The following is a 72,089-nucleotide window of genomic DNA, read 5'->3' as shown; positions in this document are numbered from 1 at the left end:
ATTTTTTTGTGCTTGTGCAGTGTTAACTTTTGCCAGTGACTGAAGCTATGATACTAATCGCAGCGCAAAGGGCTTGGACCTGTTCCCATGGAAAGCAATAGGAAATCTCCCATTGACAATCAGGAATGAAGTATATCCTAGTCTTCAGGAAGTAGACATGACCAAGATCTTCCTCAAAGCTGAGCAGGTGGGCATTTTCTTGAGCAATAATAAACTAGATTACCTTTGGTTCTTTGAGTCCAGTTCCCTTTGCCCTTTCCCCAGGAGGCTGAAGTACCATGGAGGAAAGTTTACTCTAAAGCATAGAGGTGACAAGGTCTCTGAGATATGTTTTGCTCACCAATCTAGTGACTGGTTATTCTGGTTTCCTCTGCACTATTATTGTACAAATCCATCTCTCCATAAGCTTTGTACTGGCTGTCTGGACAGAATGAATTTAATGATTTCAACAAAAGTCTCACTATATTTGGTGTTTTTCTTCAAGCCCAGCTCCTGGGGCCATGTGAAAATCTCAGCTTTCATTTTTTTAAAAAGGAAGTTTCTAGCCCTCAAGATTGTGGAGAAAAGCCTAAACCCCAACTGCCCTTTAAAGGTTCGGAAACCAGATGGTAAATAAAAGAACCCCAAATGTATTATTGTTTTTAAATGTAATGATTTTTAAGTCAATCTTGGGATTTGGGGGGGGCTGATGGGTGATTTTTGATCATTCAAGGTTGGCAATACAGTATGTTTAATAATTTGAGTTACTTGACATGATGCTGACCACGAACTGGCGTTCAGTGTCAACAAGGACAAATTGTGTTCAGCTTCATGACAGCTAGTCAGGATGAAACCTTGCCCTCACTATGTGACGTGATGCTGAACACAACTTGTCCTTGTCTACATTGACCGTAAAGTCATAGTCAGCATTGGATCATGTGTAAAGATGTTAAAATTTCCAGATGAATACAGGGCTTTAAGAAAAAAGGCAACCTTTGCTTCTGTAACTAATTTCACAAATTGCTATTATTCAACCTTCCTTTACTGCTTCTTAGCCTTGTATTTTCCCAAATGGGTAGTCCTAAAATGTGATATCAATATTTATTATGAAATTTCATGATTGCTAAATGAATGTGATTTTTCAGCAAGGCTGTTTTAACTGCCAGGTTATGTTGGTAATGAAAGAAAACATGTATTAGTGCATCCATATCACAATGCACATGCTGTCTATTGACTAACAAGGTAGACAAGCTCCACCAGGTTTGTTTTTTTTTTCATACCCAAAGAAATTAAAACAGAAGGCTCTTCTTTTTAAAAATCAAAATTGTATTTGTGCAGTGTATCTGATTCAAACCATATTGTTACCAAGGTGGAACACTGAAATCATTAGGATTTTTCTATGGTAAAGGTTTAAGATTAGAGGGCCCCGAGGAAATAGAACACATGGGCCAATATTTTTAAACTTGTGTACCTAATGTTACTCACCTAAATCCATACATTGACATCTAAATAAAAAGTGCCTGATTTTCAGACGTACTACGCACCCACCACACTTGTTGCACCACTTGCTGCTGCAAGTCCTTAACACCTCTGAAAATCAACCCACTGTTATTCTGATGCCCAACTGTGGATTTAGGTGCCTAACTTTATGCACCTAGGCTTAGCAGTTATAGCCATGGAGTTCAGAGCTCCTTTGGTCTGCTGGAGTGGAACTAAGAAACTAGACTAAGGAGAACCTGGCTCCTAATCTTTCTGCAGGAAGGCAAAAAGGATAAAGAAAGTCTGTGGAGGTTGACAGGTTATTTCTCCACCCAAATATTAATGAGCACTAGAAAAAAACATAAGGACCAATTAGATACCTCAGTGATGAGCTCAGTAAAAAGAACTTAAATAGAATAGAATCCTGTTTCCATCAACTTCAGTGGATTCATGATCAGAGCCTTCAGATGCCCTAACCAAGGGATTGTACCAATGTAAGGTACCTTTAACCTCCCACAGCTGATCCTGTTGTACCCCTTCTGGGACCGACAGGGATATCCAGTCTGCCTTCAGTTTCCTTTAGGAGTTGCACTCATCTTCTGAGTATGTGAAAAGTCACAACGCTGAAAGACTTTCAGAGCTGCAACTTAACTTCTTTGAATAAAAAAGAAAACCCAGAAGTACATCAGATTATATGAGCAAAAGAAAATAGGTGGCATATTTTAGGTCAAGTTGCAATCCTTATTTCCTAGCTGATTAAAACAAAATCCTCTCTGGATGGCTGCTTCATAGCTAAAAGTATTGCTCCTGTACCAAGTTCATGTTGGATCTTTCTTATTAAATTGGAAACTATGACAAAGATCCATGTCAATAGTCATCTTCCTGGATTCTGACTCTTAAGAAAGGAGACAACTGATAAATAACCCTAAGAAATATTTGATTTGAATAACGTGTGGGTAGAGTATTTCAGGACAGCTTTCCTCATATTTATTCCTCATTTAAGAAAGCAAAAGGTATTTTTATTTCTACAATGTAAAAGATAACATCATTGGAGGTATGTTATATATATTTCACAATGGAGCTGACACTTTTTTAGAGATCTGTCTGGATCTTCGGGAATAAACTTCTGGTTCCTAATATTGGGATTCTAGGTATCTGTCAAGGCATGAACTTTTCAGCCCAGGTCAAAGGCTGAAAAAGTATCGTCCTCATACCAAAATAAAAGTGAATTGCGGTTTAGCTTATAATAACTCATCATGTAAAAAGATGGTAACATCATCTATTGTCTAACGGTTAAAAGCCTGAGCTCTCTTCTATTCCTCATTCTGCACTGATTCACTATGTGGCTTTGGATAAGTCACTAAGTGGCCTAATTTTTCACAGTGACTAATGATTTGGGGAGTCTCCATTTTTTGGTGCCCACTTGGAGACACCATGAAGCAGCCTGGTTTTCAGGGGGTGGCTTCTCAGCAGTTTCGGAAAATCAGGTTTCTTTAAGGAGTCTCAGCTTGGGCACCCACAAACCCTGGCATAAAAATCACTAGTCACTTCTTATGAAAATGAAGGGCTCTGTCTCAATTTTTTCAAATATAAAATAAGATCACTAATAATACCTACCTTATTTGGGTGCTGTGAAACTTCATTTATATTTGCAAGGTTCACTGAGACGATGGGATGAAAGGGGGAGGGTATATACTTGGTTATTGGTCAGTAATGGTCATAAAATGTCAGAAGATCGCGCAGAGCAATGGTTGTTATAAATCACTCCTATAACTTTGACAATACAAAACCTTACATAAAATTTGGCCACACAACACAGAATGGTTTGGTTGAGCAGTTATGATGATAATGAACTGTCTGCCTAATATAGTGCAATATGGAGCAGCAGCATCAGAAGAGATGCACTTTTGATAATTTCCTTTTTTAGTTGCTTATCTAAAGGAGCATTACATTATATTTTCCTTTATCAGTTCAATAATGTTGTCCTCCTGGACATGATGTAAGATGTTTTAACTGTACATGATATAGCAGACAAGAACTTCACAGAGATCTGCTTCCAAATGTCACAGAAGTTCAGAAATGGACTCTAAGTAAATATGATTTGAAGAATTAACCGATGTAAATACAATTCTTGATACTTACCGTTACAACAACGTTACTGTTCATGGAGTAAAATACCTTGATGTGGAGACAGAATACTTTCTGCCTTCCTTTGGGACTGTATACATGTGCAGTAGAAAGAGGTGAATGCAGAAATCAGTTTGTCTTAGAGGACAGGTGACACTAGGCCTCTGTCTACATTAGAGGTGGGGTTTTCAAGGATGCTCAGTGTTGACCTAACTCAGGGGTCGGCAACCTTTCAGAAGTGGGGTGCCGAGACTTCATTTATTCACTCTAATTTAAGGTTTTGCGTGCCAGTAATACATTTTAACATTTTTAGAAGGTCTCTTTCTATAAGTCTATAATATATAACTAAACTATTGTTGTATGTAAAGTAAATAAGGTTTTTAAAATGTTTAAGAAGCTTCATTTAAAATTAAATTAAAATGCAGAGCCCCCGGGGCCAGTGGCCAGGACCCGGGCAGTGTGAGTGCCACTGAAAATCAGCTCGCGTGCCATAGGTTGCCTACCCCTGACCTAACTCTTTACTCCACTGGGAGCAGAATTAGGCTAATCCTGAATGCTTGTGAAAATCCCACCCTACATTTCCTCTGGTGCTGCTGTGTACTACTAGTTCAGCAGAAAATGCCTGCAGCTGAGCCACATTAAAATCCAAAAGGCCCTCTGGCTGCCCATTTATATACCCAACATATAACTTAATCTTGAACACCAGCATTCATTCAGGCCAACGCAGTATTTGTTCATTTCTCCTTTTTATTTTTTAGGGAAGGAGCTGATCTGCCAGCTCCTCACAACTGCAACTGGGAGAGAAAAAAAAAAGCCAAAGTTCCCATATAGTCTGCTGGAAATTCCTGGGGTTTAAAGCCTCTACTATGTTACAAAACACAGTTGGACCTTTGAGCAGATATTGTATAGAGGATTAAATCCCTCTCTCTTACTACAGGTACCTCCTCTTCAGTGTCAAGAACTTTAGCTGTAAAATCTTTTCAAGTAACTGATTCCTACGTGTGTGTCCCCCCCCCCAAATTATCCTGAAGTCATTTCTTGCAGGTTAGGAGATCGCCTAACACTCACCCCCCCCCCCCCATAAGTCTCATTACTGTACCAGCACAGCTCAGTTTTCTGCTCTTGAGTCAGATTAAAGGGGTGGGGGGACAGGATGAAGAAGAAAAGTTTTAGACACTTAAAGACTTCATAATGTACCTGTTGAATTTAAGAAAAACAGATGCATCGAGTACATTTAAAATGTACTTTGCATCCCACGCCCGCAAGCTGCTTTAAAGAAATCAGGCTACATTAGGACTTGCTCCCGATTTTTTTTCTTCCGGAGAGGTGCAAGATTGTAGCTAATTTTCTGCATGCAGAGATCTCTAAAAGTAGAAGCAGGTGTCTTTCATTCAAATGGATAGAAGCTCAAAAAAAATCCTCTGAAGCAGGCAGAGTTTGGAACATTATAATCCTGTTAGTTGTCTTTGGAGCAGTTTGCAATTCCATAAAGGGAATCCAGATAACACACTCCTATATCCCGTAATAATTTGAATTTTAACAAATGTGCAATTGGCAATTAGAAAATTAGTTGGAAAAAAGGGAACAAAACTGAACAAACCGCTTATTAATTAGCCATATTCTCTGTGGAGCAGAAAGACTTATTGCTCCCGTTAGATGGCGCTAAAGACTTTACAACCACTTGTAAAAATGTGTTATTGTCCGAAACGAAAAGAAATGACACCTAAAGAGAGAGAGAAAATATCGGATCATAAAACAGTAGATTGGGAGATCTGAAGAAAAAAGATGAACGTGAGTGGTAGGGAAGATAGGATCTCTCAAGCAGCGTTTATGTCTCACGTGGGGGACTTTCTAACATCAACAGATCTCTGGCTGAAATTGTCTAGCGAGAGTACTTTGTGGCAGTGAGTTTTCAACCGTGTGTGTGTGAGAAAGAGAACACATGAACCTGCAGCCCTTATTCAGTCAGCACCGCTATTGACTTCAAAACCTGAGTATGGGTTTCAGGATCTCGCTCTTAGTAAACATGTGAAGATATGGCTCTAGACAAATGCAAATCCACTCATCGTTGAAAAAACGTCAACCTGCCCTAGATGTGCTGCCAATCCATTTGTGAGCTGTGCTTTCATCTGACAAAAAAAAAAAAAAAAAAAAAAAAAAAGTATGGGTTTGGCTGAATATTAACTGCAGGACCTGTGTGTGTGTGTGTGTGTGTGTGTGTGTGTGTGTGTGTGTGTGTGTGTGTGTGTGAGAGAGAGAGAGAGAGAGAGAGAGAGAGAGAGCATCAAAATGTAAAGCTTGATCAAACAAATATTCAAGCCCCTTGTTCATCAGTGATGTAGCCTTTTAAGAAGCTGCAAAAAAAAGCATGCACCTGTGTGGAAACCTCCCACCCCCAGTTTAAAGTCCCAGTTTGCTCTCTGTTAGGATCTGATGTTTTTTAAACCTCGTATGTGTAAACAACTAACTATATGGCTGCGGCTTAGGTTGTTAGTGCTGCGACCGTGTGATCCCCATATGTGCATGGGAAGTTTCATGCCCCTCAGACCGCTCTCAGCATCTCAGGGGGCTCCCTGGAGTGCAAATATTGATACACTAATGAAACTAAAATTCTAATGTTCATTTTTTTATTGTTTTTCCCACCCAGACTACATGAATCAGAAGTAGAAAGGGGGACGATCTATACAGCTCGGTGGGCTGGGTACTTAAATTAACATCCGAGGAAAGGATTAGGGTTCTACAAATGAAAAGGAAAATACCCACCACGTCTCTGTCTCTCCTGTTGGGCCGCGAACTTTCTGTCCGGGTAAGTTCTCCTTTAAGAAATGAACTGTTCCCTATGCATATTTAACGCTGTTTGTCTGCAGTATCCAGATGACGCGGGGCTGGAGGCTCACATGCAGGACCTGAATTATAGTGGAGTAAATCAGCCACCCTTTAAACGCACTCTCGGCAATGGCTCTAGTTGTGAGCCAGTTGCTACTACTATAAACATACGTAAGTCAAAACAAGAGAGAAAGGGAGGAGGGGTGAATCCTAGTCTTAGGGATGAGTAGAATATTTTGCTCCTTTCCATGCCAGACCTCATAACACAGCTGGAAACAGGATTTCTTGTCCTGATACCCCTTCCCCCACCCCCTTCTTCGTCCAGACTCAGGGCTCCTGTGTGTGTGCGTTTATCTTGTGCAGGTAAAATGTTGATTTCAGATTTTCCTTTAAATGACACCGATTTCCTGTGTGTGTAGATGTGTGTGTGTCGAGTGGAGAGGAGGACCACCGCCAGGGTAAGTGAATCGCTTTTTATTGGGGGGGGGGGGGAGAAATAAGGAGAATATAATCACACATTCATCAGAAGGCTAGTCCACCCCGTTCGTGGTATGATCTGGCAAATCATGTTTAATATGAACGTGTTGTAAACCGAGACTCTAACTATATAGTACGATGAGGTTGTAAAAATCATCAACTTGGCTAAGAACTCATATATCCAGAGAGAGAGAGACGTGAAGCCTCCCCTTGTAGATCTTCAAGTGGGAGGGAGAAACTTCCACTGCCATACTCTTAGCGGTTCCCTTGCTTTAAAGTTAACTAGTTCAAGTGTGTTGTTCGAAATGTGGTTCAGTAGTTATGCCTTCAGATTCAGTTGCTTTTCGGTCCTCGTGGTGACTAGCAGACATGTGTCCTCACATGTACAGTGTGTGTGTATATATATATACACATACACAAGGTACTTTATGATTCCATCTGGAGAAATTAAAAGCCCAGAGCTGCAATGTTTATTCTTGCATATCTTACCAAAAAAAAAAGTGGGCAGGGAGGGAGGGAAATGTGTGAGACACGTCTCCGAATAGAACCCAAGTGCTTTCCCTTCTGGTTGAAAAGTTACATGCAAACGGCTTTATTTTAACTTTGCCCGCATTGTAGTTTTCAGGAAAACTGTAATGGGATCTGGCGATGAAGCCTCAGTTCTATTTATTAATGTATTAATTATTATTATCGATGCTGAATTGACTTAAAGTGCTTTGGAGGCCAAGCTAGTTCCTGTTAGTCAGTTACAATTACTTTCTTTTCAGCTGATGTTTTAAATATAGTTGGGAAGGGGGGAGGGTAGGAGATGAATGTCCAAAGGTGTCCCCACTCACCGCCCGAAATGTCCAGGACTAAATGTGTTACTGTTTCTAGAAGTTTGCTGTTACTTTGCATAAACAAACGAAACTTAGCTGCGTCTGTGTTGGTGTCAGGTCACACAAAGGTGTCAATGGCAAGTTTAGTTACAACTTCTGTTTCTCATTCCTAATCTGCTAACTTCAGGATTTAAATAAACGAGTTTTGCAATCAGTCTGCCCGTGGGCCCAGATGAGTTGGGTTTGCGATGTATTTTGCGCTAGGAACAGGACAGCTGACTTGGTTGCTTCGTTGTTTTTGAAAGACAAAGAGGCATCAGTGGGAACTTAGGCTCAAGTGTTCTTTGCAGTCTGATCTGACTAGCGTTGACTCTCTCCTCCCAAGTGCCAAGGCCGCAGTCCATACCCAGTGATAGGAGGGTATGTGTGCATATCAGAACAGTAGTTGGGTTGCTGCTGGACTCTGGAGAGGGCTCTGCATGCCAGCGGGGGGCAGCTCCCAGGGGCCTGCAATAGTCACTCTGAAACAAGCAATGGGCAAAATGGGCGTTTAGAAAAGAAGCCGAAAGATCAGTGGGGTCGAGGTCACCTCTGTACTTCATATTTTAGCAGTCCCCAAAGGGCTTCTGAGGGCATTGAATGCGGTAGGGGCAATGCACCTACAGTTCCGCTGTATACAGATCTTCGGCACCAGAGACATATCAGGGCTCCTTGATCGTTGTTTAGGTGTTTACCAGACCGCAGTAAAAATGGCCAGGCTAAATGTAAAAATACATCTTGGGGGGCGAAAGTCCAGAGATTTGACAAGCAGTGGGAAAGTTTAGGTAGTCTGATAAATTCTGGGAAATTCTCCCTCGGCCAAATACACAGAAATGGGATTATGAATGATTTCAAAACTGGTTGTAGCTGCATAATTTGAAAGTGAAATGAAATATGCATCTATAACAGTAAAATGCAAGCGTCACAATAAAATCTCTACAGGGCGATAGTGATCTATTTACGGCTGAATTTTATCAGTTACCATCAAATTCACGTTTGCATGTGAAATTCGAGATAAAAATTGTTCTCTCACACACTTTATAGTGCGTGTGTGTGTGCACTTGCAGTATTTATATCCTTTAAGTGATGAGCCAGCCCTCATACAGAATAATATCTATTACTCTTCCACAAAGGTGTGAGAATCACAATCAAGGTGTGAGCATACCATGTTCTTTTAATACTTTGGGGAAAAAAAAGCCTCCAAATCTAGCCCTTCCTCCCTTCTTTGGAGAGTGCGGTGCCCCCCTGAGACTGAAACACACAGCCACGCGCTGGAACCTCCAGCAAAAAAGCCCCCAACTTCTGGAACAGATTGACAAAATACCTAAACATTTTTGAAAACTCAGGTTATCGAAATTTCATACAAAGTAAGGAAGGGTGGAGCTTGTGTCTGTTTTGTTTGTGATTACTTGACTCATATATTGCCCCGCTTGGCTACCCACTTGTGATGTGTATGAAGTCCTGTGAAACTCTAAGTCCAATAATACTTTAGTCACCATTCCATGCCATTTTTCTCTGCGTGCATACACAGATTGCAGATGTGTGTATTTCCCCGATGATCAGTTACACTAAGTATTTAGAAAAAGACAGTGGGTGTTCAGATTTTGAAAGGACTGCTATTGTTCACGTGTTCATGTTTTACGTGTTATAAGACCAACGCCTTTGTCTCACTTATATTTTTCCTCCTTTAGACTATAACATAGCAGGGAAGAAACCCATTTATCCTTATTGAGGAAACACTTTTTGCGTCTCAAAGATCCCCTCTCCCCTTTTGTCACGTTGCCTCTCTGCACGCGTATTTTGGTTAGAGATGTTTTTTCTGATGCGAAACCGGGCAACCAAGATTTATTCTGAAGGGCACCTGTAAAAATAAACTTTTATCTGGAAAGGCAGCTTAATACACAATTAAACACCTCTCTGTATCAGATCCGGAGACAATTCAACGAAACTTCAGGCTAGATAGTTTCAATTTAATATGATGGGGTAGACAGAAGAAATAATATTTCGCCGGGGCCCAAAGGACACCAGAAATACGTGTGTTTCCCATCTTGCGTGGAATTCTTTTGTCCAATGGGCGTTCATGCCAGGATACCAGGAGACAAATTAAAAGCGTGGGTCTGCTGATACCAAAACAGAAAGTGTGAGTGGATTTAACCAACTATTTGTCATTTCTAGGCGCGAGATCTAGGGAAACTAGGTCGGGGGGAAATACCGTTTAATAGGCGGAGGGACATTATCGTCTGGACAATACACATTTTGTCACTGGTGAAGGCTTGTATACAGCTGCAAAGCCACAACTCATGTGATGACCACTGCACACAACGAGCCAAATCGAGTTCACCGTAGGCACAGAGGTAGCCCCATTGACTCCGGGGTAAACGGATGGGCGGGAGAGCACTTCAACAGGGGGAGGCTGCTCCCGGAATAGGGGCCGGGGGTTGGCGGTGGGGGGCGGGGAGAAGCGGGTCGGATTTAGCCCGATTCTTTCCCCCCCGTTGAAGCCAATTGGTGCTTTGCCATTGTTTTAACCAGGAGCGAGATCGCGCCCAGCAGGCTGTAGTGTCCCGAGTGTAACTTGAACTTGAAGAAGGTGTCTGGCAGTGGGTTGTAGCCGGGAGCTCTCTAGAAAGCAGTCACAACTCATTTGTGTCAGAGCTGTAGCTCGCTCGTCTGTAGGGGTAAGATGAGATATACAGTCCCTGCTAGAAATAAATACAATCAAAGCTGCTACCAAAAAAAGAGACGCTTCTATTGTAAATAGGCCGAGGAAGGAGAAATGGAGGCGGATCCCCAATCTTGCCATTTCCAGTGCTTTGAAATCCCCAGTATTTGTGAGTTGTTTTCCTCTTCAACCTCAGTATCCTTTGCTAAGGTTTGACGAGGAAACTTTTGAAGCAGGGACTATATAAACTCAGAGCACCTCCCTCCATCCCCACCCCGCACCAGCCTAGTTTGTCTGGAGTCGGAATTTGGATGCATCTGGCATTGATGCCTCTGTTTCCTCAGCCCTTTCTGTACCTCGGGCTATGCCACCAGTGCTCCTTAACCCTTCTCCCGGAGAGCCAGGCCAGGGTCGGGGGAACCAAAAAGGCGGGGATTCTCGTGTCTTGAACTTCAGCAAAGCTGAGAACAAACGTAGACAAAAGCTGGCCCTGGAGTAAGAGCTGAGAGACAGCGGGCTTGGTATCAAACCGAGCCAACTGCAGATGTTGTGCTGTTGTTTTGCTTTGTTTTCCAGAGTAACTCTCCCTTTGTGCAGAACGGATCAAATGAGCGACTTGAAAACTTGAGAGCTGGCAGCTTTCAGTCAGTGAGACGCCCTTGCCAGCGAGAGAGAGAAAAAAAAAAAAAAAACTACGAGGAGACTTTGGCAGAGAACAGAAACATGAACTCCACGTAGGATGCTCTGGCTGGGGGTGGGCGGATATTCGCGAGTGATTTATCTGCGGGTACTGGGTACCGCATGGTTAACGTGGTGGCCCGCACTGAGGCAAGTTCTAACCTCCCTCCTGCACCCTCCCCCCCAGCAACTCCGCAGCATCGGGGGGATTTGTGCGCGGCGATGCGCCTGGCCTGGGGCTAGAGGGGGGAAGTGGTCAGTCGTTACTATGCCCTTGCGGCCCCCTCCCCTCTCTCGCTGTCCTTCTCGGGACTTTGCAGAAAGGAAGGGGCGGGGAGAGAGGTACCAAGAAGAGCTAGCTCGTGAGCAAGAGCGAACACCCCCAATCATCCTGGGGGCCCCTGTCTCCGGAGGAACAGGCTGAAACAGCCACCTGACCTCGTCTCCAGGTGCCCTATCCACCACTGCGCCCTCCACCGTGACACCAGCTCTCCTAAATCAGCCCTGCAAGAGAGAGAGTCACCCCCGCCCCCAAACCATATCACTGCCATTTTCAGACTGCCAGAGGCCGCGGGCGGTGGCCCAGCCTTCACATGGAGAGGCCGCGGGCGGTGGCCCAGCCTTCACATGGCTGCCCAGAAGAGAGAGTCACCAAATCCTACTCCTGGGCAAGGTTGACAGAGACTCAGGAAGCGGGGCCCTTGGCTCCGTGCCTTAACTGGGGTGAGCCAGCCCAGATTTCACACCCGGGGAGTCCATTGCTGGGGCAGGTTAGCTGGAAATGTAGCGGTCAGCAAAGGCGAGCAGGAAGAGACCCCCTTCATGCACGTGATTAAAATCCAGTCTGACGCCCCAGATAAGCCATTCCTTATTAACACCTCCAGAGAAAGCTTTCTGCTCCCCCTAATTATGGTCCAGCTGCAAGTGCACAGTGTTTCATTCTCAGGGTCTTTAAACTCCTGCTGTCCACGGGCAGTAGCTTCTATTCAAGCGATAACGCGATACCCCCTCCAGAAGCCACCGGCGTCGCTGCGCATTAGTGTGGTAGCCGCCGACCCACGGGCCTTCTAGGGACTCAAACGCATGTCCCATGCACAAGTTTTCTTTCCTTGGAGCTGTGCAATAGGCGTCCCAGGATGGCTCAGGATGATGAGAAGAGCTAGGAGCAGGCTCAGCTATTGAACGCGAAACGGGGAAAACTCTTGTCTAAAACATTCCATAGTTATAAGAGAACAGGTAAAAATACGTGCACAAAAATCTATTAGATGGCAAAATTACCCCGAACATATATACAGTGTGGTTTTTAGGGGACTTGTGACAACAGTTTGGAGTGGATTATTCATTCCCCTAGGGCATTATTTTCCAATATGGGCTCCAAGGTGCAGTTCAAGGCTCAGGAACAAAGCGGGCATCTAATGGCAAGGTAATGTTCCCTCTTTTTTGTTTATTCTTGTGTTAATAAGGGAATTCTGCTCTACAGAGATTGGCATATTGAGTTACTTAGATTTATTTGACAATTAAAAAAATAAAAACAACCAACTTGTTCTTCCGGTAAATGTGTCCTGTGTTCTACTTAGAATGACATATCTCATTTCGCCTAACACTCAAAGAAACATAGGTACCACTAGCAGTATTAAAAACGTCATTTCAGCTATTAATCATTATTAGATACATTCTAATCCTCTACTTTTTGTTTCAAATAAAAAAGGGGAAAAGGCAGTATTTTCAAGTACACTCAAATATAGCCAAAGGGAGTCCTGGCTAAAAAATCTCTGTTTTGGTTTTCTAACTAACTAACTAACTAACTAACTAACTAAAAACCTGTTTTAATCACTATGATGTAAATTGGTGAGCATATCAGGAAACTGAATGTTTATGTATTGTCTTCTTTTGAGGTATCGATAGAATTTAATCTTCAACATTTCATAAAGCTACATGCTTAATTTAACGTCACTGACAGGACCTTTTAGCATATGGAGTTAAGACTTTTTTTTACACATATATACAGGATTTCTGTGTGTATATATTTTAATCTTTTATAAATAAACTGAAGTGTATGTGTGCATGTTTATGTGTGTGTGTAAAAGAGAAAGAGAGAAGCAAATGAGGAGTCTGACACCTTACATTTCATCTATGGGTTTTAGTGTGGAACGAATATCTATTAGATTTCTTTGAGCAATGTCCCAGTCGGTTAGATGGGCCTCTCTTTTGAATGAGAGTCCTAGAGGACGAAACAAATGTATGTTATTCCAGCACAATTCTTTACCAACCCTTTTTTTCTCTCTCCCCCCACTCCCCTTTTAGAAAGATTAGTTTCAGCTCTGCTTTTCTGGGACCATTCTCTGTCGGTTTAGGGATGTAATCATGATAAATGCTCAGCAGTTCTCATTTCTTTTGTACTTTCTAAACATTCTTTACGTCTGGAACTTGAAAAAAGCCCCACAAAATATAATTTAATATGTCTCCTGTCCCCTTGCTCTTGGCTTTTATCTATATAATTCACACAGAAAAAAAATGCACTTCAGTTTTGTACCTCAGCTCTCTAAATAAGTGGTCTACAGAAAGCTACCTGGATTGATGCGACTAAGTTGAAGTATACATTAGTACTCTAGTTGGAAATGAAGCTTGGAATTGTTGAGCAAACAGTTTACTCTCTACTGTGGTGCACACTGAATGCTGTATAGTGAGCTCTATGGAGCGCTGGCAGGAAAGCACCACCAAGCATGTCCAAAACTAATAACAAAAAGGTTACTATATATAAAACGTTTATACATCCAAAACTGCCTCAAGTTGTTTAAATTTCGGTTTCGTGCACATAAATATAGCAGCCATGCGGTTCCCCATATCCCAGTTCCCGCTTTTTTTAATCAATTCATTTGAATTTGAAAGGAAAGCCCCAGACACAAGTCACAATCAACAAACGTTTAGCTTTCTAACACTAAACATGCACCTTATAAAGAAACAGTATTGGTCTATGTCGTCTCAAACACATATCTTGATTGCCTGACGTTGTTTTTAAGAAATGGTCAAATCAGAGTAACAATCTCCATTTGTTTTCCTCTATAATCCAGCGATTTTTAAAGCATTCTTTTAAAAGAGAAGGGAGAATTAATTCTGCACATGAACGATGACTGGACTTTTGCAAACATGGTGTAATATGATCCCAAACCATGATATCTGTAAATAAAACTCTTTCTATATAGTATGTGCATTACAATAAACCTAAGAATACTGTATGTGGACACTTGAAATTAGCAGAAAGATGCTACTAAAGAATTTGAATGTATTTAACAATACTGTTATGAAAATTATTTCCATGCCTAATACTTTATGTTGGTATTCAATACTAGAATGAAATTGATTTAAAATAACCTACATATAAAATAAACATATCTACTCTAGTCTATTGTCTTGTCAGTGAGATTGTCTTGTAAAAGCTATCGATTTTGTATTTTAAATATAAGAATTGATGTGATGTTATATTTTCCTCTCATTGAAACATGCTATAGAACTATTCAGAAAAGTTGTTAAACTTTTCCTTTTGGTAAAAACAAACAAAAAACAACACCCCCCCCACACACCCCCATCCAATAAACCTGTTTTGGAATTACAGTTTTCAGTACACTGTTAGAAAATATATTCTGACACAAATTTCAATTGCTGTGCAAAGACTGCTTTTAAATGCTGGCATTTAATCACAATTATTTTTTGTTAGCAGTAGGTGTAACCTGGAACGAAATTTGATTATTTAAACTGATGTTCATCCTATTATGGCTGAAGAAAGAAGCAAAACAATGGTGAAAGAACTTGAGTGGTTGTGGGTTTCATTAGGACTACTGTACAGTCTTCACATATAAATCAGATCCTCACCTCACTGCTTTTCCTAACTAGAAATTTGTTGTATGTTTTTGTTTGTTTGTTTGTTTGTTTTAAGGTGAGTGGAAACTAAATCTTAGTGAAGGACAGAGATCTCTTCATTCACATACATAGTAAAAGTGGCTTTTTACTAAAGGGGCCTCCCATTACAAGCACCCGCTATAATAATAATAATTAATAACCAAAAATCTGGTTCTTCAGTGAAGAGGGATTGGGGAATTCGGACAGAATTCAAAGGTCCCCTTTTTTCTTTATACACATCCCCTCTGAAAAATACTGTCCTACCACTAATCAATTTTTATGTTGCTTGTTTTACTCTTAATTTTTAATTATAGCACTTTCTTTGCAAAAAGTTTTTTTTAACAATTTTCTGAATAAAACAAAGCAAAAACAAAACAGACCACAAACCCTCCTTCCCGAACATCCATCCTTCCCCGCAACGGGGCTAAATGCACGTATACAAAATAGCAAACAAAAAAGAGACAGTCCAAACTATTATCAATGTCTTTGTATGCTAACTACCGTGCACAAACGATCAGGGCCTGTACTGCCTTGCCCTTGAGAGAGGGCCACGCTAACTTCAGATGCTGTAGTATAGTTCTCACTTGTCGGTAAGGAAACTTTTTGGTAATGCTAAAGAAATAAACACACACACCTTGTATCCAGCCATAGCTGTAACAACAACAAAAAGTAAATTTTAACAGGAGTGGAAATGGAGTTTTTGAGGCAAACATTCAGCAAAGTGTCATTAAGACTTATAACCACCGTTTTTTTCCTTTAGTAAGTACGTGCTCACTTATACTAAACAGAACAACTTCAAAAGACAAAGAAAACCCAAGCTTTATAGAGCTTCATATATTTATTTATTTATTTTAGTTTAACTGCTAATACCTACTGAAGTTTTTCCATCTCTGGAGAGATGTTTGCTTCTCCATCATTCTGCCTCTATTGCACTTTAATTTCTGTGGTTGCAAATGTCTTAATGTTTTCTGATTTTAGGGAACTAAAAATGGGGGGAAAGATACTTGAATATGTGCCTCAAAAAGGTTTCAGTTTATAGCTATCAGTAACACCAAGAGACAGCTCCGTTAAAAAAGTAGTTTTCCACTGCTCTTCAAAAGCCGTTATTGTTTACATCGCTTTTAGGAAGATAGATTAACAAAACATCACATTTCAAGCCACTCTGATCTGTAATTAAATGGAGGAGCCGGGTTGTATTCTCCTATGGCTTTTACAGAAGTTGCAGTGATCCAAAGTCAGGTTGCTGTGTCAGAGTGGCATTTTTATTAATGAGAATACAAAAAGCTTGCATATTCTTAGCCCGGCTTGAATTTAGTTGCTAAGCAACCGGTGTATGGTAATTCATCCGCGAAATTTAAATCTTTGAGAAAGGATCGTGTGTTTTGCTGAATGGTCGCCACGAGGAAAACAACTTGTGGGATCTGCAGCAGCTGCTACTGAAGAGCAGCACTGGCCGGCAGCAGGGATCAGAGCAGGACCTCCGTGCAGGTCTCCTGTCCACAACCTGAGGCAGCTCAGTCTGCTCTAAAACACAACTCTCACACAGTATACAGCTGGCGCACCCACATAGTCAGGGGCTGCATCCCCCTCCTCACCCCTACCTCCACTGCCCAGTTTCCACCTGTTTACTGCATGTGAAGGCCTATTTCATCCTGAAACATGCACTTTGCATGATCCATCTGAAACTAGTCACACATTAGTCAAACTGATGAGAGATTGTGTAAGGTTACTCTCTCGACTTCCCCTCCGCCCCCCACTATCCTCGTTTATCTCTCACTCAGAAAATGTCATATACTCTGGCAGCACAACCATCTAGGGAAAGTGCAGAAGATCATTAGTTCTGCTGATAAAGCGCACCTAGTGCTCTAATTGCAACAGCCCTACAAGAAAACCCCAATATTATACAGCTGAAATGCTGGAAAGAATGACTCAGAGAGTTTAGAAGATACCACATGTGCTAATAAATATAATAATCTAATGAATATGACCTACTCTGATCTAAGAGAATCAAAGTTTCCGATTAAACAGCATATCCCTCCTATGAATTTTCCTTTCCCAGGGTGACAGGCTATGTTAAAGATTAAAAATTGCAGCACCCTTGTTTCCTTATTAAGTCACGGTCAAGCCCCTGATGCAGAACTAGTAGGCATGACGTCACGCGAGTGACCTTCAGCCACAGGTTAACGACAGCTCTAAGGGGCTGAAATGGCCAAGTGTCCGCCAAGGCTACACTCAATGCCACTGCACCCAATCTTTGGGCCAAAGGCTGCAGGCTTCACTTAGGCAAAGTTCCCATTGACTTCAATGAGAGTTTTGCCCCCCGAATGAGGAGTAAGAGTCTTATTTGGCCTTTTCTTTCTACCCCCAGCGGGACCCACCCTGCCACTCCAAATATAGTCCCTTAGTGTTATTGTGGCATTTGGCACCTGGCCACTCCAAATATAGTCTCTTAGTGTTACTTTGGCATTAAAGAAGATGGGGAGGGGGTTCTGTAATTCTTCACTGTATGTTAGCTTTTTAGATAGCAAAAAGACTGTCAGCCAAAAAGCTTCCTACTGCTGTGTCATTGATATCAAGGTTCCCCCTTCTACTTACTGATTCAAATATTTCAAACTACAACTGCAAATAGCTATATGTATTACCTCTATATCCCATCGGTTCATTTTATCCATCCATCATGCTAAAGAAGACCAATTTCCTTGCGGTATCTATCTTCCTGGGTTTATAAAAAGCACTCTATAGCCTACATAATTCCAAGCCTGCATCCAGGGCCAATACTTGTTGCATCTCTTTTAGAGTTTGATTAATTACCCTGGAACTTAGGCAAACTAAACTACATGTGGCAAGAAGATCATCTCTACAATTTTGTCCTGAAAGCTGCCAGTTATAGACGTATTTTCTTCTATTTACATTAAAAATTGGAACAAAGATATCTGTATCTTAAAAGGTATATCTATATAAATATATAGAAGTGTCAATTTTTCTTTAGCTTGAAGATGTTGATCATTTATTACAAAAATAAACGAATAAATACAACAATATATTGTTGTTTTCAACAGGATAAATATTTTACAAATATATAATTTAAAAAAACAAATTTAATTGTTAAAATTATTTAAAATATTACACTTATTGATAAAATTATCAATAGTATATACTGCATTTCATATTAGAACCAATTATTCTCTAAACGTTCCATTTAAAACCATTCATACAAAACAAATTATGAGCATTGTAATGTGCAAACACCAGTTACTACATTAAAGCATAAGGAATCTTTAAAGATAATTTCAGAAATGAACCGTTGTATTTTTAAACCAAGGTATAGCTCTTCGTTATGTTCCGAAAATATGTGGACCAACAGCAGTGAGGTGACTATTTTAAATACACCTGAAAATGATTTATAGCATACAGACTAGCCGGGGAAAAGATGGGATGTCAAGGAGAAAACTAGGGCGCAGTAGAAGACTGCAGAATATGAAAATGTAAACTAAAAATAATCACATCTCGGGATTACCCAGACTGATCAAACACAACTTTGTAAAACATTTGGCTTTCCTTTAGGTAGAAAAATAATAATAAGGAAAAATGATGAAGACTCAGTTACCAAACACAGAACACTGATATTATAAATGAATACAATTACTAAATTCATTAAGAGATCTGGCGATATATAACAGTATTTTCATTATTTACATGTGTAACAATATAACCCTTAACACAAAACCTCTTACTTATTATCTACCTCTTATTATCCCTTAGACTCACAACCCTGAAGTTCCTAAATACATTCAAATGACTCGATTTCTTATTGGGCTGGGTGGGGGGAAAACATGGCCTCACTTTTTGCGCACAGTAAGTGCACAGAATTGACAGATTTTGCACGTTCCTACTACCAAATGTTATTTCTCTAGTCTAAAAATCAGCCTTTCTTATGCAGAAATCCGCAAAGGTTGTCTTTTAATAGAAACCAGTGTGAAGCCTAATGTAGCTCTTTGTTGTCATCCAAATCCAGTAACCAAATACCACTAAGAAATTTAAATAGACCTACTCACTCCATGTCTAATAAGCCACCACCCTTCATGTGTGAAAAATAGGATTCCACCTCACGTGTTAATAGTATCCACTACATAAAAACAAACCCACTGCTTCCAAACTGGAGGTCCTTTCTCTGATTTCCCTTGCATGTAGCAAAATTCATGATTCCTCCTCTCCTTCCTTCCCTCCCTTTCTCCCCCCTCCCCTTATAAAATTACTGGGAAGCTCCTAAATTAAACAAAGAGAATAAATGAAATTGTCTTGTATCCTTTCCCTTTCCCTTTTTCTAATATGGCCTTTTCGGATTTCACAAATCAAAACGAGTGTGATATTTACTACGATCTGGTGTTAAAATAATGCATCCCAGTACACGGCTATATGGTTGGATTTGATTTATGAAAGTGACACAAGGCCTGTCAAAAAGGAATAAATGTGTGTTGTTTCTACAGCAGTTTTCTGGGGTTTTAACCCCAGCATCAATATCACATAGCGAGAAAGAAGGGAGGGAGGAAGAAAATGGAAGAACGGGGGAAACCAGAGAGTATTGAAAGCTTACATTAATAAAAAAATAAAATATTTCTCTATAATACGTTTTCAGGGGATTACATAGAGGCATTAAATTTAGATCTGTAGTTTCGACAACATTACCAATTCAAAATGAAGAGTTGAAATATTCATTCACTTGTGTGTATATTGCAATAAATTTAGCAGATAAATATGACAGCCTATCTAGTGCATCTATTGGCATCTTTAACGTTACTTATACACACATTTGTTGTAAAAAAGGAATGGCAACACTATAGTCGAGTGAAGGAAAAACTGTACTACACCACTGCACACCTCGTACAAAAAAGCCTAAAACAAACAAACAAACAACAACAAAAATGGTAAACTATGAGGACCGTAGGTAGGATTTTGAAAGTATCATCTCTATATTTTTTTTAAAAGTACCTTTCTTTAAATTATAACGATAAATTAAATACAAATATTATACAGACATTAAATGTGTCAAAATAACTTATACTTAAAAAAACCCTAGCCTTCGTTTCTTAGTTTGAAAAGAGAGAAAAGAGACTAAACTTTTAAAAACAAAACTGCTTTCAGTATTAGCCATTAATTATCAGTCCATACACTTACACATCTACTGCACTGAAGTTTAATCTTAAAATAAAACAATTATTTTAAAGAACGTGGCCTTTTATTCTCTAATCTTGCCTTACTATCCCATTACACAGGGATATTTATGAAAAACTCTACGGAAATTTACTTTGTATACGGATTTATAAGAAATGAGTACTGTACTAAAATGCTAACAGCATGAATACTGGAACTCTGCATTTCCAGATACCTGAAGGAGATACCAGATACAGAAAGCAGGTCATCCTTAGTTCTACCACTTAAATATTTGCAATATTTCCTTAAGAGAACTTTTTCGACACAGTGTTTATGCATCAGACACAGACTATTTCATTCTAACAAATTTATTTTCTCAATCAGCTCTTACGGAATCACTACTCAAATTAAATTACAATCAAATTATCACATCAAAAGATACCCTTATTACCTAACAACTGTCCATATTTTCATTTCATTTTGATTTGTGCTCGTCTGAAAAAAACACGTAATACAAGATCTGGGGAAAAATAAATTACCGTTTTGCAGCAGTTCATAGGTATTCTGAATAAAATATTAAAAGAAGTCATTTAATGAAAATATAAAGCAAATATTTTTAGATCAACAACGGATCTAACAATTCTATATTGCCGTCTTTTTGAAAAGTCTGTTTATTAAAACCTACCAAAAACACTGCTTGGAAATGGCAGTATTATATAATCACATCCACAGCACCCATTCAATCAAAGTTGGCAACGGATTTAGGAGAGGAGAAGTTCAGATAAGTGCAGCTGCAGATGCTCAAGTACTTCTAAATCCCTTTATCTGAATCAGTCCAGAAATAAAAATAAAAATATTAATAAAAAAAATATTAGCAGTGGATTTTTTTAAGGAATCTTCCATGATGATTGGCAGCCGTCAGGAGCATGACTTTGACAGCCCTAAATTATTTCCCTTTCTCTGGTTGTTTCCCTTAATTCATGAAAAGTCCTTTTATAGAGCTCGAACTTTAGGGACCAACAATCTCTCCTCTTTCTTTCTCACGGTGTCTGTCCCTCCCCCCCCCTTTTTCAGGGTCAGCTTTCGGTATGCGGGTATTTATTCCCAAATATATATATTTGCTTCCCTATACAGTCTGCTCGTGTTTAGTGCAGTGTGCATATTTCCCTTTTTTTCCCCTGGAGAAAGTGACCCTTTTCAATTTGCAGGATACTCCCCCCACCCCCAGAATTGATATCTTGCACCAAAATGATGTGGTTTGGCCAAGAAAAACAGGGTCCTGGAATGCAGCAGGCACCCTCCGACCAGGCAGATGATTTTGCTTCTGCTTCCCTTTTTTTGATTGCTCCCATAAAAAAAGAAAAGTGTGTGTGAGAGAAAAAAGTTTCCGTGATTCATATAAGAGAGCCCTTTTAGGGGGGCATTTTTTTGGGGGGGGGGGGGCGTAAAGGGAGATAAGGGATGGGTGCTGTTCATCGCTGAAATAGGGGATAATTTAGAAATGTTTACCCCCCCAAAAAAAAAAAAAAAAAAAAAGAAGAAGAAAAAAAGAAAGAAAAAACATCTGCAGTTTTGGTGCATTATGCATCTCCACCCCCTCCCCACCACAATATAAATGTTAGCGCTCGGATCGACCTTATCAAACGTTTCATATAGCTAGCTATATCTATATCTATGTATATATAGATATATATAATCTATATATAGATAGATAGATAGATAGTCGAAACAAGTCTGGATTTTTGTGTGTGTGATGTTGTTGTCGGTCCCCCTCCCCCTTTCCCTTTCTCGCCTCTCTTCCTTTCCCTTACTGTTGTGACTCTCACTGCACACTTGTTTGCAGTCCATGGTGTGGGGGCGGCGTGTCGGAGTTCACGTTGCCGACCTGGGAGTAGACATCGTCGGGGGTCTGCTGCTGGATCCCCGGGGGGGTCATCCTTTTCTCTTTCTGCCTCCGATTGCAAAACCAAACCCTGACCACCTCCTTTTCCAGCTGCAGACTGTCCGCTAGGTTCGTAATCTCCTGGGCGGAGGGCTTGGGGCATTTCAGAAAGTGACTCTCCAAGGCCCCCTTGACACTCACCTCGATGGAGGTCCGCTTCTTCCTCTTCCTGCCCTGGGCTGCGATCTTGTCGATGCTAGTGGGGCTGCCCGTGGAGGAGTCGGCTTCCTCCAGCCACTTGTTCAACAAAGGCTTGAGCTTGCACATGTTCTTGAAGCTGAGCTGCAGAGCCTCAAACCTGCAGATGGTGGTCTGGGAGAAGACGTTCCCGTACAGGGTGCCCAGGGCCAAGCCCACATCTGCCTGCGTGAAGCCCAGCTTTATCCGCCGCTGCTTGAACTGCTTAGCGAACTGCTCCAGGTCATCCGAGGTCGGCGTGTCCTCATCCGAGTGGGGGTCATGGCTGTTGACCCCGCCGTGGTGCTGCTGGTGGTGCTGATGCTGGTGGTGGTGGTGATGGTGGTGGCTGGGGTGATCCCCCAGCTCTGGCGTGTCTCCCCTCACCAGTCCCGGGTGCACTAAGCTCTGACTGCCAGGGGGAGGGCTCAGCATCCCGTTCACCGTGAACCCCCCCGGCTGGGAATAGATGAGCGATTGCTGCTGCTGTCCCCCGGCCATGGACGGGAGGTGGGCGGCGGTGGTGGCTCCCCAAGCGCCCGGGTGGCCCTGGTGTGGGGGACCCAGGTGGGGTGGCCTGTGGTGCAGCGCCGTGCCGCCGTGCAGGTCGTCTCGGCCGGAGTTGCCTTTCACATCGGGCTGCTGCTGCTGCTGCTGCTGCTGGGGGCTGCCGCTCATCCCCACCGGGCTGGTGGACCAGGGCGAGCCGGCTTCCACGGCTGCGGCGGCGGCGGCGGCGGCAGCGGCGGCTGCATGAGGCAGGGCTGTCACCCACTGGTGGGCATGGCTCAGCATATGGCCGCCGTTGCTAGCAGCCATTGCTCCCTGCATGAAGTCACTTTGGACCATTTTGACGGAGGGGTCGCCCCGGTAGCCGCCGGAGACCGAGGTGACGGCGACGCTGCCCGGCTGCATGCCCCCTCCTCCCGAGTCCGAGTGCACGATGGAGCCGGCGGACAGGATGCTGTTGCTGGGTAGGTAAGGGTTAGAAGCCGCGGTGGCCATTCCGCTCCCCCACCCCCCTGCCTGCTGGCGTGCCACCAATCCGCACAACTGGGGGCTCTTCGGCTCCCTTTGTCAACACCCTCTCCCGGGAACTCGCGCTGCTCCGCAGGCACCGGGGCTCGCCTCCTCGCCAGCCGCTTTGGCTTGTGGCCCCGATCTCCGTTCACCTGTTAACGCCCGGGCTGCTTCTTTTTGCAGGAAGACAAAAAAATTAAAAAAAATAAAAATCAAAGCTCAAAAAACAGGGGAGGGGGGGGGACACAACGACGAGCCCCCTTCTCCTTCTCCCCGTCACTCCCTCAGGAGCACATCTCGCCCTCGCAGCCTGCCCCTGCCGGAGCGAAACTTTTTCTTCCCCTTCCTCCTGGAAGGCTTTGTGCGCGCGGGTGGCTTTTCTCTCGCGCTCCCTCTTTTCGCTCTCTCCCTGCTCGGCTCCTGGCTCTCGCCTCCTCCTCCTCCTCCTCTTCTCTTGCCAAGTTTGGTCGGTGTCCTAGGAAAACTTCCTGGGCTGAGGATGGTGGCGGCGGTGCTGGGGATGCTGCTGCTGCATGTCTCAAAGTTGGGCTCTCGCAGGAGCACTTTGTCCCCTTTGAAACGCAAGTCCCTTTGGAGCCTTCTCGCTGGAGGCACGGGCTGGGTGAGACATCTTCCCTCCCCCCTGCCCCCCTTTTGGGCAGTTTAAAAAAAAGAAAAAGAAAAAGAAAAAAAAAAAAAAGAAAAAAGGAGGGAGGTTGAAAGACGGTTCTCCTTCCCTTGCAAGGTTGGTGGTTAATTCCAGCAGCGGGCTGCGGGAGGAGGAGCGCCTGGGCAGAGAGGTGTGCGTATGTGTGTGTGCATCTAAGGGCTCCTTGGTACACTAACTCCAGTGGGGGAAGTTGGCTGCTGCCAGGCTTGCAGAGCGTGCCCGGGTGGTGCTGGGAGGAGAGCAGCGCGGCTCGTCCCCACCGGCTCGCTCTCCCTGACAGCTCTCTCTCTCTCTCTCTCCCCGTCCCTCCCTCACAGCGCGGGGACTGCCGAATGTTTACCCTCCGCCGAGCGCGCGCACCACCACCACCACACTTTCCCAAATACAAGGAAGTCGAGCGCGAGGGCCCCCGCTGATTGGAGACCCGCTGCGTGATTGACAGAGCCAGAATGACTGGCTCCGGACGCGAGGCCCCCCCTTCCGGCCGTTCCGATTGGTTGCTTTTTAATTTAGGCAAAGTGGCGTAGAAGCTGGAAATCTGCCCCCCCACACTCACCCCCCGCTCCCTTCCCGGCCCCTCCTCTTCTTCTCCCCTCAACATCTTAACTCTTAACGCCCAGCGGATAAATCTGAGTTCTCCCAGCACAGAGCAACTTGGGCATGTGGGGGAGGGGGAGAGAGGGAGAATAAAAACCCCTTGGGCATGGGGGGGGGGGGAGAGGGAAGGAATGAAAAGAAAGATGAGGGGAAGAGAGAAAAACACTATCTAATAATGCATTTATTTTACTTGTATGCACATGAGTCTCCTCATAGGCGAATAATTCCCATCATCTGTAAGCAGCCATTGTATATAGGCTACAGTCTACATAAATCAAACAGTCATCACCTACAGAAGGAAGCGTCCTGTTCTGTTTCAAAGTTTTGTATTCCATTTATCTCTCTCTGCATATGTCAGAAAGGCAAAGTGCGGGGGCTAATATCTTTTTAAGATTTACTAAGGTTTTTGGCCAGTCTCGACCGTCATGATCTCTTACCAGATCTTAGACTGAAGCTAACATGGCAAGTTATTCTCTTAATTACATGCAATCAGCCACACGCTTCTTTGTTTTAGTTTCTGAGTTCCCCTGTATGTGTGGGAACTAGAATGCAGCTCATATGTCTTTGGACACTTATATGGATAGCTGCACCGAACTGTTTAATATCAACAATATTTGAGAGGATGCACAATAAAATGCTTTACCACACAGAACAGCTCAAGCTGCTGACCACGTGCATTATTATAAAATATGTTAAACCTGAATCCTCATCATAAAAAAAATCCAAATTGAATCATGCTCTAGATCCACTAAACAATCCCCTGTCCCCATTTCCTACTGATATACGTATATCAGTATATATATATATATATATATATAGGTTTTTTCCCCATTATTTTTTATTATTCTGTAAACGCTGGTATTTCGCAGGAAACCGATCTGGTTGTATGAAATGTTTTATTATTTCTAGTCCAGCTGAAAGAGTTAAGGGGGGCGGGGGAAGGAGAAGGAGAGAGAGAGAGAGATGCGACCAAGCGGAAACGCTGCACACAGGCAACCTCAGTGAACCAAGAAAAAAGAGAAAGTGGCAACCAAAACAAGGGCAAATTGAACACTCCTCGGGGATTTCCAATGAAATAACACAATTCGGACATTCAAGGAACACATCTTTACTAATGATTGTGTTTGTGTTGTGTAATCCATACAGACTACCTATCCGTCATGTATAATGCATATACACATATAGTGTGTGTGCGCGCGCCTATGGATAGAAAAATGCATTATGTTTACATTAAAATATGAAACATAACGCTCCCCTCTTTCAGTTGATAATCTCCCCACAAAATTCAGCTAGTTGAATTCATCTTCCAGCACAGACTACATCCCCAATAGCAAGTATGCAGCATTTGCGTGATTTGAAGATTAACTGTAGACTAGCAGAATTTATTTAGGACCCTGTCCAGGTCCTTGCTTGCACGGTGAAAGATACCATCTTAGGTAGGCTTAGAAAAACCATTAATGTGAAGTATACAGATCTGAAGAGTAATGGTAACTAAACCCTAAATGTAACGATTTTTTTTGTTCCCATGCGTCCTCCTAAGGTTTCATTTTATATGTATAAAAGATCTAACACAGATTTCATTGAATAAATCTGAGATCTCCAGGTGCAGACGTTTGAATAGTCAGTGCCAGAACCCCATGTTTTCCTTTCCAGCCGATTTTGCTTGGATCAGGCTCAAAAACCGAGTGAGTCTCGTGGTTTTGTTTACACTGAATGGGGAGGATAGGAACGGTGCCATGGGGCCGTCTTTCATTAATATACAGTGAGGATTTTGTCTAAATTACTGCTATGAATTTCACAGTACACGCTTTCAAAAGCCGTCTCAGGTGGCCTGATGAAACGTGATAGCGCCTCTGCAAACAGATCTACATTCTTTAAAAAATCCTAAAAATATTGTACACACGCACAACAAAAAATAAGCTTGTGTTGGAGTTTTGTGTTTTATTAAAACAACAACAACAACAACAAAAAACAAAAAACAACAGCCAACAACAACTTAGTTCCTCAACTCTCGCCCACCCCCTCCCTTGCAGAGTGTGATTGTTTTGTCTGGAAAAAAAAATCCAAAGTATAACAAGGGGAGAACAGTTAGTGCTGATTTTCATTTGCATAAATTTTCATATATTTTAGTGAAAATAATAGACAAGTGGAGAGCTGGGCTTAGTGGAGTCAGTGCAAAGGAAAATCTTAGCATGGAACGTTTCGCTGGAGTTGAGAACATGGTTTTTCCCCTGTCACCTTATTAAAACAAAAAAAAATTACAATTTTTTAAAAAATCCCTCTAAATCCTGGAAGTCTGGTCGGTAAGTGTTTTTAATGTTTTTCTCTATTTTTGTTTTATTTAAATTCCTGTGAATCTATTTTTAAAAGATTAGGAAAAGACAGGGAGCCCATGGCAACTCTCTGGAAGGAAGCAAGCCTAATGGAAAAAAAAAATCACCAGCGCCCTCCCACCCCCAAACAAAAAACCGCCTTAGTGAAATATTACATAAAAAGCTCATTCCAAAGCTCAAGGCAGTAAAGCAATTCTTTAGTACTGGAAAGTCTTCTGGTTACTACTTCACTTTTCTGGGCACTGTTAATTATTGTAGCACTCAGGGGGGAAAAAAAGCCCTAGAAAATATTATGGATTCTAAAGTGTGAAGGATTATAAATATTTATTGTTTTCAAATGTTTCTTCAGGAGAATCTCTTCCGAGGACTGGGGAAAATCAGCTTTGAACAGCAGTAGTGTGCTGAGGGGCAAGGCAAAAAGTAGAGAAGTGGACACCTGCTGAGAGCTGGGGAGTGAAATAAACCAGTCTGGTGCTGGGGGAGGAAGATGAAGAGGAGAAGGAGGTGGAGAGCTATGGTGCACACACAGGGTTAATATTGTAACTAGGGAACAGACGGTTAAGCACAACATCTAGAGCTCTGTAGTGAAAGTCCATCAGAAAGAGTATAATCAATCAAAACTAACCAGGACATCCCTTCATTTTATTCTCAAAGGAGATTGTGGCTTGAGCATTACAAACCAGATTTCACTTTGTTTCTCATTTCTGACAGTTTTCCTTGTCCCTAGATCCACTTTCCCTGAATTCCCATCTAATTGAGAGGTATAGTCTAATGATCTGAAACTCTTTTACAGCGTTTAGGTGAGTGTGATAAATAATGTGATAAATAATGTAAGGTGAAATTAGTAGGCCAGATACTGCTACTGAAAACTTTATCCAGGCTTAAATATCCATTGCATTACTTTCATTTATTTTAATTTTAATTTTATTTTATTTGCACTCTTTTGCTCTTTTGGATACACAACAGCTCGTGATCATTGTAATTCCCTAGAATTAGTTACTTCTTTGGAAACGGTCGATACTCAAATCAATAAAATGACTTGTAAAACTAGGGAGGTATAGGTTTCAATTTTGGGGGAGAAGAATCGCTCATTTTCCACTTCTTGATGACGGGCTCAGCGTCTCTTTTGACTGGGGTTAACTCTGTGTTCTCCATTGGAACAGATGCCGTATAGAGCTGCTCCCTCAAGATCATTTGTTTCCTTGATGGGGGAACATTTCTGAGCAGAACATATTGGTTGCCATAGAGAAAGAAATAAAAGGAAGAACACTAGTCACATTAAGCTATATGTTTGTGCACTGGGCTTTAGATAAAAGAACCCTCGTTCAGCCAAAGAGAACGAAGCCAAACCAGAGCTTTCTAGCTTCACTAAAACTAGCTTTATTTTGTTTTGGACTTTTACAGTTGAAACATATAAGATAATTTTATTGGTTGTCGTTAATTTTATATGATACGGTTTGCAGAACAAAATAAACTTTTGAAGTGCTCAGTGAGAGCACTGATGGTCAGCAGGGGGCGCACTGATGCGGCTCAGAACCTGGTGAGTAAAACGCTACTACATTGAACAACAATTCTGTTCCTCCCGAGTTGTCAGAGGAACAAATGCCCTCTCCAAACTATATGTGTCTATGATATTTTATATAGTTATATAAATGGTGACATCAAAATAGTGAACTCGTGGGGTGGATAAAGAGGCTAGAGTAAATTTATGTCCTAAATACAACAGACTTAAGTCCAAATAGAACTGTCACACCGCTAAGATAGAAACTCAAGATTCTACATTGGGCTTTACAGTTTGACTAATAGGTAAAAAGCCATCCTAAAAGTTGTTAATTTGGTGCATTATCTTAAAGTGAGCTAAGACCTCCAAGTAAGTGAAATCAGTTAAATAAATAAAAACATCATTTCAGGGTAACCTAATGTATCACACAGACTTTGTCCAAATAAAGCTTTTAAACCGCTGCAGACACAACAAAGAGAATCCAGGGTGTCTTTACATCATGTAATATTTAATTGCCATTTTAAACCTTCAGAAGTATCTGCAATGTTCCCAATAAAGTAGCCACTCACTCTCTTTCAATTACTTCACTATCTCGAATGTAGCTATAAAATAACATTATGTTAACAATAGATCATCTGAAGTCCGTGTCACTAAACAGATGCAAAAACTACACAAGAAGTTCCAGTTGTAGATATTTACAGACTTAAAATAATCTTAACTTCGGTGTCTGCTCAGATTTTCTGTTGTTTTGCAAACATATTGTACATAGTCTTAACATATTGCTCAAGGAGCCCATTCCTGTTAGTTATTTTTCTAGGCATGGGACACATAAGTAAGCAATTTACTTCTGTGATTTTATTGATAATAACATATGTTTATTCTTATGAAGGTCTATCTGTATATGTATATATCTATATGCACACCAGCAAGCTAACATTCCTTTAGCACCAGCTAAACACCTGTAAAAGGGGAAGTGCCAGGGAGCGCTGGTGGGGCAAGCGCACGTTTGATGCATAACCATAACAATCTCTGCCAGGCGGTAAAGACAGGTTGTTCTCTCCAACTAGAACTTCGTCAGTTTCAGAGTGACTGCAAGTTTTATTCTTTGTCTTTACAATATAAAGACCAATTAAATCCTGGAAATAGTATTGCCCATAAATGTGGTATCTGGTGGAAAGCTAAGTCACTGGTCAAAAACACAATAGAGAGAAGTAAACAGCAAAAGAAACAATGAAAAAATAGACATTTCTCTTTTTTGCCATGTGCAAAGTGTTCACATCCCTTCACTTTTACAACTGAGTTAAGCCTTGCCGTGTATTGAACATGACTGAAAATACATGGAGATATTTACATGACTAAAACTTCCCACCTTACCGCATTTGCCAAAGAAAGCAACGACTATTTCCCAGACTATTAGAGTACATATCTAGAGTGCAATTTTCTTCACAAGCGTCACCACATAATCTTGGATTTACCATTGTTTATCAAACAGTTTTTGGACATATGACCACGGGATTTTGAGTTTAGAGAGGCCAGTGATGGTTAATATCCCATATTTGAAAAAATATTGCATTTTAGTGCAGTTCGTGCTTTGTCTTTTTTCTACCTCAAATGCAACTTGAATTTATAGTCCAAGAAAACAATTCTAGTAGGTCAACTCCTCAGTCTTATTCCTGTATGACTCGCTGTCTGTATACATAGAAGCGAATAAAAGCAAATTGAAAACATTAACACTTAAAACGAGCAACAAGTTAATTTGATAGAGTTACTTTCCATGCTGGCCGTTAAAGATATTATTTGGATGTGACGCCACGTTTATGCCTTAAGTACCAGGACAATTAAAACAAAGCTACAAAGAGGTTTTTTTTATTATTATTATTTTGTCCGGAAAGACTCATTTGCAAAATGAAGAACAGTGCCGAGGTATTGGGAAATACAAAGTGGCTATTTACTGTATTTAGTATTCATCTACTTATATTCGAGAATGATTAGGTGTGTAATAATATAATTGTGGAGAGCAACTGCCTAATTAGCATTTACAAATTAAAATGTTAAACAAAGACATGCTACATATACAGTATGCTATATGTAAAATGTTTTCCTTTATAATACAGCAGTCAGATGAAAAGGTGGAGTTGACTGGATTCCAGATTTGTAGCATTCCTGGATAATGTGATTTGCTCTGTTTTTAAACCTTACCCATATAGTAGTTCATATAAGCGTTGATAACTGAACAAGAGATATTACACCAGCCAATCTGGAGAAAAGAGGAAAATATACATATTACTTCTAAAGGCTTACAGTAACAAGGAGATACACAATAGGCAGGATGATCTTTTATCCATACATTTAATTGTGAAGGTTCCAGTATGAACTTTATTTATTGTTTAGGGTAATAAATAATTTCTGATTCTGTAATAAATTAGTAATATAACACAGTACTACACATACAATTAAGATATATTTGAAAAATATAGGTACGTTTAGAACAGCACATTTCTGATATTATACTCTATTGTGTTTAGGGTGCACCTAACATGCATAGTAATGAAAGTTCTCAAATGAATAGAATAATCTATCTGCTGGCTTGAGTTCCATGTAGACACATTGCATATGAAACTTAATGTCACCACCTCCCTTAAAATTCTCCGGATAGATAGTTACAACCTAGCTCCTCAAACATGTAGATTTTTATTTATAAGAATAATTGTTCATGTAGCAACATAAAAAAGGATTTACAAGTTAGCGTCTTTCAAAGGCTGTGGAAACCTTAGCCCTGCTTTCATTAGACATATTCTGATTTGCTTGCTGGCCATCTCAATCGCGTTTCACATTTAAAAAAAAAATCTATATGCATTACATAGATTTTCTTTTACGCGCATAAGACTGGCAGTCTCTTAGTGGATAAGAGGGTGAATAATTGTGGTACACCAGAAAACAGTTCGTGCAGTTTGGCAGCTCTGTTTTTTATTATTAGATTTTTTGACATTTGAACTTGTCTATTGTCTGAGGAGCTCAGTGCAGATTGCAGTAGGTCAAGCTTAAGGCTGCTCTTTTTGGCATTTCACACAAACATGCACATGCTGTCTATTCTCCTTTAGTGAATGCAAGAGCTACATTTTTGCTGATGCTGTTGTTGTTGTTGTTTTCCTTGGGAGATATAATCTGGTTGATATTTTCCTGATCGCGTGGTTATTTTTTCTCATTTTGGATCCATTCCTAATATATCTACATTTCTTGATGTTTGCTACTTTTAAGTACTCAGTCGCTTTTACAGCAGCATGATTTCAAGCCTCAAAATGTTTGAAAAGGGGACTTCAGTAGCTCTGGGATTAAATGATTTATTTCCCTGAAGCTACACTCAACTCTATCATGACTCCTACAGTCAAAAGTTAACATCGTTCATCATTTCTTTGCAACCCCCTCCCTAAATTCAACCCTCTGATCCTACTTTTTAAAAATTCTTGTTGCTTGATGGGGCTGTGAAGGAGGAGATTCTGAGCTCCTAACATGGATTTGTATACTTCCCACTACAATTTTGCAATCTCTGAAGCAAGGAACCTACCATAACAATAGTAGCAATGGTGAGTTTGGGGCCTTTTATACTGTTTGGTTGAAACGATCAAACAAACACGCCCACAAACAGTGGTTTATTAAAGATCCACTTTTTAAAAATAAAATGTAAAGAACAATTTTATACTGTTGAAGGAAGGGATGTGAGGCAAACTGAGTGAATCCCAGGATTCACTCAGGAAAGTCATTTTATACTCGCAAAAGACAGGAATGAATTCTAACTAACTTTTCCCTTGCGTGATTTACGCTTTTTGACTGAGACTTTCTCCTAATCTGCCTCGGTGCATTGATTGAAGCGGAGCTGCAGCCGATCTCTTTCTATAGCTGCTTTTAATTTAAATTTCTTTCTAAAAAAATACAGCATTTCTCTCTTCTCTCAGCACCCCCACTCCCTTTAACAAGCGTCTGATAACGCGTTTAAAGCTTGTTATTCGAACGCTCAGATCAGCATGCAGAAATGTAATTGCATCGTTTTTCACCAGGAAAGAAAAGAAGAGGGGAAAAAAAAAAAAAAAAAAAAAAAAAAACAGCTAAAGAAACCGTAAATGCTGAGTCACTGTAGTGCGGTCATTGGGTAAACATGAGAGAGATGCTGGCATCTTATTGAAAACCCTGGTGCAAATCGCATCCCCTATCTTCAGGCTTGAGAGCCCTCCTCCCTAGCCTGGATTTATTAATCCAGACTTTGAATAAAGTGGCAAAACCGCAGCCAGAGCCCTCCTTTGTCACTGGATCTCCTCTTCAGGCACCACGAGACCTGCTTTGTTATAGTGGAATAAGATAAACACTGCACTACCATTGCAGCTGCCCATAATGTGCTTCAGGATGTGGGGGGACTACAGGCCAGTTCACCTACTGTTATAAAGGAAGGGAAAGCAGGTTTAGTTCTGATCTTGGTTTGCTTATTTCATTAGGCCTTTTAAAAGTATATTGCTCCGCATTGGGGGAGAAAAGCACTTTCCAAAACAAAAGAAAAAAATCTAGATATTTAAACAATAACAAAGGTGGACTGTTTCCTTTTTATTTAACAAGATCTTTTGTACAAGGCTGTTTTCTGGGGACCCACTACCTCCCCTTTGAACTGCTTAGAGCACTTTGTTGTGGTTTGCTTACCATTGCCCCGGTTTGAGAGGTATATATGGCTTCAGGTATGTGTGACTGAATCTCATGAAATGACAGAGCTTCATAGGCCTCTGGCTGCTGGATTGAATGAGGAGAGTTGAAAACAGTTTGCAGCAAGCCCTGCAGTGGGAAACAAAGAGGCAGAAATGTTGAGAGACCAAGGAGAGGCAGATCTACAGAGAGGCACTAGGCTTCCCAGAGATGCTTTTGCTTCTCTGTGGGGAACAGAGCAGCATCCGTTGGGCTGTCTTTGAGGTTGAGGGCTGGACTGGACAGCCCACACTGAATCAGGAGCATTCAGAGTAAATTAATCAGAGTTCACATTGTTTTGAAATGCTGCTATTGTATTCGAGAGAGGGGTGGATTTTTTGTGCCTTCTAAAGGTGAGTGCAGATTGCAATAGTTGCTGCTCTGTTTTTGTTTGTCAAACAGGACTCTTCTCCGGGGAGAGGGGCATGTGGCGGATCCCAGCCCAGGATTACATTAATCAAAGCATTATTTCCCCAGGGATGCACAACACAAATGACAGTAAATCCTAATAAAATTGGATCGCTGAGAAATTGAACGCTTAAAGTAATCTGCTCTGCCTGATAAAAACTTCAACTGTATAAGATATTGTGTCTCCCACCCTCATACACCTAAGGTATCATCAGCGTGTGTGTATGAAATATTGTATATTATATATATAAAAGATCAAGCAGTGTATAGTCTGACAGACTCATCACTATATACCATATGAAAAACAAAACACCCCCTACTATTTGCAACATCCATAGGCTATTACCCTACAGAATCGATATAATAAACTCATTTAGGTAGTGGATTTTCTCTCTCATATAGCTGAAGTCAAAATGGGCCCCAATAATAGATTCTCATGATTTGCATCTCATTAGGGGAAATGTACACTTTTAATATTGACACTATGGGGAAAAAAAGACTTGAATGGTTGAAGCTGAGTTTAAACATTCTTAGAGAGGATCAGTTACAGAAGGAAACAATGCCGGGATAAGCAGCCATTGGTGGAGGGAGGGGAATTGTTCCCGAGGCTGTTATTTTGTCTAAAATGTAGGGCATGCTACACTCCCGGTCAGTTATAAACAGGCCCTGCAGACCGCTCCTTCGCCTGTGTGCTGGGGTCAGGGCAGCTCGAGGGAAGCCGCTAGGGATTCGCTACCTTCAGGTTCTTAGCCTCAGCTACTTCCTCTCTGCAGAAGAAAAGTTTGTTTGTAGCTGAAGTAGGAGGAAACGACAGTGGGCTCAATGAACCCCACCGTGCAATGCAAAAGCGGACGGCTAACACTTTCCACACACGCCTTGGGCACCAGGAGATGGATCAGGGAGCATCCTTCCCCTTCTCCAGCACACGGGCCACTTTTTGAAAAAACATACAAACAAACAAAACAACAACATCAACCCTGCAATTAAAATAGCAACCTCCAAGCACCAATGAATTCCTTTTTTTTTTTTTTTTTTAGTCTGCCGGGGTGCGTTGAAGCCAAGCTGCACGGACCAAATGTGCTGCTGCGGGATCCACCGCGGCGCAAGCGATCCTGTAGCAGCGAAGCCGCCCGTCAGCTGGCAGCATTTCACGGCTCACACGGGCGCGAGGCGGGAGGAGGACGGCGGAAAGGCAAACACAGCAGATGTGTCTTAATTGCTTTCATCGGCTCGGCCTGACCCTTCCCGGAGCCTCGCAAGACAAGGGCTGGCTGCTGCCCCCCCCGCCCGAACCACCTACCGCGCAGGGTCCCCACTCCCCCCGCCCGAGCCCTGCGGACGGACTGACACCGGCGCAGCAGCGGCACCTGGATGGGGAGAGCTGCACAGACTGGCAGGTAGATCAATCCGGCTCGGGGAAGAAAAAAGGGGGGAACCCCCCCCTAAATGACGCAATCGATTCTCCAGCCTTGGCTCCCACTTGGGCTGGTGCAGTTGCAGGAGCCCAATCGCCCCCCGCCCCAGCCTCCCCGCTTTTTAGTGCATCTTCTTAGGACTGGGGCGGGCGCGGGGGGGGGGTGGGTGAGGGACGACTGCCGAGTCCCGCTCCTCTCCGCTGCCAAACGGGAGCCGCTGGCCGTGGCGAGAGAGGCAGAGCGGGCGGGGGGAGGCTGAAGGAGGGAGCAGCAGCAGCCCCCGGGGCGCGCGCACACCCACAGCCCCGCTCCCCCGCCCCTGCGCGGCTCCCTCTCGCCTCCGGCAGCCGAGCGCCGCCCGCCTGCGGCACCCAGGGGACCGGCTGGCCGCACTGAGCGACTGGCGGCAGCCCTCGGCTCCCTTCCCCCGGGCCGGCCCCTCCGGCTCGCCCAGCCCCGCGCTGCGCACGACGGCTCCGCCTGCTCCCAGGTAGCTGCGGCTGCTGCTTCTCCTCCGCCGCCGCGCTGTAGCTTTGCGCTCAGGCTGAGGGGTGGGAAGGGGCGGGGGGGGGGGTAGCCCTGCACCGCTCCAGCTCGCCTGGCTCACCGCCCTGCCTGCCTTGCCCACTCAGTCAGCCCCCAGTGCGGGGGGAGGCGTGGGGTGTCCAGACTCTGTCACTAATTATGTCTTTTCACCCCCCCTCCTCCGCCACTAACTGATCTATAATTTGGTACCCAAGTTTGATTTTTCTCTTGCACTCTCTTTACTTCCTCTCCCTCCCCCGCTACTCCGCGTGAAACTGGATCAAAAATATCAAAGGGGATTACACTTTAACCCAGTGCCTTCCTGCGAGCACTCCTAAGGTAGGTATCACTGGGGGAGAAAATCCATCCCTTCCAGTATGCTCAGTAAGTTGTGTGTGTGTGTCTCCCTCTGTCTCCCTGTGTGTTTGTAAATACATTTCGTTTCCTTAATTGGTTCTAGCTTGATGTGCACTTGCTTTGTTCTGGCTCTTTTAATATTTTAGGTGGGCTAGACAGAAAAGAGAGCATTTGACTTTGTATGTCTATATGATGGTGTCTTACTTCTGTTGTTAATTTGGAGTTGGGGGTCTAGTTTGTATGTCAAAATCCTGGCGTCTGAAGAATTGATAGAAATAGAAGACTGTTCCATACTACAGACCCAGAGACTCTCATGTTGTTTACTGTCTTTCTGTCATCCAAATCGTTTTGTTGTGGTCACAAACGAGAAGGGGTTTATTTGTTTATTTAAAAAGATTTGGATCAAGTGGGTTTTTTTTTTTTTTTTGGAAAATGTTCAGATTTATTAAATTCCAAATTGAAAACGTGGCAGAAATTAAACCAATATGGGAGACCTTACCTGTACTATACTAAACAATGTAGCAAAACTGAAAGTTCAGAGCATATACTTAAAATATATATATTAATGTGTCTTCCTTGAAGATTAGTTATGAATAACCTTGGAACTGCATTCCTACTTACAGCAAGGTTTGATTTTGATGACATTCAGAAAGAGTTGGTTAGACAACTAGCCATGTATATTTTTAGATCCTTACATTTATTTATAAGTAATTTCACTACTGTTCACTATTCTGGATCCAGTGCTTTGTAATTATCTCACTGCTGAAGGGCATTTGATAATTATTTGCTGATTCACTGATTAAAGCTTTTCAGCATCTCCAGGTATGTTTTCCACCATATCTTTGGGGATAGTTATGTAGCCATGTGATCTTTATATGAAGAATATGAATGTTACAGGGTCATAAATAGGTTCTCTTTTCACATCCAGAATTTTTGCCTTTCTTTGGGCTTGATGAGGAAGCTGTTTGCCTTTAGGCCTTTATAAACAGGAAAGTTCTCAGATGATTTGTCTTTTATATATTTTAAAACACATGCTGGAACAGAAAATCACACTAAGTTACTGAAAAAACAACAGTAACTGGATCTGTTGATGCTCCACCAAAGAAACTGTAAATTAGACCAGCATGTTCATAAAGAATATTTACATGTAATTTACTCGAAGTTTCACTGTGTAAAATCCACTTAACTGATAGAATGTATAATATATATCCACATGCACTCTCATCTCAACATATAAATGTTCATGTATATACCTGTGTTTCTAAAACTAACTAATGAGAGCCATGTATTGCACTTGAAAAAGACACTAACAAGATAAGACCATATAAAATAGTAATGGAAAATGAAATTTTATATAATGTCAGCAACTTCAGCATGATTTTTGGCATAAGTAATTTAGTGCAATTCTGTTTGCCTGAACTGGAGTGATATTACAAAGTGAATTAATAGAACATTAGTATTGAAAAAAGAAACAATTCTTCCTTTGAAATATGAAGAGTCACTAACTTGCTATGACACCTGGAAGTCAGTGAATAATACATGTGAAATATTAATATTTTAAATGCGTCATATTTAAAATTACTGTGAACTTAAAAATTGTTTCATATCAAGAAAACGTAAGTAGTTCATTTTAGATTCTAAATTTTAAATGCAACATTTTGCCAATGAAGCAATTTATTAAAGAACTGAAGTCAGATACCTAAACATATCAGGTAATTTTGCACATGAAATATAAACATTGTGAAATAGGAATTTAATTTTGGATGTTTTAAAAAAGAACCTTCCTTTTACTTTCCACTACATTGCAAGAAAAACATTATCAAGTAGCTGATTAATGAGATGAAGTGAATTGACATACTCCATAATTCTTGCATTTTTTTTATACATACTAAAAACAAAACCATAAAGGGACATTTATAGAAAACATGAAGACAGATAACACAACAATAATCATATTTGGTTTTAAAATTCATGCAGATTAGAATAGTAAACTGTACAATATACTTGCTTTCGCTTAAAGCAAATCATGTAACATTTGGCATTGGATTTTTTAAAAAATACTACAATATTAAAATTATCACAATAAAAGCTATTGGCAGGATTGTATTAGGGTCAAATTCTGCATTCCAACTCCAAATTGTGGTCCCATTGAATGTTTTCAGTGGGATGAAGACATGGCCCTCAGTCCTTCTTCATGCAAAGCTCCATTTGACTTCAACACTTTCTGGATTTGATCTAGCACAAATGAGCATGTATATCTAATTCTTCTAAAACCTAAACCCTATATTTCTTGCCTAGGGCCACATTCTGCTTACTGTATTTTTTGAAGTCAATGGGAGTTTTGCCTGAATAAAATGAGCAGGATCTGTCTCTGTCTCTCAGTCCTCACTCTGACATAAATGCCATTGACTGCAGTGGGGTTATAATGTGGTTGTCATGAAGGCCATATCTTCTTCTCATTAAAGTCTATGAGAAGTTTGCTGGAGTAAGGTCTGAGTGCCATATTGTGATCCCAGTTAAGTCAAAAACAATTATTCCAGCATGAGAAATGAGGGCCAGATCCTGCTCACTTTAATCAAGCAAAATTATCTTTGGCTTCAACAACTAAGGCAAGCAGAATTTGCCTCTAAGTAAGGAATGCAGGGTTAAGCTTTTTCGAAGAGTTAGAGATCAGAAAGTGGTGTTGGATCCAGATGATTGTGAGAATTTTTCTACCTTACAAATTACACAAGACACTGACAAGAATTAGGAAATACTGAAGTTCCCATTAGGGACAGAAAAACATAGGAATTGCCATACTGGATCAGACCAAAGTTCCATATAGTCCAATATCTTGTCTTTGATGGGTCAACCAGATGCTTCAGAGGAAAGTGGATGAACCTTGTGATAGGCAGATGTGGGTTAATCTACCCCCACATTAGGTCTCTTCCTGAACTTTACTAGTTAGAGATGGGCTAAAGCCCTGACTCACGATGTTTAATATCTCTTCCAATTTTTTTTGTTATTAATTATGATAACTCTGTCTGGTGTTGTCTTCTCTATATAAATGTCCAATCTCTTTTTAAATCTTGCTATTGAGATTTCAAATTCTAATCTGTTCTGATAGAAAAAAAAATCCATTGTTAAACAGTTTTGCCCTTTCTTCCATGTTTGTTTAAACGTGAATTTCTTTTCTATAAAAACACATTTTCGTTTCCACTTTTTTTTTGTTTTAAATTTTGTTATACCAATATGAATCATGATTGTTTATTCCAGAAGAAACTTTTTAAAACAATGGGATATTCATGTCATGCGTAAAGGATAATTATTGAACTTATAATGAAAATCATACTCAATCTACTCCCATGGTTGGTGCCTTAACATTTTTTAAAAGTTTGGAATGAAAGAAATCAGACATGCTACAACAGAGAGAAAAAAAAAACAAAATATATAGAATGTATTAAAAATATATAACACCTATAGGGATATTTAGATGTAGACAAGAGTGTACTTTTTGGTTGATAGAATATCAGATGGTGACGTATGGTTTTATTTTTATTCCTAATTTTTTCTTACAGTTTAATAAAGATGTTGTTTTATATAGAGATGTAATTTGCTGAGCAAAAATTCCATTCAAATATGTAAAAGAAGCCTTTATAAAGCCAATTAATGAAGTGGGGCTATGAATTCAAAACTATAGTAGCTATAAATGATATAAAAATAAGGAAGAGAAATGCTCACATTATATATCTGGAGGGATAAATACAGAATAATCATGCAGTTTGAAAGCAAAAAGAATTACAATTTGACAATAAAGCTTACACTAAAGACAGGCAGACACAATATAATTTCACTGAGAAATATAGTAAGTAAAATAAAGCAAGAAAAAAAGATTATTTTCAAACTTACTTATGTGGCTAGGTCTTTTCTAGCTTCATGTTGAAATGTTCCTTTATGTATTGTAGTTGCAATAATACTATTAGAGAACAAATTACTCAGACAAAACTGTTCTACATTGGTCTTAGATTTTCAGTACCCTTAAATCCTAAAGTTTAACCTGTAGCAGTCCCACTGTTAATGTAAGCAGGTAGGTTTGCAGTTTACAGTTTAGCACTATTTTGAGATCTGGCCCTGCAAGCTCTTACTCAGATGAGTTGTCTCATTGATTATGTGAGTAAGAGTTTGCAGGATCAGGTCCTCATATTGTGCATTAAGGCCAACATTTTCAAACTTGGGTACTCCTAAATCTATATTTAGGAACCCACCTCAATGCAAGTGATCTGATTTTCAAAGGTGCTGAGCACTTACAGCTGCCATTGACTTTAGTGGGATTTGTGGGAGCTCAGCACTTCTGAAAACCAGGCCATGGGAAATTAAATATGGATTAAGGAACCTAGATTTTGGTGTGCTGGTTTGAAAATCTGGGCTAAAGATTCTTGTTTGGAATTTAGGTTTCTTTCTGTAGCGGATGTTCGGGATAAAAGGAATACTGAATATTGAAGAAAGCAGTAGTATAACACCCTCTCCCGCAAAACAATCACCTTACCCCATGCACAAAGGTTCTTTATTGCTCCCAATTATGTAAATGCCGGTACTATAATTTCATGTATAACTGTTGGTAGTTTTGCCATTTACAGTAGGGAGAGTAGGAACAGTCCCTAAAACACTAAGAACATTTTGAAAAAAAAAGTGATATGAGTGCTACAAATACTTTAATACAATTAAATACAGGGAGACTGAAAGCTGCATATGGTGAGTTATGCTTTCAGTGCTGCCATTTTAGGTTACAAAAGTTAAGATCTTAGTATTATATTCTTCCACAGATTTCGTGCTATGATTTGGAAATACTAAGAAATATATTTTCTGGGCCTCCTAGGAAGGACAAATTTCTGAGTGTAATAAACTGAATTCTAACCACCAGTCTAAACTTTCTGTAAGGGGTCAATAAATAAGAGCGAGGAAGAGATGATGTCACGTACTGTACCATTGTAATTAATCATGTAACATTCAAATCCTGACATTATGGAATTTTGTTTAGTACAGTAGAATCAGAAGAACGAAAAAAGGTGATTGATCATTAGTCAAAGACCTTCAGTAACACGATCTCAATGTTTGAAACAATTTTTGTCAGATATTCATGAGTAGAAATTAGGGATGGGCCTAGTCAAAGCCCCTCAGCCAAACATCCCAGAATTTGGGGAAACCCAGCTATTAGTTTGGATCTGAACTTCCTTTATGTCTATAACAATGGGTCAAGCAAAGGATAATACCAGACCTTACAACTACAAACCTGCTCCCTCCTCTGAGCAGTGGGATAGTTCTTTGGGAACTGAACTTAGTAAAACTTCACTCCAGATCTGGGCCTGATCTTTGCTACTTGGGCTCATCTCTTATAAAATATTTTAAAAATATCTTTGATTCTTCTAATAGTGATCCAGCTATATACACATGGACTGTTGCTTAATGCTTTGAAATTCTCGGTAAACCTATATGCATGTGTTTTATAAATATATTTCATAAAGCCAGCCAAAATATTAATAGGTGAAATACTTACATTTTAAAGGGACACTGTCAGCTTATATAAATATTAAATATATGAGTTAAGTGTAGTTTCAGGTACTTCACCAGACCTAAGTGTTCCTCCCAATTTCCCTAGTTTTGTGCTTTTACAGTTATTTAAAAAATGTTTTTGGGTGCTGAATAAAAGAATCACAAAAAACAGAGGGAAGTGACCTACTATACAGGTTAAGCTGACTATGCACAAATTGCTACAAAAAGCACTAAGTAAATAAACTGAATAAAATATAGGAAGATAGTTTCTGTAATCTTTTTCAGTGATAGTAATCATAAGTGTTACATCAACAGTCAGGGGAAAAAAAATCAGACCCAAATGTGATTTTTAAGTTGACAGTGCCTCTTTAAATTATGTTTGAAGAACCATCTCAGGAAAAAAAGACATACGACACTGTTCTGGATTTTATTTGTTTAAATGCAAATTTATGGAGCTGGCCGCACACCAAAAATCCGAGAGTTTGGTACTACAGTAGCTTTGGTGTTTTTTCAGAATTGTAAGTACTACAGAAGGACAAAAGGAGAATATGAATATATGGCAGCTGATATTTAGATTTAGGGTTATGTTTTCTCTTGTTACAACTGTCATTTCCTCTTACGCTTTCATTTCATCATATTATTCCAGCACTATCAGACACTGATTTATAAAAGCTGAAATTATTTACATCCAAAATTAAGTCTTTCTTATACTATACTTCCTATGTTAGCAACCTTTCAAGTGTCCATGAATCTTAGAATTTATGCAAAAACTCTCCCCCAGTATAGTATATATTACTAAAGATTGAGTTTAAAGAGAGACAAAAAAGAAAATATTTATTCAAAACAATAAAAAGCATTCTATTCAATAGGATTTCTAAAAGCAAACTAACCAGTAATATCAGTATCCCTTTCAGAGTATTTTCTTTTCAGAGTCTGTCCCTGATTTTAGTCCACAGGTGCTGATTTTAGTAGTGGTATCCATTGCTCACTGTGCTCACTGTGATATGCACATCATTTCTTTATCTATTACCTGAAAATTGCTCAGATGATTTACTTTTCCAAAATAAGCATTCCCAATGAGTTGCACGCAATAAATGCCTTTCACAGCATTAGTACAGAACTGAAATACAAAAGAATATTAATCTAATACATTCCAAAATTCAAATAATTGTGATTAATAAGCATTATTATCCATAAATAAGGCCCTAATGATACTTTGGCAGTGTTGTAAACACAAGAATCAGAAGCAATTATTGTCATTATTGTTCTGTAAGTACTTTCCATGAATACTAAATGGATATTGCTGTCCGGCTACTTGGCAAATATAAATCCTGTAAAGAAACAGATGTCAGCCAATCAGGTCTGGCTGCTATTAACTATATTTGTCTAATACACGGGGTACATAAAGAAGAGGCCACCAAGTTATTGGAAACAAGAAAACTATTGGTTTAAACTCTTCCTTGACTTTATTAACCAACAAAAAGATGTTAGAATAATGCTAAAGAGGAAGTTTTCAGCACTATGATGTGAACTGGTTGCACAGTGGCCACAATTATGAATGGATCATAGAATATCAGGGTTGGAAGGGACCTCAGGAGGTCAGCTAGTCCAACCACCTGCTCAAAGCAGGACCAATCCCCAGGCAGATTTTTACCCTAGATCCCTGGGTAGCTCACTTAAGGATTAAACTCACAACCCTAGGTTTAGCAGGCCAATGTTCAAACCACTGAGCTATCCCTCCCCACAGGCTGCCTGAGTATGCACTGATGCACTGATAATTTACCCTTACAAAAGGGCTATTTCAGCATATATCACATTTACTTGTCTTTTAGTTTTCTATAGGCCCTGTAGTCTCGACTCACTGCTGATCACTAGCCCCGATGTGTTCTGACACAGTAGCATACATTCTACTGGCAACATCTCTATCATGAAATTGAAACCTGTCCCCTTCAGGCAGCTCCAGTCCACCCCAGTGTTCTGGGGTGGATGCCATGTTGCTCATAGGTATGGATTTTGTTTTTGGGGGTTTATTAATTTAATATTTCAGGGTTTATTTCTAGCAATTTTTGAGTTTTATGTAAAAGTCCCAAAATTAGGTTTTTGGGCTTTCCTCTTTCTATATACTGTAATGACAATGTATATACATTATATACACTATATACATTACTCAGTTCAGTATATAGGAAGAGGAACCTCTGAAAATCTCCGATTTTTGGACTTCTACATAAACCTCAAAAATTGCTAAAAATAAATAATCAAAAATGAAATTAATAAATGCCCCAAAACAGAAGGCGTACCTACAAGCAACGTGACATCCTCAACACAACAGTGGACTAGAGCTGTGGACTGGAGCTGTTTGAAGTTCCATGATACTGTAATGAGTAATCTCTTTGTAATGTCCCCTAGTGTGTTTTAATGTAGTATTATTTCCAAAAGCACTATTGCTGACATGTAACCTTTAGTACACACCAGCGGGGTGTACACAGCCCAATTAATGCACAACATCTTAGTGTGCGTTGGACATCCCACCCCCAGAGTGCACATTACCACTCCATGAACAAGCCCTTAGACACAAGTAACCATTTCCGGTGTTTTTCTGGTGTTTATTGGATAAACACTGATTTTTCTTTGTTTCTTGTATCATGGGAGTTTTATCGTGTTTATTAGTTAAAACCAAAAATCAGAAGTTCTACTCATAGGATTCATGCTAGGGTGTCATAATGAGTGGGAGCACTGTTGGTTTGGACCTTAGTCTCTGTGGAAAGAAAAAGCAAATCAAAAGCTTTACATTTCTAATGTGCTGAATTCTCCCCCTCCCCCCCTTGATGTTTGGGACATGCAGCACCTTATACTAAGCAGTTTAACTTTTTGTTCTCTTTTTTGTAGGTTAACATTGCCACGATTAAACTTCAGTCTGTTCTGGCTGGGTTTTGCAGCACCTGTGACATGAGCTGCTTTTTCACAGCTAGTAGGTCAAATCTTACTCTGGCTAAGTGTGTACAGAAGCCAAACACCCATGACTGTCAGCCACTTACTCCACTTGTAGCTCACTGGTAAATTGGAGACAACTCCATGTGCAGTGCCCAGCAATGAAAATAAAAGCAGTGGGCAAGCTAGCTATAGTTCACCAGTGTGGTCAGATCCCATGAGCAAGGACAGTGTGAAATCACAGCCATATCCAAATTACATACTCCCACACTTGCTACTAAGGATATACAGCCTGATCTAAAGCCCATTGCAGTAACTGGGAACCTTCTCATTGACTTCTATGGGCTTTGGATCAGCCAATATTTGGGACTGCTCAGTGAGAACACAGCACAGTGCGAGCAACCTGTTAAGTGAGTAGAGGGCTGCGTGGCTAGTTATGTGCTGATGGTAGAGCCAAATGGGTAGTAGATTTTCTACAATTAGACTACACAAGTCCCTGGTGTGTGACATACTTGCCTTCATCAGGGCTAGATTGTCCCTGGCCCTTGGTGTGCTGGCTGGAGGGTGGAAGGGCACGAGAAGCCCTTGCATTCCCGGAGCAAGAATTAGGGGCAGTTACAATCCCTTTACTCAGAGTTCCTGCTATGAGTCCCTGGGAGTACAAATTTCCCTACAAGGGGTGAGACCATGCCAAATTTCCCTACAAGGGGTGAGGAACACACTCTGCAGCATCCCGTGGTGCAGGGCCGCTCAGAGGATTCAGGGGGCCTGGGGCAAAGCAATTTCAGGGGCCCCTTCCATAAAAAAAAGTTGTAATATTATAGAATTATTACTATTACTATTACTATTACTATTATTACTATTTAAGAATAGGTTAGATAAATGTCTATCAGGGATGGTCTAGACAGTATTTGGTCCTGCCATGCGGGCAGGGGACTGGACTCGATGACCTCTCGAGGTCCCTTCCAGTCCTAGAATCTATGAATCTATGAATCTAGAATACTATATTCTCATGGGGGCCCCTGCGGGGCTCGGGGCCTGGGGCAAATTGCCCCACTTGCCTCCCCCCCCCCCCCCGGGTGGCCCTGCCGTGGTGATGAATTGCCTCGCTGTTCTAGGAAGCTGGGGGGAAAATTTTATCCCTCTTGAGACAATCCCTCCAAAAACTCCTTGGGGTGCAGAGCAGATTTGCATAATCTCCTAGCTCAGGACCAGGGGTAATTTGTACAATCTGCTCCTGTGTGATTTAGGTTAGATGTAATCCTGAGCACGATTTGCTCCATCTGTATCATTGCATTCCATCTTCAATTTTTGTTCACTAACCTTGAATTTTGATAATTTGGTGCATTTTATAAATTAAAAAAATCTTGTGTCACTGACAAGAAATTTTTATTTGTTAGCTATTCAGCATAGAAACTAAAATAATGAGGGTCATCACTGCTGTGTGTGTTGAATTATCTACTGTTTGTAAAGCCCAGTAATAAATACTTATGCCTTAGTGGGTATATAGGATTAAGTTAACAAACATCTCTGAGAGATTCTAAAGCCCCAGTCCTGCAGGTATATCTATGTGTGCAGAACTCTGAGTCTGGACAGAACCCAATGGGGGTCTGCCCAGGAGGATCCAATTATAGGATTTAGGCTTGTGGGATTATACAAGGAAAGTTGTTGCGGTATTACTAGAATGCAATTCCCATCAGTTTTTGGCATGTTTATAAATGGCAGGGAGAAGTCCCAGCCAGGTCCAGGTTAGGGTGAGATTGTGCTGAAGTGCAGCATGATACAGGATGTGGTTTGATTGTGTTTGGGTATGAGGAATGGAGTGGAGAGAGTGAGCAACACAGAGATTCCTAGGAAGAGGAATGGAAATATTGGCCTTGATTCTGTTCTCGCTTTACTGGTATAAGTCCGGAGTAACTCCAGTGAAATCTCTGGAGTTGTGCCAATGTAAAACTAGTACAAGTGAGAGGAGAATCAGGCCTCAAACATTTGTAAATTTTACAGAGGTCATGTAATCTCTCTGTGCCTGTTTCTCTATCTGTAAAATGGGAATAATAATTCATACCCACCTTTTAAAAGTGCCAGGTATTATTATTATTTATTATGGAAAAGGAACCTTTCTCTGAAATATAAAACCAGAAGGGAAGGTCTGTGATGAGTAAGGGCTGGACCCTGTTACCATGACATGGTATAAGTATGGAAGTGCTAAGTGAGATTTTTTTCCTCCACTTATTTAGATTAAGGAGATCAAGTTGCCATTTTCTGATGTTTAATAATAGTTTCCTTGTTTTGCTATGTAAAAGGTGTTAGGGTCATGTCATCATGAATTAAGGATGTAGCATCTGACTTAATTCAAATTTAACGAAATGGTGGCTTGTTTTTTTTTTTTTTTTTAAATCTCTATCCTTGTTTCTTAGTTTTTTGTTGATAATACTAGCAATTAAACCATTTGCATTTTATTTCATTCTCCCCTTGTGACCTTTTCCATTTAATTATAAGGAAATATACAATAGGAAAAAAGCAGATTCACACTGGGCCTCATCCAAAGCCCGGTAAAGTCAACTGGAGTCTTTCCAACAACTCCAGTGGGCTTTGGATCAGGGGCACCAAAGGGAAGAGAATATTTCTACCTTGTCTTGAACAGCTACAAACCTGAAAGTGTGTATGTTGGCAGTGTAAAATATTACACTATCCCTTTTAAGAACTGCCCTGTTCTGGATGGTTTCTGCTACGGAGAACACGTGTATGACATATGTTACATATCTGTGACATTGTGTTAAGGATAAAGGTTATTATAGCCTTAACACTGAATATATATATGTAAAGAAGAAACAAATTAACTAAAAGATAAAATATATTGATGGAAGTATACAAGATGCTCTTTAACACGCATATTATTGACTCAATAGATTGTTACAGCTTCAGAGCTATTAGGGTCTGCTGTGTCAATGTGTACTTAGGGACTGTTTAATATGCAGATGCTTGACATGACAGACCGCAGCCATTACGGTCTATCATGTCAGTGGGGATACATGCATATGCACTTTGCTAACCTGCTAAAACTCCTTTTGAAATGTAGTTATTGTGCATGCATAACTGCCCTTTAGAAATAAAATCAGAAAGCTGTTTTTTTTTAATGTAACACAATATGAATTACTCAGCAATAAAATATATTTCCAAATTAAGTCATTTTAAGTATAGAATGTACAATCAGTGATCCAGAGTGCAATCTTAGATATGCAGCTCCTATCAAACCTTTTAACATTAGCTATTGCACTTGTGCATGTGCGTAGGAGATCAGAATCTGGCTCTCTGTGTGTGTCTGTTTGAAAAGTATAGTTTTGTCTTTTTTGAGAGGTAAGGGAAAGTGTCATCTCTTTTTTCATCCAAATAATCTTCAGTAGCAATTAAATAAGCTTATGCTACCTAAGAGATCAGTTAATACAAGATAAGTAGCATGACAGTTTGGAAAAACTGAGTATGTCTTTGATTATTTACTAAGTTTTGATATCTGCTATTTGCCTCAAAATGCTAAAAAGTGAAGTGTAAGATACAACATGAAAGACTCATTTGATCATCATAAGGAAAAGAATCAGTAGTTTTGCTTTTCTTTCCCTTAACAACTTATTTTTTATTAAAATAGCAAAGCCAAGTGTTGTGTTTAATAAGATATACTTTTCCAATTTGAATATCAAATGTAAAAATACAATTAAAATATATCTGAAATGTGACATTAGTTGTAGGATATATTTCAGTAATGTGAATTTCTTAAAAGTTTAGCATATGCATTTTTTTGAGTGTTTTTGATCATTCTATCAGATGCACAGACATCTAGGATTTTTCTACACATATTTCTGAATGGCAGTTATCCAGTGATATTCTTCTCATTCATAAGCCCATGAACCTGAGAATAAAAATAGTTGTGGGATGTTAAACTATTTCCAAAAATACCAGGATGCCATCATGTTTACTGATGTGTCATATGGCTCAGCCTTTGAGTTGATTTGCCAGAGTGAGGGACATGAAATGGTTCTAACATGAAACTTAAAAGCAAATAGCATTCTAGCATTCAAATAATAGTGACTATGTAACCTGTTGAGACCTTTCCTCTTCTCTGAGATATGGTCAGGTGCAAATTCTTAAAAGGAGAAAATAAATGTTCATAAGGCAAATGACCTAACATGAACTCACAGTATGTGCTGTGTGAGGGATCAGTCACACATAGACACCGATTGTGCTGGGGAGGAGCCAATACAACAGCATCAACTGTCCCCAGTGTGATACCATGTTTAGGTGGGGGAGGGCCAGGAACAGCACAGAGCCAAGGGGCACAAACTCATATGGCCAGAGATCTGCATGGTCTGCACAGTCAGTGTCCATGGATCTCCAAACTATGAGTAACTCTAACCACATTCCTTGCTTCTTCCACATGTTCACAAGCCTTCCTTTCCCTAAATGATACGCAGTTTTTAAATTAAGTGCTCCCTTTCTACATCATTTTACATGAGAATGGGAGGATATGGCCTAAAACGAGCCATCTGTATACTGTACTGAATCAGTGACAGCCCAGGTTTTCACTGTGCTGGACACCATGATCACTTTGAGCTCCATGTTAGCAGGGGGTCAAGTCAGATGCTGCTATTGCAGATGTACAGGCTGCTACCACTTAAGCAACAGGGGATACTTTTTGAGCTGTTAGCAATATAGGGCCTATGACATATGGTTGAACAGTTCTGATTCCATTCAGTAGAGGGCAATAGTGTGTGGGTGCTTGCTTTCTGTGTTAAAGCTGATCCTGGGCAAACTCAGGACATCTACTGAATTACTTAATTGCAACCTTGCGATTACTGTAAACACACTGATACAATTCCAGGAATCAGTTAATTTGCTGTGGCTATTGTTTTGTATCTGGTTATTTTTCACTGCTGTAAAATAACACCTGTATGTGTATATGGATGTATAGACATCAATTAAAAATGCACACACATAAAAACAGAGCACCATATTAAACAGTGTAAATCGATAACATGAAAATGTAGCCATTGACAGCACTTCTAATTTAGCCTGTTACAATGGTGTGCCATTTCTTTGAATGCAACACACTTTTATGCCCCATTAAAGCATGGCTGACATAGCTTTCAACTACTCACAAATGCTGAGATGTTGAAAAACATAACATTTACAAAAGATACATCTGGTGCATATTTATAAGGCTCAGAATAAGGACTCATTTAAATAGTGCACGTGCTATCACCATATTAGGAGAAAAGTTACTCCAGGCCCATATGTGAAATCAGTAGTGAAATGTGTGCTGACTTAAATTCCTGGTATATGATATTGTATGTCTCTGTGTTGGCCATACTAAAACCAGAGACTACTGAGCAATGTATGCCCTTCTCCAACTGAGCAGCATATATGTGTCAAATAAATGTCAATGTGTGTAGTGTAAATCTACATGGGCAGAAAATGGTCAGTTGTTTTGAGAGGCAAATATTTAATGTTAGAAATTTATCTCTGACTTCTAATTAAAATACGTCAGCATTTGTTCTGTCTATTCCTCTTCAGAGAGATAAGTGAGAACTAGTTAGAAATCAGGGAACAAAATATTATGTGCTTTGTGATGTGGATGATGTATTAAATTAAATAGATGAGCAGAATATAACAGCCTATTTTATATCACATAACATGTTGAGGAGTAAAAAAATACTTTCCACCATTTCCCCCAATACAACATGGCACTTGAAATAAACCAGAAAGCTACATTTTAATTAATGTTATGGGTCATGTTTTAACCAGACTGAGCCAGGAAATTTAAGGTTAAACTCTGGGGGTTTTTTTGGTCTTATGAACATGAATTAGGGAGATAGCATCAGACTTCATTGCAATTTCTGGGTATCTAATTTAATTGAACCTAATGTGGGTTATTGAACCCAGAACTGACGTATTGGGATGCTAACAAAGTTATTTGATGCAAAAGTCACTCTAGCAGGACTGTGACTTCCTTACGTCACTTCAATGTAATTTTTTAAAAATTTATATTTATCTTCACTGGAGGAGTTGCCAGAGTGTTTTCATTTTATGTTAGACACCCACACTTAAAAGGTTACCACAGATGCACATGCAGTTTGCACAAATGCTGTTTTTGCACATACTATGTATCTAATTACCAAATTTGCTTGCACAAATTTAGGTTTTGATTTAGCGTGGGCAAATGAGAGAGTGAGGACAATTTGTATATGCAAGTATTGAGTCAAGGTCGAGCCCTTGGGCTCTCATAGCTCTACATTTCTGACGCAGTAGTGGGAAGTATCACCCCATTGTCTGATACTACATCCTTAAATCACGCATGTCAGTGACAAGAGACTTGACAATAAACTTTAGGGTCCTGCCATCAGGGACAATCATCTTTGGCAGGTTCAGGGCTTTTGGTAACATCAGCTGAGGCAGACGTGGCTAACCATGTCATACACTCGCCATTGCTAACTGATTGAGCATGATGAGATTCCGGCTAAACCCTTCTGGACAATGGACAACTGCAGTACTGAATATACCTTTGTCCTGCAGTGTCTGAGAGAAGCTGATATGGGAATATATAACTAAGCCACAATACCCAAGCATACTATTTCTCAAGATGCTCTATATTTATATTTATCTATAATTATGGGCTGCCAATAATTATTACTGTTACTATTAATAATAATTATTAATATATTATTTTTAAGATGATAGAGTTTTTAGGGTCAATACATATTTTGACACTCGTATTGCTTTTGAAGAAGGATAAACTGTAAAGATGAGCTGGCCTATTGTGATATTTGTTTAATTGGTTAGATTCTTACTATTCCTTTGTAGCCTTTATGATCTATCATGCTAGTCTGGCAGCTATGCATGGGCATTATATCCACATGACCACCAGGAGCCAGATTTTAATCTTAGTTACATGACATGCACTCATGCTGTTTTCACAACACCTCTATAAAGCCACTTTATTTTAAGAAGAACAACTGTCTTCTCCCTTTCATCCCCTCGATTTAAGCCTACAGGTGTGCCAAGATAGTAGAGTGCATGGTCCCAGTTGTGTCTAGGTGTGTGCCATGCATGGGAGATTAGAATTTCATCTGATATCTGCAGGCTAAAAATCACTGTCATATTTTTCATTCTCTTTGCCATTTTTATTTTAGGGTGTTTTTAATGCACCAAATACAATCCACTCTTATTATGGACTCATCAGTTTTGTCAAATTTCATTTCTCTGTGATGCACAGTGCAAGAGAAAGTCTTCTCAATCAATAAACAGTTTTATTTTTGTACATCTTAAAAATTATCCAAGGTGATTTTTTTTCAAAAACTAAAAAATAAAATTATCCTGAGTTGAAATTTTATAAGTAAAGTTTCAACTAGGAACAGATTTTTACTGCCAAGATATATAACAGGAGTTTTTGAAAGATCCTTATCTTCAATGCTATAGTAAAAAAACCATGTTACACCCTACACTGCATCATTCGTTAAGCAATTAAGTTACTGATAGGCTTTTACATTTATTTACCATGATGGAAAGATATGTTTACTCAACCTGAGTACAAATCAACATGAGGAGGCGGAAGTTCAGAGTAAATTTGACTAATGATGTTGTGTTTTCATCCTTGGAAGAAAGAAAAAAGCCTCTCTGCTTTTGATGCTATTTTATCTCCATTGGAAGGGATCTGAAATGATCTGAACTGTCATGTGAGAGCTCAGTTAAGCTCAGATCCTCTTTGATTGCATCTGAATGTCTCTCGCAGTTGGCTCCTACCTTTCTTATATGAATACAGCATCCCACACTTCAGGATGTTTATTAAGCACTTTAACTTTTCATATATTAATGTTCTTTTAAGCAAAATATAGGGGGAAACCTTTGCCACAAGGAGAAATTTTAATGCGGCCTCACCGTGGAAATGGCAATTAATTCCATTTGAGCATGACTTTTAAACCTCACAACTGACTGTTATACGTTATACTTCTGAATGAACCCTAATGATCTATTGTTTTCTTATAGGCCACGACAATGTTCTCCAGCCTTGTGTATATGGATTTCAAAAGCTCTGTGTCTCCAAGTAACGCTTCAGCATCCTTTGTGATGGGATCCATTGTGTGTGAGCATCATCGTCAGTCTCTAAGACAAGTTTTTTTTTAACTTTCAATATTTGCGAAGAGATTGCTAGATCTCAGTCCAGAGCTGCTCTGGGTGCAGAACTACTCCACTGAAGAGATCGGTGAGCAGAGCAGCTGTAAAATATGGCCCATATTGAGGGCATGTACTGTGTACTGAGGAGTGGGCATTTAAACCAATCTCCATTGTAACATAATTGATGAAAAGCACCTGCTGTCAGATTCTCAGATGGTATAAATCAGCAGACATCTATTGATTTCAGTGGAGCTGCAGGATGCTGATTTGTACCAGCTGAGGATCTGGCCCCTGAATTTTTGTGAGTTCAGGTTCTGCAGACAGATGATTATGATCTGACAACACTGTATTGCAACTCATATACTGCCACATCATGCCCAGAGAGTCCTGTGCTTTGGGATCCCATTCCGAAAGAGGGGGAGAAGCTTGGATTCTGGTTATGATTCTTTATAGTAAGAAGTAAGAAGATAAACTTCTCTTGTTGCATCTATGCTTAAATCCAGCCTTCCAACCAAGAGGTTAAATTCTGTGTTCCTTATTCAGACAAAACTCTCTTTGAGGTTTATGGAATTAAGAACCACAGAATTTGTCTAAGAGCTGTTGGATTATACCCCATTTCTTACCTCAAAAACTTTTTACTTTCATTTCTGGATTTTCTTTTTGTAGAGATTGTTTCCTGCACGAAAATGTGTGATGGTTTTGTGATGTGGAAAAATGTTTACTGGGACTCGTTTAAAATGACATATGGTATTCCTTGCCTTTGTGATCTAAGCCAAATTTGAACCCAGGTATTCATTCCTCATTTGAACACAGACATTATCTTGTTCTACAATCTAATCACTTATACTCTTGTATAACTTGTGCTGGAAGCACACTCTGGTATTTTGGCTCTGAAATGATTTCATTGTTAGGCTGTGTGTGACACAGATGGTATTCTTAAATGTAAAATTCTTTTTATGATTCTTGCAATTTCATACTTATTTTATTAGCTCATTTATTTATATTAAAGGGACATTATCAACTTGAAATCTGCTTAGTTTAAAAAAAAAAAAAGGTTGAGAGTAGTTTTAGGTACCTGCCTCACAATGTGCCAGTTTTTGTGGTTTCGCTACCACATTTTTTTATTTTAAAAATGTTTTTGTATCCCTAGCTGCAGTGTGACAGAGTCACACAAACAACAAGGGGAAAGAGTCTCATTTAAGTGATTATAGGTGAGAAGCAGGGAAACTGACTATGCGCAAAATGCTGTGAAATGCACAAAGTAAAGAAAATGAAGAAGATAAAAATAATTTCTTTTTGCCAATTTCTTTTAGTTTGACTAATGTTAGGTGTTACTTGTAATAGCAGTAGGGAAACAATTTTCAGATAGAAACGTGATTTCTATCCAAAGCTGTCTCTTTAGTACACAAATATAGTTATTAAATAAACATTAATTATGATAGCTGCAATTACTCATTCAGATCAATAATCAGAACCAGGAGTGAACCAAACCATAGCAACTTTATTTTCCCATTAAATATGGTATGATTTAAAATAAATTCAGATAGCCCTAATCATTCAGCCCCATATGCTGGAAATGAAAAGTCACCTTAAACCCGATGCAGACTGTGAAAAAATGGGAGAAGAGATGTTCAAAAGGTACAGCATATGAGGACAGATCCTCATATGGTGTAAATTCGTGCTGCTCTCTTGAAGAAGTCAACAAAGCTATGCTGATTTACCCCAGTTGAGGTCCTGGCCTGTCATTTTTAAGTCCCAGGTGTTATGGTGAGTTTGTCCATGGGGTCATATACTGATCCTATTCATTAAGGTAAAGTTGTGAATGTGATATTTTTCATTTAAATCAGGACAAGAGAAGTAAATGCTGTCAGGAAAAATCTAGTTTGAGGATTTTGTTTTCCCAGAAACTGGGGTCTGTTTGCCTGAATTGTATGGGGTTTTTGTTTTGTCCTGTCTGTGTTCAGTGGGCTGAATCCTCCTCTGACTGACATCCCTTGCAACCCCACTAATTTTGATGTCTGACAGGTCTGTTTTAATCTGTTTAATCTGTTGGAACTCCCACAGCAGGATCTGTAGAAGATTTTTCTTTCTGTCCCCTGTCTGAGGTGCAGACTCTATTGTCTGTGTTTTGGGGAGCAGGGTTCCACTGTGTTAGAAAATCTTTTTGGTTCAGGCCCAAGGAAAAAGTGATAAAGAATTAAAAGGGAGGGACTATAGCTACGGTTAGTGCTGAATGCTGCTACTATTGCGCCCTATGAACTCAGCAAATATTTAGCCTCATAGCAACAAGAAGCTTTTTTTTTTTAATTTCCAATGTTAAAGGGTAGATTGTATCTGGCCACTGCATGTTTGCACAAGTGTAGGGGAGGGCATGAAAAGTCTTCACTGCTCTCATTCAGTGGCTGGGAACAACTGTCCCTAACAGCAGGGACAACTGCTCCCTTCTAGTGCTCCTGAGGCACTAGCTACCCCAAAAGGGAGGGGGAAAAGAGGAGATAGGGTTAAGTTCCCCATCCCTGCACATACATGCAAGCAAGGGCATGCTGCAGCCCCTTAAAGGCTGTAGTGGAGATATGCTGTCCCTGTAGAACAATGGTGAGCTTTACAAGATGTTTTTCCTACGTAAAGCACAATGCCTCCTGTGCTCTCCCTGGGGAAATAAAACTGTGCAAAGCCCTTTACGCAGGGTAGTGCCTATCAGGTCCAGCAGCACTCTAGGACTGCATTGGAATGCACACTCAGGAGAGAGCTGAGCTCAAGTTGTGCTGGGGTCCAGCTGTAACTTTGGTATTTCCTGATGTTGCAGGGTTTTACTCTGAAGCCTGAACATTCTTCTAACAGTTTTTTTAAAAAATGAATGATGTTGTTATACCTCCCCAACTGAGTAGAGCTAGCTGAAGCTCGAAAGGGGGTTCAGTCTAGATGCACACCCATATGTTTGGATGCATATCTGAACCTTGTCTGAACTGTCCACACTGCTTGTACTGGAAAAACTAGGCTATAAGCGTGATGAGAATAGGCTTTCATGCAAGATGTTTAGTATACATTTGGGACAGAAATATTGCAAAACCAGCCTATGTGGTCCTGCTGCCTTCAGTCTTGAGTGAAATTATTAAAAACAGAGGTGCAGAAAATAAAAATAGTGGGTGAGTGAAGGGAAGTTAATCTCTGTTTTTCCAACCCCAATAAAAGTTAGATTAGGGTTTAGTTTAGGCTTTGATTCAAATTTTAGTGGTGGTTGTGATCGAGGAAAGAATGTTTTTGTTTTAATTGAATTGGTTCATCCATCCTTGACATGCTTATGGTTAAGTGTGTGTCCACTTCTATGATGCAATGTAAAAAAAAGTCTGTACTTCTTCTTTAAGAGCTATCCTTTCTGAGAAAATTAGGGCTGACTATAATAGCCTGTCTCTACTGTATTCAAGAGAATGTGGCATAAAACCAGTAGGAAGAGAGAGGATTTTTCCAAAAATGTGCTTCTGTGGTGAGTCTTGCTCCTCATTGTCATCAAAAGCAGGTGTATCATCTATGTCTGTTGCCTGGGTATGTTTCTGATTGTTAATTAAGCAAATATATTAGTAAAATACAAATACTGGGTGACACTGAATTTTAGCCAAGAGTTCTATCCTTCCTCTGCACACTGGGGATTTCTTCTCTAGTACTCCTGATTCAGATTATTTTATTTCTTAGTGGCACCATAATCAGTGGAATTATTTCAATTTGTTTTCCCATTACAAAAGTTTCAGTGTCAGTTAATAAGTGGTCAGGAAAACAAAGACCGTGTTTATGGAACAAAATCCTCCCTTTTTTGTTGAATGGTAAATTAATAAATGGTAATTAAAGATAATTGGTAATTGTAATTAATGGTAATGGTAATTAATGGTAAATTAATTTAGGGCTCTAGCTAAAAAACTGTAGCTAAAAATCCAGACTCCACTCTGGCCTGAGTGATCTTGGGAGATGCACAGTGGACAGGTGGGGAGAAATTTCCCTCTCAGGCCACAGTATAACTTTGGCATTGCTCCATGAATCTACGTCAGCCCAGTGAGTGACATTGCCTATGAGGGGCACTCACACTGCATCCCCAGTCAGATACAGTTCTCCTGGCCTCACCCTGTTCTCAGACTGCCCATGCTCTGTCCCATCCCACTCTCTTCATGCTGTTGCACAGACAGTATCTTGCTCACATTCGGCTTGTCTTGAACAGCAGAATGATTCCACAGCACAGAGGCCCTTGGCAGTTGTAGAGGAGAGGCCTGGATTTACACATTAACATACTAAGGACTAAATTCAGTCCTGAGTTAAAGACCCATGATGCTTCACTGAAACCATTGGGGTAGCATGGAATGACTATCAGGGCCAAATTTTCCCTAACAATCTGAGTTACACATACATACACTTTGATCTTCTCAAAAAGCATGTAAGTAAGAACTGACCTTTCTATGTCAGTTGTGAAAAAGCATATTGGCTGGGTTTAGAGAGGTGTACAAACTAGAAAGCTGGACATAGACAAATGTGCATTTTTTCCTAAAAACACATTTACAGCTGGAATTCTACACAGCATTATAGTTAGAGGAAGTAGATGCGATTATAGTGTTCAGTGGCAATATCTGTTAAGCTCCTTCCTAACACATAATGGGATGTGAGGCCATTGATTTTAGTAGTCCCCAAAACATTATTTCCATTGAAATGCCTGCTCTTGAAAAGTTGCAGTCCTTCATGTATATGGTGCACAAACGACAGAGAGTTGTGTTGTGGCTCCTTTAAACTGTATTAAAGTGTCTGTAAAATAGGCACAATGTCCCTCCACTTTTAGGAGTACCCCTGGCATATGAGGTCTCTCAGCCAGACATAGAACCAGTTTAGCCACCTCTATGCCCTCTGCAGGCAGGGCATTTCTGTGCCCCAGCTATTCTCTGGTAGTGCCATGGCCCACAGGAAGACCTTAACAGCTGGAGCACTAGCTAAGGCAGCCTTCAGTAAGGCTATGTCTACACTACAACCTATGTCGGCATAACCTATGTCACTCAGGGATGTGAATAAACCACCTCCTTAAGCAACATAAGTTACACTGACTCGTGTGCACAGCGCTATGTCCGCAGGCGAGCTTACGCTACTCATGGAGATGCTTTTTTTATGCTGACGGGAGAGCTCTCTCCCATTGGCATAGAGCGTCTTCATCAGACGGGCTGCAGCTGTATTACCACGGCAGTGCACTACGTATAGACAGACCCTAAAACTTGCTCAGTAGAACTTAATCAGCAAATCTGAGCACTGAAGGCTGAAGTGACCCCCAATAGCTCCAGGATAGGGGAGGTGCAAGCTGCCCTTTCCTTCATTGTATTTGTTTATGGCTTTGAAGAAGCGTATGGATATTGGAGAGGACAAATGTGCTTAATGAACCTGCTTTGTGGTGATAGTGAAAAACTTGGAGACACTCCTACAGTTTTGTCCACTTTGGACTCAATTCTGTCATTTGTACTCACATTAAGTAGTACTCTACAAGTAGTCCCATTTTTTTCAATAGGCCTGCTTGCAAAAATAGGCCTTGATCCTACAAACATTCACCTGAGTGCTTAACTTAGATCCATTCATGGGGCCTAGACACATGCTGAAAACTAAAAGGTGCACAAGTGTTTTCAGGATCAGGGCTTTCGAACTTATTCAAGCCTCAGTGGAAGCGAAGTTGGCAGAATACGGTGGAGTGGGGTGAGAAAATTAGTGAACACAAAATCATGATATTTACTCAGTTTATGCATTTTCTACTTTTTTCATGAAAACCTGCATACAAAACAGGCACGTAATTGTTTTGCTAAGTGAGCCTTGAAAGTAAGAGTCTTGATAGCTGTTAAGTATCTCCTTTCTAGTACAGTATGTTGTCCTTATAAGCTAATCAGTACAACTTGCTCAGTAGAACTTAATCAGCAGAACTGAGCACATTGTCAGTGCTTAACAAATAAAAGAATGATGATAATAATAATAATAACATGAGCTCCTTTTAACACAACCTATCAGACTTTTGCTTTATTTCGAGGAGGGCTTTACTTGCCTTTAGTTAACTTAAGAATTAATATTTATTACAGCTCCATTTACAACAGCCAAGAGGAATTTGAGTAGGAAGGAAAATATTGATGAAAATGAAATTTTGACAAATATCAGAAATGAAATTCAGAGAAAATTCTCATGTTGTTTCACCCATCAACCAACAGTGCATTTAGTATAAGGTTATGAAAGAACAATACTTTTCATACAAGTAAGTGTCCAAATTATTGCTAATAAAAATGGATCTGGACAATTGTTTGAAATGTAAAACACTATATTTATATGTGATTGTTATTAGGATTACTTTTGATCTCCTGCTATTCTCTTCTTTAAAAGTTAGATTTGTTAGCTTTTCCTTAGAATGTTGTGACTTATGTATGTTATAAGAGAGGGATTGGATGTCTCAGAGAATTGGTAATGGATCCAGAGCCATTCACTTCTGCATTACACCTCTAATTTAACACAGGCTGGCAGTGACTGAAAGTTAATCTAATGGCTGTTTGGTGGTTTATGTGAAATCGATTCGTGGTTTACACGCAGTTCCAACAGGACAAGAATCCACATTGTAAAAAAATCTCTGGGCCAGATTCTTGGCTGCTGTTAATCATTGCAGCTCCAGTGATTTCAATGGAGCAATGGTAATTTACACCAATAAATGGCCGTCTATCACAGCTGGCACTAGTTAACGTGTGTTGTCAGGCTCAATAAAGATGACAATGATTCAGTGAGGAGGAAGATTATGGGCAGATTCTCAGCTGGTGTAAACCAGTGTCATACCATTGAAGTTAAGGTAACTATTCTGATTTACCAGCTGAGGCTCGAGCACTAAATGCCTATAGGTGGACATGTCAGGTCAAATTTGAGCCACAGTTAAGAGTTGCTTGCACCACTGATGTTGCGCTGTACTGGGTGTTTGACTATAAAGAGAACCTTAATATTCAGGGCTGTCAATGAGTGTTAACTTACAAGCAACAAAATGTACTGATTTAACTTAAAATCTTGTGGAAAAAAATCTAGGGACTAATTCTACTTCCACTGAAGTCTGATGTGTGTGAGATATTGTGGTAAAATATAAGTGAAAGTCCTAAGTAAGTGTTATGAGAACTGTCCTTTTCTTGATATGTGTACATTGTCCTAACAAATACTTGAATGTGAGTTGCATATGTGTGATAAGGAGAGAAGAGGTCCCTATGAACACAAACAAACTCTGCTCATGAAAAGCAGCAGTATTTTGCAGTGGTAGCCACAAATGCTGCAATACCACTCCTGGGGTGAACACATATTTATTAAATAACCATTTAATGTGAAACAATATTGTTACCTAGATTTTAAGCTCTCCAACGAAGGGGCTTTTGGTCCAGATTTTAAAAGATATTTAGGTGCCTAAAGATGCAGATAGGCATCTAATGGGATTTTCAAAGCAGGATTGCTGCTTCACAGTTGGGGAATATGATCCCTTATTCCTTATACTCATATTTGTCTTTAAAAACAACTAGCACATATTTGATTATATATATATTATAAATATATTAAATAACAGCAGGGGTTCTAAGAAGGACTATACAAGTAATCTAATAACGTGTGTACTACTGAGGACCCTTGACACATACATACAAATTCTTATGAATGAATATTGTATTGTGATACCCTAACTATATGAATTGCAGATTGAGTCCTCTGTAAGCTATTCTTAGTGGTGTCATTCAATGGAAATAGGGAAAATCCAGAGAACAGGAAGCTCCTCAAACACAACACAAGTGGATCATTTCCAATCATCATCAGGTGGGAGTGGGAAGGATTGAAAACTTGCACAAGAGTGCATGCCCTCTGAGAGTGTCAGAGTCTGTTCTGTTGTGGACTATCCCTACTGCAGGATTTTGATGATGGGTAGTTTTGGGAAGGAGCAGGAGTAGGGAGTGGTTGTGATAGCACAGGGTAAGCATTGGCAGTGGGTCTACCATTGTGTAGATTCACTGACCATTGATCCTTGAAGCATAAGGATACAGCAGCAGGGTTGGTACTTCACAGCTGGGGAGCAAGGGTCCTTTTCCCCATTCTCAGTCTGATCATCAAGATAGGTTACTCAGGTTTGGTACAGGAGAAAGGATTTGGTTCAGAATGAGTAACTGTATAAAGTGCTTCTCATGTAAAATATTAGCTTAATTGCCTAGTAAAAATATAATGATTTTAAGAAAAGTCAGTAAAAACATATCCTCAAAGGACACACCAACCTGAAGATTATAGGAGAGTTTTAATTAAAATAGTAGGTAAAAAAAAGTGTGATGCAATATTATTATTTCCTAACATATCAACAAAGTACAAATGCCCATTTTTAGTGCAATTTTCTAAATGAAAAAGTAAACATTAATATCTTCAGAGATCTTACTGATCCAGTATGATAATTTAGAAAAATATCTCTATTAGGGGTAGTTATATATGCTTTTTGTTGGAAATGCAATCACAGAATGTGCACATAACTGCAATCTGTAGACAGATTAAGTAAATTAAATCACTCAATGTCTTTTTTCAATAGCTCTAAAGTTAAAAGTAATTTGCAAAGAAAATACTCAGTTTCAATTGGTTTGTAATATCTGCTAATGATCTTTGGAAAAATTTCTGATAACACACTGGAATTCCCTCAGGGACAGGATTTTGAATAAGTGGATTTTTTAAAAGTCTGAGATGTCATTAGCTAGTGATTTCTTTGAAGTAAAAAGCTGTTAAAGAATAAATTGCATAGGTATACAAGTGAACAGGACAATCATTTTTATGAATAATATGCATTTTTCCACTGTGCTTTCTGCCCAGAAAAGAAATAATTCAAAATATAAGCTGCTAACTGATATAAATATACAGGAATCACAACAGTGTAAGCATTTCGTGCTTATTTTACGCATGTATTAAATCTTTACATATATTTAGAGACTGCTGGTGTAAAAACTCTATTGTAGGGAACAGTTCTGATCCTTTTCACTGGTTTTATCTGGTAAACAATTTCCTAAAACTAGAGGGCCCATTAGTGGTGACTGCATAACTCCTCTGAGCTGTCGCAGTTCTTCAGCAGCCCAGCTCCACCATTTCCCTGGCAACAGTGTATAAGACTCCTCCCCCAGTGCCATATATGGCCTATCGTGTGGTCAAGGGAAAATGGTACCTCCTCTGTTGTTCCTGCATAGAGAGATGGTAAAGGGACCCAAGCGGTCTCCCTCATTCAGCACCAAAGTCTGCTGACATCTCCTAAATAGATTAGATGGGAGCACTGGCCAGAAGCCCCCACCCCCACCCCATGCAGATAGTTGGGGAAAGAGGAACCACACAGGCACTATCGACCCTCCAGCCCTCTCCGACTCACGAACACCTGTTTCATCCAGGTGCTCACTGAGTTCTCCTCCAGTCCTTGGCCCTCTTTTTTCCTGCCCTGCAGTTCTGTGGGGGCTATTACAGCACCCGGATTGCTGCAGCCTTTGTGACTCCTGTGCAGGGACAGAAAGGAGACAGGATATGCACAACTGTGGTGAATGGGATGCAGAGAAATACTCTGCCTAAGTTCTCTAGTCTTTTCTGGGCCTCTGCAGTTCCTGTATACAATGGCTTCAGACCTGCACTAGCCTGTCCATCGTCAGTCAGATCAGATGGCTGTTGACCTTCCATACACAGGACTTCTGTGCCACTGAACATTTGTTTGAGGAATATTGGAACCTATTGATTGCTATACCTGATCAGACCAATGGTCCATCGAGTATGGTATTTTGATTCTGACAAAGGCCAAAACCTGATGTTTCAGAAGCAGCTTATCCCTCCGCATAATGCACCTAATTGTGCAATGCTTTTTCATGAGGACAATCTCTTCCTGACCCCAATTTGTGACTAAAGGCAATGGGACTTGTGTGACTAAGTCACTCACATTTTTGAAAATCCCACCCAAAATGTGAAAACAACAGCACAAAAAGAAGTAACTTGCCCAGGGTCACTTATCAGGTTTGTGACAGAGTTGATTCACGGCAGGGGCTCTGGGAGGTGAAAGTCCTCCCAGAGATAAGGCTGTAGTGATGCAGAGTATCTGCTTTATAGCTGGCCCATAGCTGTGCAGAGCAGCCACAAGAATGGTTAGGGTTCAGTGCATCTCTGGCAACAGAGGTCTTATGAAGCACTGGTCACAAGCAGTTCTCCAGATGGAACCGTCCTGGTGCAAATATTATTTGCACCCCCATGGGGTAGCTCTCCCCCGCAGCATAGTCCTTGTGTTTTTAATCTCTTCTCATGAAATTCCCCTCCCCTTTGCCTTTCATCATTTTTATTGCCATTCTCTGGACTTTTTTTTATTTCTGCTATCTCTTTTCAGGGATGAGGTGACCAATCTTTAGTATTCAAAGCGAGGATGTGCCACTGATTTATATAATGGCATTTTAATATTTTCCATATTATTCTCTAAAACTGTTCTTCCTACAACCCCCATAAGATTCTCTTTTTAATTCTTTGAACTACACTGCCTTTTAACATCTGTAGTTTACTCTGATCAGATTTTGACAAAGGAATAAAAGGCTTCATTTTTCACATAGGATTTTATTTATTGTGTGAACTGTAGAGAAGAAATTGGTTAACTTACCATTTAAAATTCATGGCAATATAGTTACAATTGGGCAAAAATTTCATTATCAACCCTTATTTTAGTGACATATATTTCCTGTAAAAATGTAAGCGAGGATGAAAGTTGGTATATAACATCTCAGCTCAAGAGTGTGTTTTGTGCATGTATATTTTGTCATATACATACATCACTAGACCGTGTGCATGTAAATTAGGCCAAATTGAGTCCCCTGTATGTGCTTACTATACTTATTGTTTTTTAAAAAGGTCTATACTACATACCTATCTATTCAGTTAACCAGAAATATAGTTGAATCCTGATCAGTGGATAAACTCATTACAGCAACATTTTATTTTCCCACCAGCTGCATTCCTGCTGTAAGAGGTATTCAAATAAGAGGGCTCTAACATCTTATGAAATATCTTTTGGTTTAATATCTAGAAAACATTCATTTAACTCTTCTGTAACTGAATCAAATTTTCCCTGAAATGTATTTTTAGGTGCATTGGAAGTTTCTTTTTTTCTGGTCTCTAGCTCCCTTACATGTATTTCTGAAAATACGTGCTTATTTATCTGAGAGGTTCCAAAGGTAAATGCATCTTTCCCCACAAGCATAAACATGGGTTAAAATATCTTTACAGTACTGAGGAAGTTGTTCTGGTTTGTTGGGTAAGTAATAGACTCATTAAAATCATTTGGGAATGATTGGGTTTTTCCTTTTTAAAACAGTTCAAACAGGAAACAAAGACATCGACACTCACAAAGACAGGGAGGGCTCATTCCAACTCCCACTGGAAACATCCATTGACTATAGTGGAAGTTGGATTGGGCCCAGAGAAAATAAATACATTTGAGGTAACAATGAGTTTGTGGCACAAGCCAGGAAAATTACAGACTCACATAAATTAGCAATGTGCAAACCTTTAGGACATCCAGTCCAGCTCCTTGCCAATGCAAGATTGTGTCCTATGGCATATTTTCTAGTGTTTTGTACATCTAGATTAAATGTCCCAAGTGATGGCGCTTCCCTAGGGAAACTATTTCACTGCCTAATGGATCTTGCTGTCAATTTTTTCCCCTTTCTTAATGTCATCCCATTACTTCTAGTTATGTTCCCTTGAACCTCCTTAAATAATTCCTTTCCTTCCTTGGAGTTATTTCCTTCAAGTATCTTTAGACTACTATAATGTTCCTCTTAGTTGTCAGTTAGCCAAGCTGTGTATACATATTTAGCTCATTTAATCTTTCCTGATAAATCAATCCCTTCTGTCCCTTGGTTATTTTTCTTGCTCTTCTTTCAGCACCCTCTAGATTGTCAGTGTCTTTTTGGTGACGAGGTGTCTTGAGGTGCTGAATTAAGGATTGATTTTGCATGGTGCTGAGCACCAACTGTCTTTGATTTATACACTCTGACACTTTGGTGGTGACTGTCCTAAAATTCCTATACAGGCAGACAGACTGACAGAGAACCTTTTTCAAGATCATTCCCTTACCTTCACTTTTTCTTATTCTGTTGGTCACTATAACCTATAGTCAGGAGTGCAAGTAGGGAGGTGCCCTCCAGTATGCAGTACCGGCAAGAGATTTTTAGCGGGTATGGGGTACCGGAAAGACTCAGGGCTAGCTCCCCTCTCTGGAGGGGGTGGAGGAAGTGCTGTGCTCTGCTTCTTAAAGGAGCAGAACACGGCTAGGGAGGGCATTCATTCTTTAAATGGCTTTAACAGCACAATACATATGCTAACAAACTTAAACAAAGGCTTTGTTTAAATTTGTTAGCATATATATTGTGCTGGTATGTTGGTCAGGAGTCCTCAAGAGGGGAGGGGTGGGGGGTGTTTAAACAGTGTTTCTGATTCTGTTGCTCCCCATTGGTCTGAATTATCCATGACATCCATACTGCATCACATCAAGTCCAAATCATTAGAGGAATGCCTCTGCCTGCACTGACCAGAGGATGTTTGGATTCTGATGTCAGCCCAATTCTGCAGTCTTACAGGAATCAGGTGTTGTCCCCAGTGTACACAGAATTCTTCTTTGCAGCCAAACTAGTCTAACATGCTTTTTGTTAACTGGAACTGGAACAACAAAATAAAGAAAACAAATGCCTCATTTTCCAGCTTTGTGTGTGAGAGAACTATAAGTGAAGATTTTAATGCTGGACACTGATGGCCTTAAACCAGCTACCTCAGGAATCTGCCAAGAACTTTGCTGAAAATATGTTCATCATCTTAGCAACAGAGCTAAGACTTATCACACATCTGCCCACTTTTATTCGAATGAAGCGCCTTCTGATCTGACAGCTCAGGCATTGTCAGTTTCATCCAGAACAATTTACAAACTTGGAACCTAATCCTGTAAACCCTTAATCATTTGCTCAGTCCCATTGAAGACCATGGGACTATTTGCATGACTATGGACTACTTTTGTGGACTGGTAAGAGTTTCAGGAGTCTGTTCCTATAAAGGAAGTTGAATCCTCCATTGAAATGCAGTGTTTGTGTACAATACCATAGAGCAGTTTAGGATACAGTTCTACTTAAATTTTGTCTTTTAATAAGTCATACATATGCTGAAATAGCTCCTCACCCAACTCCCATATTCCATATAAACATACTGAAATACTACATATTTGGGGGGAAAGTGAGTAGTTAAGCATGTTGATGTTTGTATATAAAAAGGGAGGTGTTGGAGGGGACAGGGAGAGCATGGGGGCCCCGGGCTGGGGGCGGGGCAGGGAGGAATCACATGAAGGGTCACGTGGTGAGGTCACTTGCTCCCCCTTATGTCCTTCCCATGAGTGCAGTACTGGCAAGAAATTATTTCTACTTGCACCACTGCTTATAGTAGGTGAAACAGTCAATCCAACTGTTTTTAAAAATAAATGCACACCATTATGATTTTCTTTTTTACACAAAGGCATGAGATAAAAATGACATGGACACATTCATTTTTGAAAATGTCCAGCTTTTGGTGGTTTATTTTAAAATCTACAACTATTGAACATATTAGCTTGTCTAGTAAATAGGTGTAAGTGCTAGCATAGTTTATCGTAGACAATATGTTGCTAGTCATAAGCCTAACAGTTCACTTCAGGCAATAAATCCTGATCAACAAACAACACTTCTTTGGTGCTAAAAAAGATCTTGGTTGTAATTGAATGTCTTTACCAGAGTATTCTGTTGGATTGAAGGAATATCATTTTCATCCACACTCTTTAAATTTTCATTAAGGAAAGCTTTGGCTACCTGCAGCCTCATCTGGTCATGTTTAATGATATCTGCTAACTCCTTCTTCTTTGTACCAGCAGGGGCTTCTTTAAATTGGTCAGCTGTGTGGAACATTGCTTTCAAGAGTTAATATCTTTTGGATCAGCCTTTTAAAATAATGGCTCCTAATAAGTTCATTTATACCTACAGCTTATTTATCTCCTTCAAGCAATTCAAACTGCTGTCAGCATAGAAGAAAATTACCAGTAAAAGTGATGATAGTACAACTTGTTTAACTTTATCCTGTTTCACCTAATACAATTCAGAGAGAGAGAGTATTGATGAGATATTTCTGTTGGTTCATTATGCTGAAGCCATCTTTCTAAGAGGTTGGGATAAATGTTCTTTGCTGATTTGATTATGCTGCCTATTGCATTATATATTTTTTGCATAAAGTCTTGTTTCATATGGGGACTCCATGGCCCAAACCATTAAAATATTTATATGTGATACACAGAGTCCTGTGTTTTGTTTTTCATTTATTCCTATGTAGGGTATGCACCGCCTATGGCTGACTTATTATATAATAAAAACGATTACAGTAAAACCCATTCTGGAGTTATCTGCAAACTATGACAATGTGCCTGTTTATGTGGAAAATATAGATATACACACAGATCCAGAAGAACAAATTAGGACATGTAATAAGTGGGTGCAACTCCCATCTGCATAAATGGAAGCTCTATGGCTGAAGCCAGAAAAAAATTTGTTCCATAGAAGACAGGTGAGAACCTTTGGCCAGTGAGCACTGACAGGCAGCCATATGGCATGTCTGGGTAGTGGAGGCCACTTTCTATCACAGCTGGTTAACAACAGAGGTGTGCAAGCTCTTTCCAGTTCAGTTCAAAACAGACTTTTTTGGCAGCATTAAATTAGGTTGGTTCTGACATTCAGAAAAGGTTTGCTTTGAAAGAACCCATTTCTTCATGTTTGAATCTCATTGCAAACATACAGCTAAGATTAATTAATCTCTATATTGCCTATGGGTTTCCTCAGGTTTATGAACATTTACATGGGCTCACTTATGAATTATACTAAGCCAGTGCCTGCAAGAAAGACACAAAGATGTGGCCCCTCTGATGCATTGTTTGTGTGGGACTGCCATAAAAGGAGACAAACCCTCTCCTCTCGCAGTTTCTCCACTCTCTACCTGGCTATACAAATGGAGATTATTTCAGTGTGATTAATAAAATGGGATGAAATGATATTTGTTTTAAAATGGATAGAAGAGTTCAGCTAAACACAGACCCCATGTGAAATGACCACCCTACACCTTTAAGCAGGGGCAGGGGGATATTTGGCGTGCTGGCTGAATAAAGGGAACTGTGTTTTATGGCTGGGGGGTCGGGGTCGGGGAGATGAAAACTGCTGCAAGAGGGGCAGCATGGTCGCTGACTGATCCCCTTGAAATGAGAGTTTAAAAGGGGCAGCCCTGTTCCTTAACTCTTCCTTGTGCACAGAGCAGCTTGAGGCAGCACCCACCCTCCCTCTCCCTTTAGGTGGTAAAATATCAGGTTTGGGCCAGACCTGCTGTGGGCATTACGTTAGATGCCCCTCTGTTAAGGGGGGGGGGGCTGGGAAGTAATTTTTCCCTTGCCACCATATAGGCTTAGGTGGAGTTGGGGTTTTTACATCTTCCCCATAGCTAGGGTTGCGAACCCTCCCATTTTTGCTGGGAGTCTCCTGGAATCTGGCTCTATCTCCCGGCGGCTACTGAAGCCAAACCAGGAGATTTTAGGATGCGAAAAGTCCGGCGGTGCAGTGACGCTAAGGCAGGCTCCCTGCCTGCCCTGGCCCCGCGCTGCTCCCGGAAGTGGCTAGCACATCCCAGCATCCCCTGGGTGGGAGGCAGGGGGCTCTGTGCACTGCCCCTGCCCCGAGTGCTGACTCCGCAGCTCCCATTGGCTGGGAACTGCAGCCAATGGGAGCTGCGGGGGTGGTGTCTGTGGGCGTGGGCAACATGCAGAGTCCCCTGGCCCCCTGACAGGGGCTGCAAGGATGTGGCGGCCACTTCCTGGAGCAGCACAGGGCCAGGACAGGCAGGAAGCTGGCCTTAGCTCTGCTGCACCACCAACTGGGAGCCATCAAAGATAAGCGACGCCCAGCCAGAGCCCACATCCCTCACCCCCTCCTGCACCCCAACCCCTGGCCCCAGTCCTGAGCCCCTGCCCACAGCCAGCACCCCAACCCCCATGTACCCTAACCTCCTGCCCCAGCCCTGAGCCACCTCCCAGAGCCTGCACCCCGCACCCCCTTCTGCACTCTAACCCCCTGCCCGAGGCTCAGCCCAGAGTCCCTTCCCACACTCCAAACCCCTCGGCCCCAGCCCAGAGCCCACACCCCCTCCACCACCCTAGCTCCCTACCCCAGCCCAGTGAAAGCATATGAGGGTGGGGGAGAGTGAACAAAGGAGGAAGGGGGGATGGAGTGAGTGGGGTGGAGCCTCGGGGAAGGGGCGGAGAAGGGTGTTTGGGTTTGTGTGATTAGACAGTTGGCAACCCTACCCACAGCGGGTTTCAGGAAGGGCTCTGTTCATGCATGGCATGAAGAGCAGTAGGCTATATGTCGTAATTCATTAGTCAAGTGTTGGGTGGATGTCCAATGCAGGTACTTCATAGGAAAGGTATACAGTGACCGGATAAATGGCTTGGAAAAGTTCTTAAACAGAGGTGTTCAGTAAAGGAGAAAAAGGGGGGCGGTTGGGGACTCCTATGATTGGTACAGCAGGGAGCCAACCCTCATTATTATAGCCTACCTTAAACCTCCTACGGGGGGGAATGGATGGTGAGGTCCCAGCAATGGATTTGCTGGAGGGACCTGGATGAAAAAAGAGGGGGAGCTGGTAAAAGCCCTCCAGGTAATTATGGAATAAACAGGGGGTTACCTGCACTGTACATGTTTATCTGCCGGGTAGTCTCAGACATCAAATGATAAAGTTGCGGCCTGATTTAACCCATGTCAAATGTCTCCTGTCCTTCTTTCGGTATAGCCAGACAATGAAGGCTTTGCTCAGCCAATCAGGGCCACAGGAAAAGTAACATGTGGTTTTGCCTCTTATGATCCTTCCCAAAGAACACACATGGAACTTGAAAGAAACCAGCAAAGCCTCAGATTCTTGATGGAAATCCAGACAGAGCAAAAGTGTTTGCATCCGAATTCAGTGAAAAATTACTGGACACAAAAAACCTGGAGCAAAACATTGTTGGTTCATGCAGGGCTAAATTAAAGTATCGGTATGTCTAAAAGGTGCATGTGAAATTTATCACACAGCTCTAGTTAATAATAATACTTTACAGTCGTATAGCACATTTTATTCAGGCATCCTCAAATACTTTACAAACATGAGTTAATTGATCCAAACAATATGCTTATGAAGTAGGTAAGTATCCTAGTCCTATTTACAATAGGCTACATTTGAGAGATTATTGCCATCTTTTTTATTATTGATTATGTACAGGTCAGTGGTACTGTGTGGGCACACACTATGTGAGCAAACAATTCTAATTTTTCCTTAAAATGATACTTTGAAAGGGGAAAAGAAACAATATTTAAAAAAAGAAGATGAACACTGGTAATGTCACCAGAGTGTTAAAAATACACAGCAGCACTCCGTGTAGTTAGAAACTGGATCTACTTTACCCTTTCACCTGAGCATCCCAAAGGAATTAGGAATAGATTTGACAAGCTATTTAGGTGCCTAAAGAGGCAGATAGCTTCCTAGTGGGATTTATAAAAGTGCCTAGGTACCCAACTGCCATTGAAATTAATGGGAGTTAGGCACTTAGGCATCCCACTAGGCACCAATCTGCATCTTTAAACACCAAAACACCTTTAAAAATCTAGCCCTTAATCCTGCTTCAGTTGCGAGTGCAGTGGAACCAGCCTGCACCCACTTCGACTCCCCAGGGCAGGGGTAGAGTAATGGAGTAGAGGGATCATGGGCTCACTTCTTCAAATGGTGTTGCTCCCCAGTGGCAGTTCTGTTTTCTCTATTGGCACCACCTGATGCTCTCTTGGGCACACCAGCTCCAGTACTACATCTACTACCATCATCACTTGAGCAATAGTGCTGGATATGCCCCTCACCATTGCTATTTACTCCTTGCCCGGGCTCTTGACCAGTTATTGGAGAGTGGCCAAGAGCAACTCCCTAAGGTGAACCTCTGTTGTGCTTTCATCTTCCTCTTCTTGGCAATGAGTCTCCATTGTCTCTGCCATCACTCCCTCTCACTCCTCAATGCCTCAGTCAATGCCTTCATCCCTTCCAGCAGCTGGTTCCGCTCTTCTCCACAGCTAGCTGCTGCTCCCTGATGTGGTTATTATTTATATTCAATCGTGCCAGAGAGTCAAATCAGTAGCGGGGCCCCATTGTTCAGGTACAAGCACATACTAATAAAAAGTCCATGCTGTAAGGATAAGTCATTTTCCTGTAGCCATATTGTAAAGCCTAAGGCCTTCATCTGCAGCCATATTAGGAGAGCAGCTGCCATTAGCCAAGAAGCAGAAAGTCACATCCTCACATTCCATCTAAATTACATTAAAACAATGTGATACCGGGCTGTTAAGAAGGTGATCCTCCTAACAGCACCCACCATCAACAGATAAAGAAACAGATCTTAAGATGGTTAAAGAAAACTTAGTTTGATAGCATCCTATCTGGCAAGAAATCACTTGTCAACAGTTGTGGTTGTGAAATCCTCATTTCTTTATTGTTTTGTCTTTATGGTCCCCACTTCTCTATTGTTCATCTATATGGTCTCTGGTTCTTTGGTTGTTTCAGTCTGTAATTTTGCTAGGTGTAAATCAATTAAGGTGGTGGGGTATGATTGGTTAAAGAATTATTTTAGTAAAATGATTGGTTAAGGTATAGCTAAGCAGGACTCAAGTTTCATTATATAAACTGGGGTCCCAGAAGGAGACCAGCAGAAGGAACAGAAGAATAATAAGAAGGAAAGACCTGGAAGAAGAAGAAGAAGAACTCAACTCTAAGACACAGCCTAAGATCAAAGCTATTAAGAATCCTCGGCACGACCGTGATGTGCAGCAACCAGAATCCAGACGAGAGGACCTTGCCTGGCCAACAGGGAAAGTCTGCCTGCCTGATCAGGATTGGTGAGCATAGCATTGTATGCTTAGCATGCGTATTCTGCTTGGTACCTGTTAGTAGAGGATAAGGATATTATTGTGTAAGGCTTTTTCACTGGTAAAAGGTCCTGCAAACCAGCTGAAGGTTATGCCCTGAGCCCTAGGAATGGGCTATGGGTGCGTGCCTAAATAAGAGGGTTACACCTTAAGCCCTAGGAACTGGGTAAAGGTGGGTGCCCTAGAGTGTGGGAGTAACAGAGAATTTTGTGTGGTTATTACATGCCTTGAATAGCAGTTGTGCCACAGGAGCCGCCACCTGTCTGTATCATCCTGCACACTCTCACCTCCTTGCTGTTGGTGACAGGTTCCTTGTACTTACCTGATGCATTTCCAAAAAGCTCAACCACTCAACCGCAGATCACCTCGCTCTTGCTACGGATGCAGATGACACCTTCGCTGTCGGTTACAATTTTAACAGTGCAGCAGGGCCCAGAAAGGCATGCCTGGCATTTGGTACCTCATTGTCCATCTGACACCTCCCCTTCCCAGCTTTTTCTTTCACCTTCTCCTCTCCCACAGTCTCTTCTGCTCAGGTGTCCCTCTCCCTCTTGCACCTCATCTCAGTGCATTGGAACAAATTTGCTGAAAGCCATTGAGCAAAACTGTAAATCTTGCATATGATGGAA

General features: G+C 40.6%; 1 protein-coding gene and 2 long non-coding RNA genes across 3 annotated transcripts in view; 1 reads left to right on the top strand and 2 right to left on the bottom strand.

Moving 5' to 3' along the window:
- The window catches only part of LOC128830670 (uncharacterized), a 20,606-nt gene extending 14,075 nt beyond the window's left edge, over positions 1-6,531 (bottom strand). The window contains exon 1 of the long non-coding RNA XR_008443640.1: positions 6,349-6,531. This is a non-coding gene — a long non-coding RNA (uncharacterized LOC128830670). The remainder of the gene's footprint in view (positions 1-6,348) is intronic.
- A 15,342-nt stretch (positions 6,532-21,873) lies between these two features.
- On the bottom strand, positions 21,874-24,182 carry POU3F3 (POU class 3 homeobox 3). The gene has a single exon (XM_054010304.1). The coding sequence runs from the start codon at positions 23,255-23,257 to the stop codon at positions 21,956-21,958; it is 1,302 nt and encodes a 433-aa protein (XP_053866279.1). The 5' UTR covers positions 23,258-24,182; the 3' UTR covers positions 21,874-21,955.
- Positions 24,183-34,831: 10,649 nt separating this feature from the next.
- Positions 34,832-66,768, top strand: LOC128826845 (uncharacterized). The gene is made up of 3 exons (XR_008442898.1): positions 34,832-34,903; positions 35,742-35,785; positions 52,295-66,768. It is a non-coding gene; the product is annotated as an uncharacterized LOC128826845 (long non-coding RNA).
- The last annotated feature ends 5,321 nt before the right edge of the window (positions 66,769-72,089 follow it).

Source organism: Malaclemys terrapin, chromosome 1 (genome assembly GCF_027887155.1).
Source record: "Malaclemys terrapin pileata isolate rMalTer1 chromosome 1, rMalTer1.hap1, whole genome shotgun sequence".
Classification (NCBI taxonomy): domain Eukaryota; kingdom Metazoa; phylum Chordata; order Testudines; family Emydidae; genus Malaclemys; species Malaclemys terrapin.
The sequence above is the reverse complement of the archived record's forward strand: the minus strand, read 5'-3'. Positions and strand labels throughout refer to the sequence as shown.

What these genes read in the sequence shown, in the direction of transcription:
- POU3F3 (XM_054010304.1), bottom strand. Translation starts at nt 23,257, where the DNA reads ATGGCCACCGCGGCTTCTAACCCTTACCTACCCAGCAACAGCATCCTG.